At 45.7% G+C, this 68,261-nt stretch overlaps 1 protein-coding gene across 2 annotated transcripts; it reads right to left on the reverse strand.

The window, feature by feature from the left end:
• Positions 1 to 2,778: 2,778 nt before the first annotated feature.
• LOC147108842 (ubiquitin carboxyl-terminal hydrolase CYLD-like) lies at positions 2,779 to 37,557 on the reverse strand. 2 transcript variants are annotated; one of them, XM_086005742.1, is made up of 15 exons: positions 37,453 to 37,557; positions 35,478 to 35,663; positions 30,895 to 31,356; positions 28,539 to 28,671; positions 25,499 to 25,845; positions 23,265 to 23,430; positions 21,218 to 21,359; positions 18,776 to 18,883; positions 17,545 to 17,624; positions 15,749 to 15,815; positions 12,764 to 12,893; positions 11,185 to 11,293; positions 10,508 to 10,626; positions 9,630 to 9,834; positions 2,779 to 4,731 (listed from the first exon to the last, which is right to left on the reverse strand). In XM_086005742.1, the coding sequence occupies exons 3-15, from the start codon at positions 31,348 to 31,350 to the stop codon at positions 4,556 to 4,558; spliced, it is 2,238 nt and encodes a 745-aa protein (XP_085861868.1). In that variant the 5' UTR covers positions 31,351 to 31,356; positions 35,478 to 35,663; positions 37,453 to 37,557; the 3' UTR covers positions 2,779 to 4,555. The 2 variants fall into 2 exon arrangements, with proteins under 2 accessions (XP_085861868.1, XP_085861869.1); XM_086005743.1 differs by lacking the exon at positions 35,478 to 35,663 and having other exon boundaries at positions 37,453 to 37,526.
• Between the last annotated feature and the right edge of the window lie 30,704 nt (positions 37,558 to 68,261).

Raw genomic sequence — 68,261 nt, forward strand, 5'->3', positions numbered from 1 at the left:
TAATGGGAGCAATGGAGTGCCCAAAGTAGCAGGTGCTTGAAGGGGGTGAAAGACAAGCGGGTACAAGAACATTACAAGGGAGCCATTGATGGCTTTAGCACAAAAACATCAGCAAGAGGAGTAGGCCATTCAGCCCCTCAGGTCTGCTCCACCATTCAATTATAGCATAGCTGATTAGTAATAGTGATGGTGCAGCTCACTACCTCAAGCAGAGCATCATTTCCTGCCCTAATAATATTTCTTTGTAATCTACAGATTTTATTAGGGTTGTGAAGGGGTGGAAAGTTTCAGGTAAACTTCCGGAAATTTTCCACAGGACGTTTAGCTTGGGAATTTTGCCCCAAAAAGTACATGCTAGCATAATATTGGTTTTTTTTGTATTTCTTTCATTTTTTTTCACAGGTCCTCTCTTAATTTTACTAACAGATGGAATCTTAATTATTGTGGAATTTCTTAATCAATATATGTTTATCTTCTTACTTGGCTTGTTTTAATAATTACAAGTTTTGTGCGTGACTGTGAACAAATGTGTCCTGATTGGTTGGATGAGCGATTAGTACCCTCTATTGGTGATGTAGCGTCGTGCGTGCACAGGTTATGCTTCCATCACATGGAGCATCAGGAAAAAATTACTCACCCTGTTGCAATCGTGCTGATTGACAACAGTTCGACACAGAGACGAATGCCCTTTATTTCTCTGTATAGAACAATGCCACATTTACCATCGGATGTGTGGAAGCATTTTACCCCAGGCATTAAAGATGGAAAGATTGTACAAAGCCATATGTAAAGAATGCCACAAAGATGCAGCAGCATTTATCCAAATGCAACAACTTCACTCAAAGCTCAGAACAGTCAGCCCAGAGTTCCTCTGCTTCCATTCAAGAAGATGATGGTTCACATTCAGCATCAGGCTCCTTATCAGCAGCAACTCCTGGCCCACTTGGAAGGTTCTTTGATACAATGGATAACCATAGCCAGAAGAATGCATATGAGTGCCTTGTTCGAGCTGTATATGCGACAGGCTCACCGCCAATGTGTACTGGAAGAGATTTTTCAATGTTATTCGCCCTGCATACTGTCCTCCCACCAGACATGCTTTGTCTACTTATTTGCTGGAGGCTGAGTATAACAGAGTCCAAGGAAAGCTCAAAGAAACGATAGAGATGGCAGACTGTGTTGCAGTTATCTCAGATGGGTGGTCAAATGTACAAGGGGAGGGCATCATAAACTACATTGTCTCCACTCCTCTCCGTGTTCTTCAAGAGCACAGACACGAAGATCAACAGACACACAGGCACATACATTGCTGATGAGCTGAAAGTGGTCATCAACGATCTTGGGTCACAAATGGTCTTTGCAGTAGTTACTGACAATGCTGCGAATATGAAGGCTGCTTGGGCTCAAGTGGAGGCCTACCCTCACATTACATCTATTGGGTGCGCAGCTCATGGGCTCAACCTGCCCCTCAAGGACATCATGGGTTTGAGAACCATGGAAACACTGTACAAAAGAGCCAAGCAAGTTAAGTATGTCAGGGGAAAACAGGTAGTTGCAGCAACCTACAACTCCAAGCAAATGACAGAACAAGAACACCACACTGAAGCTGCCCAGCAACACTAGATGGGGTGACGTTGTCATAATGTACAACAGCCTTCTGGAGGGTAAGGAGTTGCTGCAAGAAATGGCAATATCCCAGTCTGGGGATATGGAAACCATCAAGAAAATATTGCTGATGTGTTTTGGGAGAGTAGTTAGCAGCCTTAAACTACTCTCACCAGTAGCATCTGCAATTGCTCAGATTGAAGGAGATGACGCCGTCTTGTCAGATGTTCTCAGGCTTTTTGCTGATTTAAAAGAACAAATCAGCATGGCCCTACCCACATCCCTGCTGCTCAAAGCAGAGGAGAAGGCAATTGTTCAATTCATACAGACGCATCAAGAATTTTGTTAAGCCGATTCATGCTGCAGCATACATGCTGGACCCAAAGCATGTTGGGAGACCAATACTTTCTGGAGAACAGATCAACAGCGCTTAGTGTGATTTCTACCCTCTCACACCATCTCAATCTGGACGTGGGCAAAGTTCTCTACCAAGCAAGGTCTTTGGAATGGGGACGGGATATGGGAATCATGCAAGCATATCGGTGCACATACCTGGTGGAAGGGACTTTGTGCATCTGAGGCCCTGTCACCCACTGCATCGGTGATACTCCAAATCCCACCTTCATCAGCGGCCTCTGAACGAAACTGGTCACTTTTTGGGAATACGCATACAAAGGTGCGCAACAGGCTGACTAACAAGAGAGTGGAGAAACTGGTGGCTATCCGGGCAAACCTACAACTTATTGAGCCAGATACAGAAGTGTCCACCACACAGCTAGACAGTGACACAGAGGAGGAAATGGACATGTCAGAGCCCGAGTCAGAGAATCAGGAGGAGCAATGATGAGTAGAAGACTCAAAGGGACAAAATACAGGTTAAATAAGCTGACGCTCTTTTTATTTTATTTTAGATGGGTCTTTTTTGTGGGGGTTCAATGAAGTTCAAAATTATAACCTAAAGTTTTGAAAGCCTGTTTTTATTTGTATGGAACAGTATGTCTATTTTGATGACAAAGATAATATAAGGGTCAGAAACAAAAACCATCAGTGTGCAAAAAAAAACACTCAAAATTCCCATAAATTTCTCATGGAAAGTTTCCTCTTTTAAAAATTCCCAGAATTTTGCAACCCTAGATTTTATAGAAATACATTGACGGGAATAGCAGCCATTAACACGTTTCATCCTTTATTTCTTGATGTGCAATTATTTTTTAAAATGCAACATTACAATCTAGTGCCACAAAGCTGCTGAACATTTCTGCACAGCAGCCAGTCTGCTCTGAGCAAGTATAAAAGATGATGAATTAAACTTGCTCTGAACATGAAATGACAAATAAATCCATGTCTGGAACTACATCAAAAAACTGTTAACAAAAAAAAAAATCACTAGTGATGTGAAATGTAACACGGCACAATTTAGATACAGTATCTATCGAAGTTATTTCTGCTCGCCGTTTTGTCCCGCTGCCTCTTTGTATGTTAACAAACACAGATTCTCGACCAAGAGGGCAGGAAAATGTCTTCAGCTCAGCAACCACCTCGGCAATGCTGGAGGCAGGTTGCTGCATCCTCTAGCTTTCCCTTGCTCCTCATGGAGATTCGTGAAGGGAAAACCGGTATTCTATCGCTTCTTGGCACTGGTGAGGTCACCAAGGTACACGACAAAGCAACCACACTGCTTTTTGTTTTACACAGAAAGCAGATGAAATCCATTACATGCCCATCCCCAAAACACTGGCAGAAATCTCCAAATCCCACGTAATGCAGAACAAAAATTTGACTCATTTAGTCATCATCAATTAGTGACCCTGATTTGAGGGAACAGCAATCCTTCTCTATTATAGGCACAGAGGAATGGATGAAATTGAAGATATGATCCCCTAAAACATTGGTAAAATTTGAAATCTAAATGTAACAAAAAGAGAATTTGACTGATTCAGTCACCGTAACTCAGTGACTCCATCACTGAATACAGATCGCCATCAGTCCACCTTTTAAAGCAGTTCCTTCTCCCACCCTACAGTTAAGGTGATCACTAACCACCAGACAGCATAGAGTCTAACCACCAGACAGCATAGAGTCAATTCCACGGTCAAGTGTTCCTGGCACAGTTGGCTCCCTCAGGAAATCGTAGGCCTGTCGTGCCCCAATTTTCCAACCATTTCAATTAATAAACTGCAAATCAGGTATTGTGGGCCTGTGGAATGAGCTATCATATCCCCATCACAATTTTAGTAGGAAGATCAGCAAGTCTGTTTCTAAAGAAAAATAAAAGTAATATTTCATAGAAATTTATAGCAAGTTGTATTTTCTATATAAGTAAATTTATCCTATAGAAAATTGTGCCAATAGTGTATTGAGCAAGCATGTGTGTGGGTGCAATTATAAGATGTACAGTCCAACTGATAGCAACACTATCTTAATAGAATATTTCCCTACGGTAGTCACACGCTGACTATATATTTTATGCAAGTAAATTCTCTGATTTCTTGACGTTCAAGCTGCTCTGCAGGTCCAGCTGTTACTCTGTTGGTCAGTACCATATGGTCAGCAGCTTCTTTTGCCTACTGCAATCTACAGCAAAATTACACCACGTCATCCTCGCAAACTCGAGCCGCGTCATTTTTTATTTTATTTTCTGACTCGGTAAATCCCCTGCTACACACTTCTGTGTTAACGTGCCAAACACTGGTTGAAAATTAATTGCATCCCAACATTCATTTTAAATATGGTTTAATTCGAAAGTCCGAACAGGTGGCCTTGTTCACCGTGTTATTTCATAGTGCACGGCCGACTATTTGATACAGTACGCGAGCATTTGCCAAAGACATTTTTTCCTCGATGAATGATCCGCTCCACACAAGAATGTAGAACACCAAAGACGTGACTATTTCCATTCACTTATCGGAAGGTGCAGTTTCACTGTAAGCCTTTTGAACTCTGTTGTGCGTCATTTATACAAGCACATCCTTGGGCTCTGATACATGCACATATAGGCATCACAGAAAAGTCTCTTGGCAAATCCATCAAGCTGCTTCAGGTCCATATAAGCCAGCTTGTCCTCTGACATCATCAGGTAATCACCTATTTGTGGACAATCTGTTATCTCTGGAATATTCGCATCACCTAAAGTAAAGAGAACAGGTTGGTCAGTGGGAAAAAACCTTGCATCAGTCTGTGCTCTAGGAAATGGAGTCGATGCTTGCACTGTGGAAAGCAGAAGTTTTTAAATTTATAGAACTTTTGTGCCCCCTTCTTGAAGTACATAAAATACTTAGTATATAAAAGATAAACTCAGATATTACTTCAGAGTAAGCCAAGAAAGTAGACTGGAGGACATAAATTTAAATTTGTGACAAATTACAAAACAATTAGGAAGAACTTCAGAGTTTGAAATAATCTGTCAGAGTAGAACAGAAAAATTCAAAACAGGCGAGCTTTAGTGGGTCAAATGGCCTTTCAGTCCCAGGCTTTACTTATTTTAAAAAACCTTGGATTTATGAAACGTCCTTAAGACATCCCAAAGTGCTTTAGAACCAACAAATTGCTTTTTGAAATGTAGGGAAATTCACTGTCACTTTGCACACAGAAAAGGTCCCATAAACATGAGATCAATGACCTGTTAATTTGTTTTTGGTGGGGCACCCTTTAAATCGGAAATGAGGAGGAATTTCTTCTCTCAGAGGGTCGTGAATCTTTGGAATTCTCTTCCCCAGAGAGCTGTGGAGGCTGGGTCACTGAATATATTTAAGGTGGAGATAGACAGATTTTTGAACGATAAGGGAGTCGAGGGTTATGGGGAGTGGGCAGGGAAGTGGAGTTGAAGCCAAGATCAGATCAACCATGATCTTATTGAATGGCGGAGCAGGCTCGAGGGGCCGAATGACCTACTCCTGCTCCTACGTCTTATGTAAATGCTGGTCAGGACGTTGGGAGAAACGTCCTGCTGTTCTGTGACGAGTGCCGTGGGATCTTTAATGTTGACCTGAACAGACAGATGGAGGCCTTGGTTTAACATCTGAAAGATGTCACCGCCGTTAATCCAATAATCCCCCAGTACTGCAATGAAATGTCAGCCGAAATTATAAGCTCAAGTCCTGGGGTTTAGTTTGAACCACCACTTTCTGACTCCGAGGTGAGAGCATTACCATTGAGGCAAAGTGTAACTTGACGTTCTCATCTAATACTAGGGAAGTTATGGGATCCAACTGCGTTATCATAACGTCTTTAGAGTACAGGCAGGAAGGTGCTGCTGAGAGTCAAAAAGGATGGCTTCAGTTTTGAAGACGTTGAGTTGTAGGAAGGGACGACTGATTCAGGACTGATGTCAGATAGGAGTTGACAAATACAGAAACAACATCCCTTACTTCAACGTAAGTCAGGCTAGTAGGGCCAAAAGACATATATTTAAGAGAGACGTCAGAAAAAAGGAGAAACTGGTTTGGGCTATAGATAGGAAAGATTACATACTGTCCACAACAACCAGAGGGGAACCAATATCCTTGCGGGGAGGTTTGCTAGCACTGCTGGGGGGGGGTTTAAACTAACTTGGCAGGGGGATGGGGTACAGAGTGGAGCTATAGTAGGGGGTGATTTACAGCCAAATACAGAGGAAAAAACAAGTCAGCTGGGAAGGCAGAGCAAATATGTGAAGGCAAAAGAGAATATGGCAGGGCTGGAAGGCATTTATTTTAATGCAAGGAGTCTTGCAAATAAGGTGGATGAACTGAAGTTGTTGTTGAACACATGGGAGTACGATATTGTTGCCATCACGGAGACATGGTTGAGGGAGGGTCAGGACTGGCAGCTCAATATTCCGGGGTATAGAATCTTCAGGCGAGACAGAGGGGGGTGTAAAAGGGGAGGGGGTGTTGCAATATTAATTAAGGAGTCAATTACTGCTGTAAGGAGGGATGATATATTAGCGGGTTCCTCAAATGAGGCCATATGGGTAGAACTTAAAAACAAAAAGGGGGCAAGCACTTTGCTGGGAGTGTACTATAGGCCCCCAAACAGTCAGGGGGAGATAGAGGAACAGATATGTAGGCAAATCTCAGAGAAGTGTGAAAATAATAGGGTAATAATAGTGGGGGATTTCAACTTCCCCAATATAAATTGGGATAGTCAGAGTGTGAAAGGCTTAGAGGGTGCAGAATTCTTAAAGTGCATCCAGGAGAGCTTTTTGAGCCAACATGTAGAAAGTCCTACAAGAGAGGGGGCGGTACTGGACCTAATTCTGGGGAATGTAGCCGGGCAAGTGGTGGAAGTATCAGTAGGAGAGCATTTTGGCGACAGTGACCATAATTCGGTGAAATTTAAGGTGGTCATGGAAAAAGACAAAGACGGCCCGGAAATAAGGGTTCTAAATTGGGGGAAGGCCGATTTTAATATGATAAGGCAGGATCTGGCCAAAGTGGACTGGGAGCAGCTACTTATAGGAAAATCCACATCAAAACAGTGGGAGACTTTCAGAAGGGAAATAGAGAGAGTACAGCGCCAACATGTTCCTGTAAAGGTCAAGGGTGGGACCAACAAGCAAAGGGAACCTTGGATGACAAGGGAGATACAAAAATGCATTAGAAATAAAAGGGGGGCTTTTGGCAGTTACAAAAGACTAAAGACGGAAGAAGCCCTAGAGGAGTATAAAAAGTGCAGGGGCATACTTAAAAAAGAAATTAGGAGGGCGAGGAGGGGCCATGAAATAACACTGGCGAGCAAAATAAAGGAAAATCCTAAGATGTTTTATAAGTATATTAAGGGCAAGAGGATAACCAGGGAAAGGGTAGGGCCCATTAGGGACCAAAGTGGCAATCTGTGTGTAGAACCAGATGATGTAGGCGGGGTTTTAAATGAATTTTTTGCATCTGTGTTCACTATGGAGAAAGACGATGCAGACATAGAAATCGGGCAAGGGGATTGTGACATACTTGAACATATTAGCATCGAGAGGGAGGAGGTGCTAGCGGTTTTAGCAGGCCAAAAAGTGGATAAATCCCCAGGCCCGGACGAGATGTATCCCAGGCTGCTGTGGGAGGCAAAGGAGGAGATTGCAGGGGCTCTGACACAAATTTTCAGAACCTCTGGCCACAGGGGATGTACCAGAGGACTGGAGAACAGCTAATGTAGTACCATTATACAAGAAGGGTAGCAGGGATAAACCAGGGAATTACAGGCCAGTGAGCCTAACATCTGTGGTAGGGAAATTATTGGAAAAAATTCTGAGGGACAAAATTAGTCTCCACTTGGAGAGGCAAGGATTAATCGGGGATAGTCAGCATGGCTTTGTCAAGGGTAAATCATGTCTGACAAATCTGATTGAATTTTTCGAGGGGGTGACTAGGGAGGTGGATGAGGGAAATGCTGTGGATGTGGTTTACATGGACTTCAGTAAAGCTTTTGACAAAGTCCCGCATAGGAGACTGGTCAAGAAAGGTAAGAGCCCATGGGATCCAGGGTGCCTTGGCGCGTTGGATCCTAAACTGGCTGAGTGGCAGGAGGCAGAGGGTGATGGTCGAAGGTTGCTTTTGTGACTGGAAGCCTGTGTCCAGTGGGGTACCTCCGGGATCGGTGCTGGGTCCCTTGTTGTTTGTGATCTACATAAATGATTTGGATGAGAATGTAAAAGGGATGATCAGTAAGTTTGCAGATGACACGAAAATTGGTGGGGTGGTAAATTGCAAGGAGGAAAGCCTCAGGCTACAGGACGATATAGACGGGTTGGTCAGATGGGCGGAAAAGTGGCAAATGGAATTTAACCCTGAAAAGTGCGAGGTGATGCATTTTGGACGGACAAATAAGGCAAGGGAATACACAATGAGTGGTAGGACCCTAGGAAGTACAGAGGGTCAGAGGGACCTCGGTGTACATGTACATAGATCTCTGAAGGCAGCGGAACAAGTAGATAAGGTGGTTAAAAAGGCATATGGGATACTTGCCTTCATTAGCCGAGGCATAGAATATAAGAGCAGGGAGGTTATGATGGAGCTGTACAAAACGCTGGTGAGGCCACAGCTGGAGTACTGTGTGCAGTTCTGGTCGCCTCACTATAGGAAGGATGTGATTGCTTTGGAGAGGGTGCAGAGAAGATTCACCAGGATGTTACCTGGGATGGAGCGCCTCAGCTATGAAGAAAGACTAAACAGGCTGGGGTTGTTTTCCTTGGAGCAAAGAAGGCTGAGGGGGGACCTGATTGAGGTGTACAAAACGATGAGGGGCATAGATAGGGTAGACAAAGAGGAACTTTTCCCCTTAGTAGGGGGGTCAATAACAAGGGGGCATAGATTCAGGGTAAGGGGCAGGAGATTTAGAGGGGATTTGAGGAGGAACTTTTTCACCCAGAGGGTGGTTGGAATGTGGAACTCAATGCCTAAAAGGGTGGTAGAGGCAGGAACCCTCACAACATTCAAGAAGCATTTGGATGAGCACTTGAAATGCCATTGCATACAAGGCTATGGACCAAATGCTGGAAAATGGGATTAGACTGGACAGGGATGGATGGGCGGCGCAGACACGATGGGCCGAAGGGCCTCTTTCTGTGCTGTAAAACTCTATGACTCTATAACAGGTCCAATGGGATGGTTCAATGTGTGTAGGTCTGCCTTAGGCTCCACAGCCACTGTTTCATTACCAGAGCAAAAGTTTGACATGCCGTCAAATGTACTGTCCACTTCACCAAACTGAGCTGATCATTGAACCAGCAGCGAATAGAGATGGATTTAGGAAAAAGGTAAGCTGGGAAGAGGTGTTGCAAACGCTGACCTAATTTCCAGAGCCACAGAATCAGCCATACTTTGGTATTATTCTAAAATCCAAATTTGAAACTATGCAATGTACAAAGAGCTCCCCACATTACAGGGTCATGTGGATAATGCTGCCGAGAATTGTTTCAGTACTATTAGCGCGCTCTTGCCCTTCCCAAAAAACACATTTTATTCCCATTACAGGCAGTTAATGGCTAAGTTAGGAGGAGAGTCTTTTGTAAAATCCCTATTCAATTCGCTGTGTGTGCAATCAATAGAAATTACCAATTCGGTCAGCCATGCTGTCAAAGAATAGCCACGAATCTTTGCCGGGCCCATACTTCACGAATGAAACATAATGGCTGGTTTCAATACAAAGCACTGCAAACAGTTCCATCCTGTGTCGTGGAAAAGGGGGTCCGATAGAAACGTCTCTTGGATATGGAAATTGTCGGGATTGGTGGTCCTTCCTGTCCTTATGGGAATGAACCTGCGGGAAATTCCAAGAGAAAAGATATTAGAACAGTGGTAGCAGCTTTTATTACTGAACAATGTAAAATGTGTAAGTGAACCCTACGATTACTACGTGAGGTGTGAAACTTTTAAAACATTTTTTTTTATATAAAAGTGTCTATGTTGTGTTCAAGGTAAGGCTGCATCCATTATCCAAGTCAGGTGCAAAGTAAAGCTCTTTCTTCTCTGTATAAACAATGTGCGCAGACCCCGGTCTTCTACTTTCCATCGACCAGTCCAACCATTCCTGAAGTCCACGCGAGACTAACTTTAGTGCCAAATATAGGACAGCTGCGAACCAGTGCCTACTTTTTAAAAAAATTTTGTTTATGGGATGTGGGCATCTCTGGCAAGGCTGGCATTTATTGCCCATCCCTCGCTGCCCTTGAGAACTGGGAACTGGCCTGGAAGAAGCCAATTTCTCAGCCTGCAGAGAGGAGATATTCAACAACAACTTGTATTTATATAGCACCTTTAACGTAATAAAATGTCCCAAGGTGCTTCACAGGAGTCTAATCCAAAAAATTCACCCCTCATTACGGATTGGATTCAAAGCCAGGTCCCAGAATTGAAGACACTAGACTAGCTCTACCAGACTTGGCACACAACTTACTCACTTTTAATTTTTTTTTTATAAATAGCATTCTTACCTGATTATTGCAAATATAGCAGTATTGTTTTATAGCACCTGGATTAAGAGTTGGGTCCAGAAGACACTGAGCACATTCATACTCTGCCACTTCTCCACAAATGAAGCACTGTCTCAGAGCTGCAAATAACCAAATGGCCATATTCTTTATACAAAATAAAGCATATAATTCGCCGTCACAACTTTTGGCAAGTTTGCTGGCACTCCCGCCCAACTAACTGTACATCTTCTGTATGTGCTTCTAGCTTTGGCGGGTCTATCCTGCCAGTGGGACAGGACAGACCCAGCAATGATGGTGTAGCAGTCTGGGATATTGGCTGATCGATAGAGGAGCATAATAACCGGCGGTGAGTGGGTCACAAGATCAACTGCATACTTGATGGTGTTTGCAATATAAAATGTGAGACTACAAAGTTATTTCAATCCCTATGCTGTGTGTTGCAGCCATAATAAATCTGCATTTACAGCGATAATTTATGATAGAAACGGCTTAGGGACACTGTCATACTGTAATGATGCTCTCCCTCTAGTGCAGTACGGATACTGGCAGGTGGGTTTAATTACAGTATGACATCCTTAGAGACATCCACTTGTACATTTACATGCCATCTTGCAAAAGGAAACTGTGCTGCCGTGTGATACGAGTTGCAGAATTACCAACATGGAGCGGATACTTACTGTTATTAAGTAAATCTGTGATATCTAGTTCCAGCGAGGGCATGATTTGTGTGAACATTTTAAACTGTTTTCCGAACCGCGGCATCTGAACCAATAGGCATGATGGGATCTGAAATCGAGACAACGCCAAAAATGGTTTCAGAGAATTCTAGCAAGCACCCTCAGCTCAACGGCAAAGAACAACAACAACTTGTAAAACGTCCCAAAGCGCTTCACAGGAGTATTAAGAGACAAAAAATTTGCCACATAAGGAGCAATTAGGGCAGGTGACCAAAAGCTTGGTCAAAGAGGTAGGTTTTAAGGAGGGAATTCCAGAGCTTAGGGCCCAGGCAACAGAAGGCACGGCCACCAATGGCTGAGCGATTATAATCAGGGATGCTCAAGAGGGCAGAATTAGAGGAGCGCAGATATCTCGGGGGGGTCATGGGGCTGAAGGGGCGAGGCCATGGAGGGATTTGAAAACAAGGATGAGAATTTTGAAATCGAGGCGTTGCTTAACCAGGAGCCAATGTAGGTCAGTGAGCACAGGGGTGATGGGCGAACGGGACTTGGTGCGAGTTAGAACCTCTCTACCAGTGTTTCCTCTCATTTTTTTCCCCTGCGCGGGCGTTTAAATTTGCTGCGCGGCCCGCATGTGCGGTATCTCTTCCAGCGGCAGCAGCTGGTGTGCTGCCTGTGTGGGACCTCCTGATCCCTGCGTAGCTGCGCGGCCACGCAGTTTAGGGGGAACATTTCTCTCTACACTGCCCCAATGTGCCCTAACTCCAGCCTCAAGACACTTAACCTCCCCCCACCCGCGACACATGTGCAACCTTTATATTATCCACACCAGCCACAGAGTCCACAACTCCCACTTTACTGCCAAATTATTGGCAGTTTTGTGTTAGGTAGGAGGGAAGGGAAAAAGGCGCACGAGACTACCCTAAGTTTAACCCATAAAGTCAACAGGGAAGAGACGCTGATCCCAGCAATCTGGCCATAAGTCAAACCCAAGCCCCAATGATAAAACGACAGAGGTAACTGATTACAACACATAAACGGTTTAAAATCAATAAACACAAGTGAAATTCATTATAATATACCACACCAGTGACAGCACATCTTTGGACATCCTTCACAAACCAAAAAAAAACTTTACAAGTCAAGAAACATTAGACACGAGTGATTTACCAATAGCTTTTTTATGATAATAAAACACCAACAGTGTTGCGGTAAGTCTACTCATCTTAATTCAAATGATCTGCTAATTCAGTTTTTTAGACCCAAATGCCCACTTTGCAGTGTTACTTAAATAGTACATAATCCAATTTTTTTTAGTGCAAAATAACCCCCAAATTATCAGAAGTAGACTGTATTTGGTTTCTTAGAGGGGATGTTTAAACACAGGTTAATTGCATCATATGGAAGGCAAGTCACTAAGCAATAATGAAGTTTAATTAAGATTGATAAGATTTTATTTCCGATGCAGCTCGCGATTACATTTCTAGGCAGAGTAACATAGAAGAATATCCTCAACTCTTAAGAGATCAAAAAGTAAATAAAAAGGTTCTCAACAGTTTTTGAAGAGACTGTAACCAACCTCCTCAAATTTCAAGTCACAAGAGAGGAAGGATCTCTCCAGGAGCAACTGGACTGTGGGTACTTTCACTTTCTCATCTTTCTCCAGGATTATCTGATAACAGTAGCTCTCCTGAATCTTCTGACCTGACCTGAATTGTGCACATGAAATAATAATATTACACAAATCTCTTGGACTTATACCAATAAATATGCAATCTTATACAGCCAGCGTAAGGTAACCAGAAACACAGCACTATTAAAATTAACAGGGTTAAGATTTATAGGTGGGATAGAATCCCTAAAAACCGAATTAAAAGCCATCTTCCAAGGTGGCACACCGCCTCAATCCCCGACATACGTCACAGGTGAGGATGCACACGGTGCAACATAGAAACATAGAAGATAGGAGCAGGAGTAGGCCATTCGGCCCCTCGAGCCTGCTCCGCCATTCAATGTGATCATGGCTGATCATCCAAATTCAGTACCCTGTCCCTGCTTTCTCCCCATATCCCTTGATCCCTTTAGCCTTAAGAAATATATCCAACTCCTTCTTGAATATATTTAATGAATTGGCCTCAACTGTCTTCTGTGGTAGAGAATTCCACAGGTTCACCACTCTCTGGGTGAAGAAATTCCTCCTCATTTCTGTCCTAAATGGCTTACCTCTTATCCTTAGACTGTGACCCCTGGTTCTGGACTCCCCGACCATCGGGAACATCTTTCCTGCATCTAGTCTGTCCAGTCCTGTCAGAATTTTATAAGTTTCAATTAGATTCCCTCTCATTCTTCTAAACTCCAGCGAGTATAAGCCCAATCGACCCAATCTCTCCTCATACGTCATTCCTGCCATTCCAGATATCAGCCTGGTGAATCTTCGCTGAACTCCTTCCATGGCAAGAACATCCTTCCTCAGATAAGGCAACCAAAACTGCACACAGTACTCAAGATGTGGTCTCACCAAGCCCCTGTACAACTGCAACAAGACATCCTTGTTCCTGTACTCAAACCCTCTCGCTACAAAGGCCAACATACCATTTGCCTTCTTAACCGCCTGCTGCATCTGCATGCTTACCTTCAGCGACTGGTGCACAAGGACACCCAGGTCTCGTTGCACTTCCCCTTCTCCCAATCTATTGCCATTCAGATAATAATCTGCCTTCCTGTTTTTGCCACCAAAGTGGATAACCTCGCATTTATCCACGTTATATTGCATCTGCCACGGGACTAGTTGCCAATCCTGGTCCACGTCACTGAGGAAGTATCAGGAGGAAGGAGAAATGCTAAAGGCAGAATCCTCAGAACGAGTTACCTGCCTGCTCTAGGATTTCTACCTGGCTTATACAGACCCAAGAAAGTTCTGGTTTTGCAAATTTGCACGGTCACTGCAAGAGAACTCTGACCAAAGTCACAACGCAAGACATTTCAATATAAATCATGGGAACAGAAAATCCAACATCTGATCTTCTGGATATCTCTTGATATTTTCCAGTTGTGTAGCAACATTAATGAATTAATTTTTTTTTTAATTGAACAAATACAGCTGGAGATTGCATTTGGTTTCAAAATTACATTAGCAATGGATCATTTTCCCTCCCATTCTCCCACATGCTGATTAACTGTGATCTCTTTACTGTCATTATTTCATTGTGCAATTTACCCACTATCACAGGATTACTTCCACAACCCCATAAGTTTTAAATGTCCATAAATACAACCACAAGTTATAAAATATTAACCAGTTTCGAGGGTTGATGAACTTGGAAAACAGGGTTGCATCTACAGCTAAGCATTCGGAAGCCTGAAGCTGAGTCAGACATAACCATAGATATCAATTATTCAAGGCCACCAGGACATCCAAGCTGATACAGGACACAGAAAATTAAACTTCTTCTCTCCTGTCTGTAAGGAAATAACAGATAAGTTCTGGCAGCCATATTTGCACATTTTTATTGAGTGTGTTGCACTTGCTTCCTAAAGTGCACCTCACTAAGTAATAGCCAAGACAAAAATGTTCAATCTACCCATTAAAAAGCCCATTACTAGAACACAAACACTTAAAAGGGAAATTCCAGGCTCCAAACAAATTGCATTTAATACACAGGAACTGCTCTGAAGCTCCCAGCACTCATTTTAACAATTTCACCTACACAAAATTGAATTTCTACAGTATATGTTTTCCACTCACATTGAGCAGCCATTTATTGCTCTGGTGACATTGTTAGTAGCCTATTGTCACCAGATATCACACTAACCTCCTAAATAAAGAAAAGGAAACAGTAAATTGTCAACATGGGAGAGATTTTTTAATTGTATTCCTAAATAGGTTTTGCACCAATGATTAAACGGAAGGGTTTTCTGTGTGATGACGGTCACTCTATCAAGATAAAACAGAGAATCCATGCACTGAACTCTCAGACTTGCACTTAAGCCACTACTAAACAGTGACATCTGGTGACAAGAGAAACAAATCTCTTCACAGCAACTAATGATCGCTCTGAATAGATTAAAACATCCACTTTCAAACTGATTTCTTCTGTGTAGAGGAACTGACAAAATTGAAGTTAGAAATTAGAGCTAGTAGTTTGTATGTTGTCTGAAGCCCAGTTTCCCTTGATTTTAAAACTGTCATCGGAGCACCTTCAATGGGTGACTGTTACACTGCAAACAGCCACATAGACCAATAGGTCCCAGAAGCAATTCAAAGCCTGTGCTGAGTGACCTGAACTTAGTTTGAGGTTTACAATTGGCCTGAGCATCCTCAGCTAGGGAGGGAATGAAGAAAAGGAATCTGCCAATGGACATCAAGTAAGCTAGGATTGGGCTCAACTGTGATGACCATCATGGTCCAATAGTCTGACAATATGTCCTGTCTAGACTCTCACGAACTGTCTAGACTCACAGGAGCTGAGCACAAATAGGCAGTTGTGACCTGTGAAACTGTGTCCTGGCAAAATTCACTATCTTCAGGAGAAAAAAAAGATATAAAATACATTGTAAAAACTACCTGATCTTTAGCAATGGATCAACAGCCATGACTTCATGCAGTAGGACATTGATAAATTCTTCTGGATCTAAAATTTGAAAATCAAACAGTGTGTTCATGTTTAGATAAACAGTATTAATCACTTTAATTTTACTTAGTTACAATGGTTGAATAAGATATATATATTGGAGGAACGCCCATGGCATGCTCATGATAAGGCAGCTGATACTCTGATTTATAAGGGCAGGCGCATTATCACACAATGCATCGCTATACTGCAAACATCTAGGTGTGTCCCTATAAGGCTACAAAGTCTAAACGATTTAAAATAAATACTGGGCCAGATCATTCAAAGGTTAACTGCTATTTAGGCTGGAGACCAGAAGAACCCTGCCTTTGTTTGTGGAAAAGTCAATCAAGAGCTTGCTGATGGTTTGGTTCACATCACAGCACAGAAGGCGGCCATTCGGCCCATCAAGTCTGCGCCGGCACTTTGGAAGACCAGTCCAGTTAGTCCCACTCCCCCTTCTGCTCATTTTCTGCATATTGCAAATGACTTACTTTATTCTTAATCATTTTTTTTTCTCCACAGAAATTTGTATTAGACACGACCTGGACAGAAAGTGTGTGCATCCTATATTTGAGTGCATGAGTGAGAGAGCAAGAGAAGAAAAAAAATCTTAAAAGGATCTAACTTATTGAATCATCTGATTTATTTTAGTGCATAAAATGCATAAACAATTAATTCTGAAGATCATAGTTTTGATTGAGCTTATGCTAGGATACAGGGTAAAAAAAAATATTGAACGGGGAAGCACAGAAGTGCAATAAATAAGCTAGATTACTGAAAGAAAACACACAAAAAGGTTAATTTTATAGTTGTCTGATATACACACAGTACATCCACAATAACAAAAAACATAAAAAGTAGTTGGGTAAATTTTGAAAGGCAGATGCCAAGTCAATAGCCAGGTGGCCCGAATAGTGGACGTGGCTTATTCCACAAAACCACAGGGTCACAACTTTAAATCTGAACCTGTATGATCAACTGTGCTGTTGAGTTTTATTATTCCAGTGTTTGGGTTAAGACAGAGAGAACTGTGCAGATAGCTGGACAAGTGGAAGAAAAAAGTAGCGTCACCACTCATCAGTGTTTTCCCCCTTGGTCCTCCCCGCCCCCAAACTAAGCAGAACGCCACTGCTCACAGCTGACACATGTCAATATTGACTGTGACCACGGGGAGATCAGGATTGCACAAACAGCTCTGTCCTCTGCTTCCAAGAGGAAGGACAGGAAGTGTAAGCGTCTAATAGGATACCAAAAAATTATGCCGATTAAGAAACAATTCTACCACAAATGTGACTACAACTGAACAGTATTAACAAAAATAAATTGTATAAATTGTTCCATCACTTGCATTCTCTGTCATAACATGCGTTACTCAGTCCTCTACATAACTGCCAATTACAAATTAATTGTCCCAATTAAATATTAAGTCAATTCTCGTTTAAATTAATGTCATAACTTCCCCCACCAAAAGAGCAAAACTTGTGTGTCAAAATTTGGAAAAAGAGACAGTGATTATGTCTAAAGCGGTACAAGAGACGGAGAATTTTATATACAGAAGAAATAAAAGATATTCAATGGAGAACAGTGACACGCACATATCACGTAGTATGGAAGATAGCTTTTTGGCTTACAAACTAACGTAACAAACCAGCAGTATGTCAAATCATTACAACATGCTATAATGTTGAGATATCAATTAGCTTCTATAGAATGTTACTTATCCAAAAAAATAATAAAATATAGTTACCCTTCTCTGCTGAAATAAACGTGTCACATCCTAATAGTTTCCTCAATTTCGTCACCTTATCTGCATTCACAACCCCAGTCCTAGGATCAAAGGATTTGTTGGTTAACCCTTGGTGTCTTGAACACTTATTTAAAAATCCGGATCCTAGATTACAGAAAAAATTACAAAAGGGCAATATTTCAGAACACTTCTACACTAATCATTTCCCCGCCCTCTTTTTCCTCACCAAGGCAGCATCTCTTGGGTTACAGTTCCAAAAGTTCAGACAGACTTCCACTGCCTCATCGAAGTGGTCACACTTCACGAACAGGTGTAGAGAGTACTAGGCTACTCATCTGTGTAGGCATCACAGCAAAAAAACAAGTGTAACATACTGCCATTTTTAGCTATTTGGACTAGAAGGGAATTTTGGTTTAATTTATAATGTATAATAACTACAGGGTCACATTCTGTTTAGAAATGGTTAATTCCCAGAATTTGAGCATACCTTTCTGACATTAAAAAGCCTGCAGACAATGGGTGGTTGGAAACGTCGTTGTTTAATGGTAAGAGCAGCAGTAGGGAATTGAAAAATTGTATTCTGTTCACCCATATTTCATGTGAAAATAAACCAGCTTGTTGGTTTCCCCATCAGCCTTGTTTTACTAGACTGCTGTTCAGCCTGCCTTTGAAGAAGATAGGAGAGATGGCATATGCGAGATCATAGAGCCCAGTATAAGTGGTCTATTGTTACAATCCTTGGTCCACACTGTTATTTAACTGGGTTTTAATTAATTTTTAGTTTTAAAGTTTGTTCATCTTTATTTCAGGTTTGCCTTTTCCACATGTGAGAAGCCCAATCTTTGTTTTGCTCTCTCCAACATTTTTTTTAAGTTAGAATTTTAAGAGCTTACTCACTTCCTGGTTCGTTTTCTGCGTTTTGATTGGCTGCTTAAGACAGCTTGTTGGCGTCACTGCAGCTCGCACTAGGGGAACCCCACTAAATACCGTTGGATTTGAAATACGCGTCGGAAAACCCAAACTTCTCGACACAGAGATCACGAGATCTTTGCGTGAAGCTTACTTCAGGGCCAGCGGCGAACACCTTCGCTTCGCCGCTGACCGCAAATTCTGGACCTACATATTCGTAGGTGATAATTCTTACCAAAATTTTAAATTGGCAAAAAAGATAAAAATTGTAGAAATCTTTAAAACTGTCAGGTACAGGGTTGCAAGTATGATCCTCACTCACTTTCGTAATGGGTTGACTATGTCTTCCCTCAATATACGTTGAATGTTCTCATCGTGTTCTCCAGGCATGTGAAGTATACTGTCCAATACTGACGTGAATGTGAATAAGCTGGAAAAAAAACATTGTTTTAAATCAATAATGACATTCAATGGGAAGTAAAACAATAATCATCTGATTCATAGAAACATAGAAGATAGGAGCAGGAGTAGGCCATTCGGCCCCTCGAGCCTGCTCCGCCATTTAATGAGATCATGGCTGATCATCCAAACTCAGTACCCTGTCCCTGCTTTCTCCCCATATCCCTTGATCCCTTTAGCCTTATGAAATATATCCAACTCCTTCTTGAATATAGTTGATGAATTGGCCTCAACTGCCTTCTGTGGTAGAGAATTCCACAGGTTCACCACTCACTGGATGAAGAAATTCCTCCTCATCTCTGTCCTAAATGGCTTATCCCTTATCCTTAGACTGTGACCCCTGGTTCTGGACTCCCCGGCCATCGGGAACATCCTTCCTGCATCTAGTCTGTCTAGTCCTGTTAGAATTTTATAAGTTTCAATGAGATCCCCTCTCATTCTTCTAAACTCCAGCAAGTATAAGCCCAATCGACCCAATCTCTCCTCATACGTCATTCCTGCCATCCCAGGTATCAGTCTGGTGAATCTTCGCTGCACTCCCTCCATGGCAAGAACATCCTTCCTCAGATAAGGTGACCAAAACTGCACACAATACTCAAGATGTGGTCTCACCAAGGCCCTGTACAACTGCAGCAAGACATCCTTGTTCCTGTACTCAAACCCTCTCGCTACGAAGGAGCTACAATGGAGTATGTTCTTATTTATACTGTTATAAAGGTTATCAGAGCTGGGAATGGAACATTTTCTACTATTGACATCTGGCGTCAGCATTAAGCACCTGGAGATCAGCTATAGCATAAGCCAAGTTGAGGGGAAAACAGCTCCCTCTACTTTTTCCTGACTTAGCTTCAATAGATTCAATCTATTTTTCTCCCCATTTGTCGCAGCAAAACAGGGCAATCTACACCCAGGTATGAAATCTGAAACAGCTACTAGGAGGTGCATAAACGTGGCCCAGGAATGACTCCAATTTTTCCACCCCATTTGGCCTCTCTGGCTCTTCTTGGTCACGAGCAGAGATTGGGAACTCAAACGGTGCAGAGATTGCAGGTGTCAACCCACAACTCTGAGGCAGCACTCATTAGCCACAACCTTGGAAAGGCATCCATTATTGCTGCTATTCCTATTTCCAAAAACAGACATCCTTATGGCCTTTCAATGAGTTGGCGAATTTAGTGATAGTTAGTGTCAAACTATGTGTCGTTTGGTGGCTGTGAACTGAGTTGGACTGTCCCACGAGAAACACAAAACTTTCATTCCATCAGCCTAACCTGAATTCAACAACCAGAAGCAAAACAGCATCTTATAATGAGACTACATCTGGTCTAAAGCAGAAGCCAGGGTTTATATTCCTCATCAGCATCTGCTGAGTGTTTTCAGTATTTCCTCTTTTGATTTCAGATGTCCAGCATTTGCAGTATTTTGCTTTTTGTAGCATCTGCTCAAATGAGAAATCACAGAAACCCCACAGTGCAGATAGAGGCCATTTCGGCCCATCGAGCCTGCACCGACACATATCCCACCCGATCCCCGTAACCCCTACACCAACACATATCCCACCCTATCCCCGTAACCCCACGTATTTAATCCCCCTAACACTAAGGGTCAATTTATCATAGCCAATCAACCTAACCCGCACATCTTTGGACTGTGGGAGGAAACCGGAGCACCCGGAGGAAACCCACGCAAACACGGGGAGAATGTGCAAACTCCACACAGGCAGTCACCCGAGGCCAGATTCGAACCCGGGTCCCTGGTGCTGTGAGGCAACAGTGCTAACCACTATGCCACCGTGCTGTATACACAATGCAAAGTGTAATCTACTGGGGCAACGTAATTGAAAGGGTTAACACACAAGTATTGTAATTGTAATTAGATTACCCGACAGCCACATTTTCACACTGCGGTCATGGTTTGTCTGGATTCGCGGAGAGGGGGGGATGGGGCACAAAAATCAGCCGTCATTTGCCTCGCTCTTATTTTGCATAAACTTCTAAAATAATTTAAAATGGTGAAAAAAGATCCTGTTCTGGCCCGTTATCCCACACATTGACGAGATGCGCAGAACTGTGAAAAATGAAGGTTTAGTAATAGGGCCAGACGATGGCCGAAAAAAAAAGGGCATCACACACGAACAATGTTTTCCTTCTTGCCCTGCTCAAAACGTGGTAAATTGTTAAAACTCAGCTGTGCCAATAATTTAATTTATAAAAGGAACTGGCAGTGCACAGCATGCAATCAGCCCCTTCACAAGAACAGTAGAAGCTTATAGCAGCTGATTTAAAACTAGAAACATCAGCCAAACCTGAAAATTGTGGAGTCCAGATAACAAGAGTTGTAATGTCCCTGAATCCCTTTCATTCTTCCCTTCAGCAGCTGGAGTGCTTCTTCTTCTCGCACTGGTGGGACATCCTCTTTGATGGCCAGATCATCTGGAACTGTCTTCTCTTGTAATTGAAACAGGCCAAATTAGATCAATACTGACATACATCTGCAATATACTCTAATTATGACAGCAATCCAGCAGGTTGCCTGCAGCCGCATGGTTGAAAACCCCAGCACTATGCAACATTGAAAAAAATATTAAAATTGCAGTCCGCAACTTAACTGAGCCACAACATAAAACGTTCAACTAAAACAGAAAAAGTCTAATCCTGAAGTCCAAATGACTTAGCTACAGGAAACTTTGTGCTATCCGGCACCGACGGGACCGAGCTGCTGCCGTTCCCTCAAAACTGCCGTACACTCCAGAGCTAATGTTGAAACATACGGAGCTTTTCAGCTCCGTATGAATCAACAAACCCTGTTGCTTAGCAACAGCCTCTAAACAGTCGGCAAGCGTCTCTGTAGCGTCTCTAGCTGAAGCTGTTGCTTAGCTACAGACCTTGCACAGCTTGACTGTTCAAAAAAAGCAAAGAAACAAAAAGAATAAAAAACGGCTCCTGATTTTTGCCGGTGGCTCGAGCTTGCCGGACGGTTCGCCTCCGGATAACACAAAGTTTCCTGTATAATGGAATAGGAATAATCCTCCTTCTTTGCTCTATCCCCAACTCAGATGTAAAAAAAAATCAAATTGATCATTCGCTGTCACCTCATGCTTAGCTCTTGCCTTTGCGAGTTTATTAGCCCAGTCTACAAAATGGAGCTTTCCCTCCTACTTTACCAAACGGTACAGTGGTTTATAACCCCATTCCCTTCTAAATGTTTACAGATATGAAAGCTGCCAACCAATGACTCGGAACTTGCGGTCAGCAGTGAAGCAAAGGCGTTTGCTGCTGCCGACCCGAAGTTCGCTTTGCACAAGGATCTCACGATCCCCGTGTCAAGAACTTCGGGTTTCTCAACCTTCAATTCAAAGCAACGAAAGTTAGTGAGGATTCCCTTGTGTGAATTGCTGTGAGGTCAACAGGCCAATCAAAACGCAGAATTCTCAGACAGCGAACAAGGAAGTGAGTAAGCGCTTAAAATTCGAACTGTTTAAAAATGTTAGAGAGTAAAACAAAGATTGGGGCTCTCACAAGGGAAAAAGGCAACCCTGAAATAAGGATGGACAAACTTCAAAAAAAGTTAACTTGTTTTTTTGAAAAGTTTTAGAAATTAACATTTTTAATAAAATGGACAAATTTCACACTGCACAAAATTAAAATTAGTTTTCCAGCCCCATAACATTTGTTTAGCAGTAATAGCGGTATTACTGCGGAAGAACCGAAGTTTTCATCAGTTTCAATGATTTGGCTGATTGTACAGTTTCCCGGCTGTGTGTGTGGGGGGAGGGGAGGGTTGGGGCAGCACAGCGCAGCCAGTTTCGGAGCTGTCAATGACAGACCACAACTTCAGGATTTCCACACGCGCCTGTGGCAAAACCCGAAGTTGCGGTCAGTTTGAAAGGCGGAATGGCGGCTAAAGCTGACAGTTCGCCATCATCCTGACCGCAAATTCCGGGCTATTATGTTCTCTAACCAGGTAAATTGCATATAATTTTAGTCAAAGGTAGAAATAACACTAGTTCATTAGCTTGACAAAGGGGCCGCACACCCGAGTCATCAAACCGTCCGTTTTCTCCGCAAATGCTGTCTGACCTGCTCGGTGTATCCAGCATTTTCTGGTTCAGAGGCTGAAATGAAAACTTACAGGTCCTCAAGTATTTTACACAGCCTTTTCTACTTCTGCTCCCAACAGGTTTCTGATACTGAAGCAGCTCAGAAAATTGAACAGTTGCTTTATTCTGCCAAAAAAAGCACTTCAGTACTCGACAGGCCTAGCAGTGTTCACACCAATACTTTCTCCAGGTCATAATTTCCCCTCCTAAACCCCCCCAAAAGATTTTGGCAGAGAACAAAGGGCAATTTTACCTGCTGCATGAATTAGACTGTTAGATATTTCCTTCGGTACACTTGGAATAAAACGGGCATCTGGTTTACAGTGACTTAACGGTATAAAAATTGCTTTGTTCCGTTCACACTTAAAATAACGATTTTTCCCCACAGTTCCATCACCACCATCTTTTAGTTCATAGTCCTACAAATAAATGATTTAAAAGAGAGAGACATAAATATTATTTCCCAACACTGCAAAATTGTACTTTAGTTCCACTGTTGCCCTTTCCCCTCCTCCCGCCCCCGGAGTGCCATGCTCCTTTTAATTTGATCCCCATTCAGCAAAAATATTTATGTCTCGGAACAACAAACGGCAAGAGGGAGAAACAGGCTACTCTAACTAATCACTAGCAGGTACATCAGGATGGCTCCCTCAGATTAAGCCCTGGAAGCAAAACTCGCTTCCACTCAGTGCCTCCCCATAGCAATCAGGAGTACAGCAGTAGGGGAATCAAATATTCACCTCACTATCATTTGGCAGCTAGAATTTAATGCAACATCCTAAATGCCTAATTATCACGGGCCCTCCACAACTCTCATCCTTTTCACCAGAATGTAGAACACTCAGGAAGGGGAGGGCAATGTAATCATAGAATGGTTACAGCACAGAAGGAGGCCATTCGGTCCTTCGGTCCTTCAAGCCCGTGCCGGCTCTCTGCAAGAGCACCTCAGCTAGTCCCACTCCCCCGCCATTTCCCCGTAGCTCTGCAAATTCTTTTCCTTCAACTACTTATCCAATTCCCTTTTGAAAGCCACGACTGAATCTCCCTCCACCACCCTTTCAGGCAGCGCATTCCAGATCATAACCACTCGCTGCGAAAAAAATGTTTTTCCTCATGTCACCTTTGGTTCTTCTGCCAATCATCTTAAATCTGTGTCCTCTGGTTCTCGACCCTTCTGCCCAGGTAATGCTTAAAGCAATTTAATTTCATCATGGTGCTTACACTTTGACCAGAAAGAATAAATCCTAAAACAGATTACAATGTTGATCTCAATAGCCCCCTGTTTAAGTGTGACCTTAATTTCTGCATCCAATGACAACAAAAAAAGCTAATATGGTGCACTATCTTGGAGCTGCAAAGCTCTGTTCCACAGAGTGAGAGATCAAGGGAGATTTCCCCATATAGCAAGGTCCCAGTATAAGCCATACCACTTGTAAAGGTAGCGAGACCAGACACTTTGCACCCCCAACCCCAAACTAATTCAGATTTGTTCATCTTCTGCTGCAGCAGCAGTCCCAATTTCAGTGGCTAATGATCAAGCATTAAATAAATGTACCCAAAAGAACCAGGTACAGGAAACTCTCGTTTAAACGGCACCTAAATATCCAGAATTCTCTATTAACCGGCAAAATTCTCGCTCCGAAAACAACACCTCAAGAATCGGCAATGTTGCCGAGTCCGAGTCTTCTGCGGTGGCCGAGTTAGTCAGTGGGGGTAGTTCTCCAAACTGCCACTACTCGGCTTCTTGGCGCTGTCGGAAATCCGAACACCTCAATAACAGGAGTCTGACGCTCCCGCGCTGCCGATAGTCTCTTCTGATCCACCATTTTACAGGGGTACTGTGTGACTCCCACGCTGCTGGTAGTCACTGCATTGCATTACCCTCAACTGGCAGTACTGTACTTAATCAAGCATCTTCCACCATCCATTTAACACAACATTCTGTAGGTGAGTACCCAATTACTGTATACTGCACATTTCTTGATTTTTTAATTTTTGTTTGTTAAAAATAGCCTTGGTAGATAACCCTCTCCGGAATTTTTAATCAACCAGCTACACGCCGGTCCCGGATACCAAAGAGTTTCCTGTAGTTATTTTTTTTTTTTTTAAACACGTTAGTTGATTTTTCTTTAGAAAATTGCACAAGAGCCCATCATGTGAGCAACAGCATGGTGTGATGTTCAAATGAGCAGACAATCTGGATTGTACACCAGCAGCAACGTTGCTAGTACATTACGCTGCTCCTCCCACAGGGTGTTTAATCATATTGCACAACTACTGATATATGCACAAAATATTCAAGAGGTGAAAGGTCGTTCAAATGTGTGTTTTTCCGAATGGCAGAAGGTATTAGAGCAAGCTTCTTGGTAACATCACTAAACAATTGACACCCTTAATGTAGAAATATTTTTTTTTTTTTTTTTTTTTAAACTGAAAATTATATGCATGCACACAGCTCAAAGCAAATGTCCACGCACCCAGACTCACCAATTCAATTCCTGCACAGCGAACACTGGATCCTTCTGGTTTTCCAATCCATCGAATAACTCCATAGACTATAGCATCATTAGACAACCTCACTTCCACCATCGACTCAAGCTCCAGAGCAGGATTTTCACTCTCCGCGAGTAGAGGATCAGGGCTGGATGGGGCAGACATCACTGGAATATGAGTTTTAGGAGTGTAGTGTTTAGAAGAGTTCTTTGAATGGTCCGGTGTGGAAACAGGTGGGAGAAATGATGCTGGATCTCCATTTTCTTTTTCCACTCTTCTGGAAGACAACCTGATTTGTTGGGATGGACTTCCAGCTGGGTATTTGCTCTGGTTTTTTGCATCTACAGAGAAGGTAACAGGATAAGGTCGAACCACTGATATTTCATTGTTATAGCACAAAGATCACAGAATAAAAATAATACATCCTCATATGCAACCCTACTCTGACACTGCCAACTATACTACTCAGGCTTCCAGAGCGAGATTTTCTACTCTTGGCTTTTTGAAGGTAAGAGAGAGGAAAGGGGGCTCTTCCCATATTAACCAGGTACTCTTCCCTGACGAGTTGACAAAGACATCAAGAGCATTAAAGGAAAATCTCCACAGGCTGAACCCAGGTGTTAGCAACTGAAAAACAAATTACATACAAACCCTTCAGTTAAAAAATATAGAGTGGGAGAGCTTGATGTCAGTCAATTGGTCTTGGGTTAAATGCAGCCCACACTAAAGCGATCTTTTAAAAAAATGAGTTTGGCAAGTTTCACCTAGTTTATTGGGCACAAGTCCGCAGCGTAAAAAGTCCATAATTCTGCAATAAGTTGTCAATCATTTCACTCTGATGGGTCATAAAAGAAAAGGACTTGCATTTATATAGCGCCTTTCACAACCTCGGGACATCCCAAAGCACTTTACAGCCAATTGAAGTGCAGTAACTGTTATAATGTAGGGAAACACATCAGCCAATTTGTGCACAGCAAGGCCCCACAAACAGCAATGAGATACCTGACCAGATAATCGGTTTTAGTGATATTGGTTAATGGATAAATACTGGCTGGTTTACCGGAAGAAACGCCATTGCTCTTTTGAACAGTGCCGTGGGATATTTTACATCCACCCGAGGGGGCAGACAGGGCCTCGGTTTAACGTCGCCTCCAAAAGGTGGCACCTGCGACAATGCAGCACTTCCTCAGTACTGCACTGAAGTGTCAGCTTAGATTATGTGCACGTCTCTGGAGTTGGGTTTGATCAGGACGACAATTGGTACAGAAAATTGAATCTTTCTATCGATTGCACTACAGGGGCTTCTTTGAGTTTTGTTTTAGGAAAAATTATTGAAGTGTCATTCCAGTTACCCAATAACAACCTGCATGGTGAGCTTAATCTTCTCAAAAGAATTCAAATTCAGAAAGAGCTGGGAGGGGTTGGTTGGAAAACAGACAGTCAACTACCACGTGTACATTTGGTAGTGGTTTATTTTAGTTCTTTTCTTTTAAGTGAACTTGTTTGAAATTGTGCTTTGGATCCACATCGCGAAGCTGATTACTGCGTATACAGACACAGCTCAACTCACCACGGCACAATAAAATTGTAATTAAGTTAAGTATTTGGTTACTTAATGAGACCAGTGTCTCACTCAGGTTGCTTATGGCTCGTTAGCCTGGTCATAACAACCAGTGTGCTCATCTAATACTGGACTGAATAAATCGGACACAAAGAAAATATACTGAATATTTTATAACATTGGTGAATTGATTGAGGAAAAAAAAGTTACGTAGAATTTCTAGATAAAGGATGAACAATAGGAACTTATGGTAGGTTATAAAGTTTGAGAGTTTTTTCTCATCTATTTCTTCTCCCCTCACAAAATTTAGATTTACACGAAAATAAAGAGAGATCTACCCTATGTGCTCCACCATTATTCCTAGGTGATCTTTCAGCCACTACATGCCTACCACTTGGAATTCTCTTCCAAAACAAGTTTCCCTTGCTATCCCCTAGTCAGTAATTGCCCCACAAAATTACATACAGGAAACTTTCTGGTATCCGGCACTGACGGGACCGAGCTGGTGCCGTTAGATCAAAACTGCCGCATAAACCAGCGCTAATGTTAAAACATACAGAGCTTTTCAGCTCCGTGTGAATCAACAAACCCTGTTGCTTAGCAACAGCTTCAAAACAGTCAGCTGCAGCTGCAAGCGTCTCTAGCTGAAGCTGTTGCTATAGCTACAGACCTTGCAGAGCCTGACTGGGAAAAAAAAAGCAACGAGAAGTAAAAAAAACTTATAGAAAACGGCTCCTGAATTTTGCCGGTAGATAGAGCTTTCCGGACTTTTCGAAAGTTTCCTGTATCGTGAAGAGCAATGCAACCTCATCATTCCGACTAAGTCACTGTAGGGTGCTGGAGAGCTATATATTTTTTTAATTTTGAAGTCATTTTACTATATTTGTTGTACTGTTAACTAACGAGCAGATACCTTCTGTTGCTAATACTAAATGTTTTATGCAATTTTAACACTATTTTCTTTTGGGTAGCTGACAGGGATTTGGGGAAATTAGGACAAGTGTGTTAATATTTGCCCGGGTCTCCTATATTAAAAAGTTTGAAAACCACGAACACGAAAGGGCTTTTAATTTCTATTTTTTTTTCTTTTCCAGGCTCCAAGCCATGTACCCAGAGTTACATCGAAGAGGATATTGGATGGCCAACATTTGTAAGGATACACCACCACTTTAAATCTGCCTCGCTCATGGAGCATTAAAAGGCTGCAGTACCCATCTTCTGTCAATGCAGGGAGCTCCCTCTCCATAGCTCATGAGGGATCTATACTACGGAAACCTGGTAAATTAGCATTGGATCAACAGATGGAACACTGTAAAATGTCAGCGACCTAGAATATGGAGATACTTCTAGACCAGCATTAAAAAATAAAATGTTCTAATGCCATTGATAGATGCCCATACATAGACAGACACGTGCACAAAATACACACCTAATAAGCACAAAGAAAAGGATCAACTTGATGTTTAAACCTACCATCACTGTGCAATTTACTTTCTTTATCATTTGTACCAGGTGGCTCTACTTCAGTATTACTTGCAAAAGTGATGTTTCCTGCATTAACATCGATGAGACATTTCCTCTCCTTTGTTTTATGGTCTTCTGCTTCCTACATCGAGATGGAGGGGGAAAAAACATTTGATGTAAGGCAACATTGTAACCAGAGAACTGTTGCTCTGTGGTTGTCTGAAGTTTGGAAGAAAACACAAGCTCTACGTAGCCTCAAACTGATCGCTATTGGCCCAAACATTCGGGTCTCCACGGGCGAGTACGCACGGGGTACTCACCCGTAAGCCCAATGGAAGTGCCGGTTCCGTGCATGCACTGCGCACGCGCGGGAAACCGGCACTTCCGTTCCCCTGAAAAGGGGTTCAGAGGTCGAACGCGTGCGCGGGAGAGGCTGCGCGTGCGCATCGAACTTACGTTTTTTTTGCAGGTTTTCCCGGGAAGGTAAGTCTCCAGAAGTTAGACATGTAAAAAGCAGTCGCAAGGCCTGCTTTTTACAAGGTAAGTGGTGAAATAATTAAAATTAAAACATTTTTTCCACAGCTTTATTATTTTTAAATACTTTAAAGAAAGGTAAGTTTATTTTTAGCCCCGTTAGAAAATAAAATTATTTTTTTCAAAAATTTAAATTATTGTTTAAAAGTTATTTCATGTAATTTATAGTTTATTTAAAAAATTTATTTGAAGATTTAGTGATGTTTTGGGGCTTATAGTATTTATAAGTTTGACAGCTCTTCCTGTCAAACTTATGAATGAAGCATTCCCTGCTCCGATTGGCTCTCCATGGCCCACGTGATCCCAGGGGACGCATCGAACTAACTGCGCCCCTGGGATACGCAAGCACTGCGCGCCGGCAGTTGGAGGCGGCCCAGGATCGGAATCCCACGCGGGCCCACAGCTCAACGGCCGGCGCGCTATGTAAGTGCAGGTCGGGGGCTTACACCCGCGGGAAGCCTCCGACCCGAATTTCTGGGCCAATGTGAAAACCAGAGCAACTTGGGGATGAAAAGCACAAATGAAAAAGCAACAGCAAGAAAAATTAACAAGTCACTTTCTATAGCTTTTTATCTAGAATCTGGAAAAGGGGGGCACTCTGGAGCTGAATCAAACAGGCAGCCAAACCAAGAGACGCACGCCCAGAGGCTCATCTACCTGCCTAACGCAGCCAGAGAAAGCTGTGCGGCCTGGGAGACGATACCATGCAAAAATTACAACCAAGTCCAATACCTGCAGTATGCTAGAGTGAAAATCAAATTCGACATTCATGGTGATACAATATAGTGCCATATAGTACACCTACAAATTCCGACACATTGAATTGCTCATTGTCAGCCAATTCAACGTGGGAAGGGATAGACACATACCACAGAGGAAAGAAATCAAACGCTACCTCCCTTCATTTTCTTGCATATTGTTATATACTGTCAAGGGCCTGGGATCAAGTCTCTATCCCATTCCCTTATCTGGGGAAGCACAAGATAAATTGACCCTTAGTGTTAGGGGGATTAAATACGTGGGGTTACGGGGATAGGGTGGGATATGTGATGGTGTAGGGGTTACGGGGATCGGGTGGGATATGTGTCGGTGCAGGCTCGATGGGCCGAAATAGCCTCTATCTGCACTGTGGGGTTTCTGTGATTCTGTGATTCTGTGAAAACCAAAACAAAATCATTTCCAACACTAATATGGAAATCAATTTACACGTCCAAGTTTTCCAAACTGTCTCAACTTTGTTGCACTCTAATCATGCTGGAATAAAAAGGTATAGTTTTTTTTATATACATATCTGGTATTTTTACATGATGTTACTCTGACTCACTGAAATTGAAATCTGATGTCCCTCTGACTCACTGAAATTGAAATCTGATGTCCATGGATAATACAGCCAGTGTGCAAAACCCAAATCATCAGAGCTGTCCCATTTTGAACCTCAATGTAAACAATGGAAGCCCAAACTATAGAAAAAGTCAGATTAACCACTGGGCTACCAGGAAGTCCTTCTGAGCCAAGTAACTGAATTTTACATAAGCAACCCAACCCCCCGAGCAAGAAGATACAGTTGAGCCAAGGGGTTTGTCACCTAGTCAGAAAAATCTGACTGCTGGACAAGACAGGACCAATCATACCTTTTCCTACACCTTGAAGTACTTCAAGCCCACTTCCCCAGATTACACCTTCTATGCAGAATATACACCGAGACTGCTAACAATCCGGTGGCTCATCATCACTATTTTACATTATCAATGCCTTGTGGAGTTGGAATGTGTTACAAAGGTTTGACAGTAACCCCCCACCCCGTAAAGTTCTCCAGTTATTTGCTGCTTACCACCATCTCTACTTGGAACACTGCTCCATGCAGTTTCAATCCATTTTCTCTTGGAGAATTTTTAATATTTTTGACAATTCCGACTCCATTCACCCGGTTCACCCTCACTTGTACAATGTCATTAATTTTTATGTTAGAAATAGATTTGAAGAGCTTTTCATCCTGAATGAGCTCACATCGACGAGGAATGTCCTGGATTTCAACAAGCAACTCTGCTTCATCCTTGCTGATTTCTTTTAAATCTTCTTGCTTCACTGGCAGTGACTTTAGTGTCTGTTTGTAGCAGTCCACAACTGCAGAAGATAATTCCTCAGTTTCTGACCTGTTGAAATATCCCAATGAGCCTTTCTGGATCTTCTTTCTGCTTGCAGTAAATTCTTTCATCACAATAAAATAATGTTTATCTTTTTCAGTTCCTCCCATTCTGATTTTGGGTAATCCAAAGCCGAAAAACATTTGAACCTGAAAAAGATTGTATTAATGGGGAGCTTTTATAATTTATAGGGCACAAGAATGAATACAAGATCATCGCATCATTAGACAGCAGGATTTGAAGGAAGGGGTTCGCAGCAGTTCAAAAAAAACCCTGGCCTATCAACACAAGAGTAGTGTGCTGGATATTGCAGGCCTGCCTGGCTCATGTGTCGGATTATTGAGTATACCACGGAGGGCTGATCTGGATCCAACTTTCCATCTCCAGGCGAGCGAACTGGGAATCCTGCTGACTCTATAAAGGCCACACCAAAGTGGGCAGTCAAATCAGACAGGGTTTAAACCCCTCAGGAGTGGGACTGACTGGATTGCTCTACAGAGAGCCGGCACAGACTTGATGGGCCAAATGGCCTCCTTCTGTGCCGTTATGACTCTATGACCTGACATCAGAAACTACTCGTTAGCAGCACAACTCACCGACACCCTCCTGACCACAGCATGTTCACACACCAAATGCTGCTTCTACAAGCTGGAGGTACAGAGCTTCAGCAGCAACTACACACCAACCTGCAACTCCATGCTAGGCACCAAATTTTGGCTATTTTTGCATGTGGCCTCATACTCAGCCTCCACATAATGCCTTCTAGGAGCTGCTGTGCTCAGCCTCCACATAATGCCTTCTAGGAGCTGTTGTGCTCAGCCTCCACATAATGCCTTCTAGGAGCTGCTGTGCTCAGCCTCCACATAATGTCTTCTAGGAGCTGCTGTGCTCAGCCTCCACATAATGCCTTCTAGGAGCTGTTGTGCTCAGCCTCCACATAATGCCTTCTAGGAGCTGTTGTGCTCAGCCTCCACATAATGCCTTCTAGGAGCTGCTGTGCTCAGCCTCCACATAATGTCTTCTAGGAGCTGCTGTGCTCAGCCGCCACATAATGCCTTCTAGGAGCTGCTGTGCTCAGCCTCCACATAATGCCTTCTAGGAGCTGTTGTGCTCAGCCTCCACATAATGCCTTCTAGGAGCTGTTGTGCTCAGCCTCCACATAATGCCTTCTAGGAGCTGCTGTGCTCAGCCTCCACATAATGTCTTCTAGGAGCTGCTGTGCTCAGCCTCCACATAATGTCTTCTAGGAGCTGCTGTGCTCAGCCTCCACATAATGTCTTCTAGGAGCTGCTGTGCTCAGCCTCCACATAATGTCTTCTAGGAGCTGCTGTGCTCAGCCTCCACATAATGTCTTCTAGGAGCTGCTGTGCTCAGCCTCCACATAATGTCTTCTAGGAGCTGTTGTGCTCAGCCTCCACATAATGTCTTCTAGGAGCTGCTGTGCTCAGCCTCCACATAATGTCTTCTAGGAGCTGCTGTGCTCAGCCTCCACATAATGCCTTCTAGGAGCTGTTGTGCTCAGCCTCCACATAATGTCTTCTAGGAGCTGTTGTGCTCAGCCTCCACATAATGTCTTCTAGGAGCTGTTGTGCTCAGCCTCCACATAATGTCTTCTAGGAGCTGCTGTGCTCAGCCTCCACATAATGTCTTTTAGGAGCTGTTGTGCTCAGCCTCCACATAATGTCTTCTAGGAGCTGTTGTGCTCAGCCTCCACATAATGTCTTCTAGGAGCTGCTGTGCTCAGCCTCCACATAATGTCTTCTAGGAGCTGCTGTGCTCAGCCTCCACATAATGCCTTCTAGGAGCTGTTGTGCTCAGCCTCCACATAATGTCTTCTAGGAGCTGTTGTGCTCAGCCTCCACATAATGTCTTCTAGGAGCTGCTGTGCTCAGCCTCCACATAATGTCTTCTAGGAGCTGCTGTGCTCAGCCTCCACATAATGCCTTCTAGGAGCTGTTGTGCTCAGCCTCCACATAATGTCTTCTAGGAGCTGTTGTGCTCAGCCTCCACATAATGTCTTCTAGGAGCTGCTGTGCTCAGCCTCCACATAATGTCTTTTAGGAGCTGTTGTGCTCAGCCTCCACATAATGCCTTCTAGGAGCTGTTGTGCTCAGCCTCCACATAATGTCTTCTAGGAGCTGCTGTGCTCAGCCTCCACATAATGTCTTCTAGGAGCTGCTGTGCTCAGCCTCCACATAATGCCTTCTAGGAGCTGTTGTGCTCAGCCTCCACATAATGCCTTCTAGGAGCTGTTGTGCTCAGCCACCACATAATGTCTTCTAGGAGCTGTTGTGCTCAGCCTCCACATAATGTCTTCTAGGAGCTGCTGTGCTCAGCCTCCACATAATGTCTTCTAGGAGCTGCTGTGCTCAGCCTCCACATAATGCCTTCTAGGAGCTGTTGTGCTCAGCCTCCACATAATGCCTTCTAGGAGCTGTTGTGCTCAGCCTCCACATAATGTCTTCTAGGAGCTGCTGTGCTCAGCCTCCACATAATGTCTTCTAGGAGCTGTTGTGCTCAGCCTCCACATAATGCCTTCTAGGAGCTGTTGTGCTCAGCCTCCACATAATGTCTTCTAGGAGCTGTTGTGCTCAGCCTCCACATAATGTCTTCTAGGAGCTGTTGTGCTCAGCCTCCACATAATGTCTTCTAGGAGCTGTTGTGCTCAGCCTCCACATAATGTCTTCTAGGAGCTGTTGTGCTCAGCCTCCACATAATGCCTTCTAGGAGCTGTTGTGCTCAGCCTCCACATAATGCCTTCTAGGAGCTGTTGTGCTCAGCCTCCACATAATGTCTTCTAGGAGCTGCTGTGCTCAGCCTCCACATAATGTCTTCTAGGAGCTGCTGTGCTCAGCCTCCACATAATGTCTTCTAGGAGCTGCTGTGCTCAGCCTCCACATAATGCCTTCTAGGAGCTGTTGTGCTCAGCCTCCACATAATGCCTTCTAGGAGCTGTTGTGCTCAGCCTCCACATAATGCCTTCTAGGAGCTGCTGTGCTCAGCCTCCACATAATGCCTTCTAGGAGCTGTTGTGCTCAGCCTCCACATAATGCCTTCTAGGAGCTGTTGTGCTCAGCCTCCACATAATGTCTTCTAGGAGCTGTTGTGCTCAGCCTCCACATAATGTCTTCTAGGAGCTGCTGTGCTCAGCCTCCACATAATGTCTTCTAGGAGCTGTTGTGCTCAGCCTCCACATAATGTCTTCTAGGAGCTGCTGTGCTCAGCCTCCACATAATGTCTTCTAGGAGCTGCTGTGCTCAGCCTCCACATAATGTCTTCTAGGAGCTGTTGTGCTCAGCCTCAGTTTCCCCAAATGAAGGAAAGCTGCCTTCAGCATGGTGGAGGGCCTTATGCAGGATAGCTTGTGATGTGCCAACCATCTTAATGTTCTACACGTTCAAACCCATTGCCATTTATCACATTTACTCATCACCAACTTAATTTAGGCTCTCAGCAATGTGGCAAAGAGATGTGCCCATTGGAAAGCTGCTTCCCCTTCAGAGTGCTGCGCAATAGATCAATGTAGGCCAAAGTCTTTCCTCTCTGCAATTTGCTATAAATCCTTCTCACAGCTCGGTCCTGGACATCTCCCGAGGACTGAAGAAAGTTCTTTCATTCCATGCCCGAGCGTTCCAAGCCATGAAGCAGAACAGTTTGGACACAAGTTCTGCCTGCAGTGTGACTTAATTGGAAGCAAAGACAGACAAGAAAGGCCAAAGCACCTTTTGCCTCTTCTCAGCAGGATCCCAAAGAACCGTGTCCAAGCTAAAGTTGGCATCTACCAGAAGACCAAGATACAAAAATAAATCAATAATTTGGATAGATTCCCCTCGCACCTTCCAATCAAAACCCTCAGCGTCCCCTCTTGGGCCATGCAAAGATATAATAGTGCAGTTGGAGGCACCATATCTTGATGGTTACCCTATTGTTCAAGATGTTGAGTACAGGACACTTAAGTTCCCTGGAGAGTCTGACAACAGCACAATTTCATTTATAAAAAGAGTGCCACAAATCTTTCAGAAACGCCTGGAACAGACAATCCATGACTGTCCCTTACGATGCCAGCTAACACATCATTGATAAAGACATCGAGTAGGATGGGCAACAGTGAATAAACTTGCCTCATTGTTCTTTTGAGAGGAATAAGAACAATCAGTCTTCCACCTCCCTTACACGGCTCCTGAAGGTGAAATACACATCTCAAGCTAAAGTACAAGATTTGGCCACGCACTCCTACAGCTTCCAGTTTCTTTACAAGTAGTGTACTTACTGTATCTTATACGCAGGTATATATTCAAGATATTTTGCAAAAGTGCCTCCATAAAGATGCTTCCTGGTGTTGAATCACGGTGTAGTGAGTTCACATTGGCATCGGAATGAATTCACCGACTCCCATTATTGGTCCATTGCTAAACATACTGGTCTTGTTTTAGTGATCCAGTGTTCAATTCAAGCCCTATGGTGGTAATGCGGCACAATTACATTAGCAAAAGAGAGTATTCCAGGACCTGTACCGATCCACCTTACATCATCACATCAGCATCCATTAACCAGTTCTTTAAAAACAAAGTGCAATGCTCAAACACATTTTAGGAATAATTCACAAAACTTCCAACGTTAGAACTGCTATCTGGTCAACTCTGTTCTAACATTAGCAATTTATACTCCTGTACAGCAGGCCACTGAACACTTTCAAATCCTGTGTGTTTTAACTTTATAAGGTAATTTCTGGGACAGCTGAAGATCTATGCCACAAACGGTGCAAGGCTCGCCTCCTCTGTCGCAGTACCAGTATCATATTGCCGATTTTTAAAGTAATGTCTATTCTAAATGGTGCAACAACAAAAAAATTGCAGTGCATCAATGTTCAAAACAAGCAATTAATCAAAAACAGAGCATTTTTCAAACCCTTAAAAAAAAAAAATCAGTTTATCTGTTCAGTTAAAATAGATATGAACCAGAGGCGAGGAGGTAGGTTTCACTCCAACCGATGGGAAGGATCTGCAATGCAATTGGGGAGTTTTCAGGTCACAAGGAGGAGGAAAGAGGAAGCAAAACAAATTGAAAGCAAAACCAAACCTGCAAGGCCTGGTACAACAACAATCTCAATTATATGGAAATAAAATATCGCAAATTGAGAAAATAATACCCCAAAATGTATTTATAAACTGCACAGGGGCTGGGCTGCATTGACTATAGATTTATAAAATGCACAGGGACTGGGCTGCACTGACTCTAGATGTGAAGACTGGGGCTGCACTGACTCTAGATTTGAAGACTGGGGCTGCACCGACTCTAGATTTGAAGACTGGGGCTGCACCGACTCTAGATGTGAAGACTGGGGCTGCACCGACTCTAGATGTGAAGACCGGGGCTGCACCGACTCTAGATGTGAAGACCGGGGCTGCACTGACTCTAGATGTGAAGACCGGGGCTGCACTGACTCTAGATGTGAAGACCGGGGCTGCACTGACTCTAGATGTGAAGACCGGGGCTGCACTGACTCTAGATGTGAAGACCGGGGCTGCACTGACTCTAGATGTGAAGACCGGGGCTGCACTGACTCTAGATTTGAAGACCGGGGCAGCACTGACTCTAGATGTGAAGACTGGGGCTGCACTGACTCCAGATGTGAAGACTGGGGCTGCACTGACTCCAGATGTGAAGACTGGGGCTGCACTGACTCCAGATGTGAAGACTGGGGCTGCACTGACTCCAGATGTGAAGACTGGGCTGCACTGACTCTAGATTTGAAGACTGGGGCTGCACTGACTCCAGATGTGAAGACTGGGGCTGCACTGACTCCAGATGTGAAGACTAGGCTGCAGTGACTCTAGATGTGAAGACTGGGGCTGCACTGACTCCAGATGTGAAGACTGGGGCTGCACTGACTCCAGATGTGAAGACTAGGCTGCAGTGACTCTAGATGTGAAGACTGGGGCTGCACTGACTCCAGATGTGAAGACTGGGGCTGCACTGACTCCAGATGTGAAGACTGGGGCTGCACTGACTCTGGGCCCAGCTCACCGCTGCCCTGGGGCGCCTCTCTCTCTCCGCCGGCCCCGATAAACCAGCCGAGCTGAAACTTTCTCTCCCGCAGGCCCCGGCCCTTTAACTGTCACCGGTTCCCCAAACCACCGTGGGTTTACTGGCTCCACTTGAGACATTTTCATGTCGAAAGGGGTTGTTTTTTAAAAATTTCCCCCTCATCTCACTTTATTATTGTTATTTATAAACAGACTTACCGCCTCAGCGCCTCGATCGCCCTGCGAGCCCACCGAGAGATGCGCATGCGCCGCTTCCCTGCTCTCGCGAGATCCGGATGTCCTCCCTCATGTCACTCACTCACCCACCCACGTGCTCCAGGGGACCTGGGGGTATCTGTCAATCATCAGCACCCTGCCCGGGCTCTGCAGCACACAGACCTGCTGGGGCTTTGCAGATAAAAAAAAATTCTGCACAATTTCCCCCCCCCTCCAAAAAAATATGAATGCATAGAATTTTACAAATAAGCAACTCAATCCCAGCTTCCCAGCTCTTGGTCCCTAGCCCCGCAGGTTACGGTGCTTCAAGTGCGTATCCAAGTACTTTTTAAATGCCGATGAGGGTTTCTGCCTTTACCACCCTTTCAGGCAGTGAGTTCCAGACTGCCCCCCCCCCCGCCAAACACACCCCACCACGTTATAGTCCAACAGTTTTATTTGAAATCACAAGCTTTCGGAGCGCTGCTCCTTCGTCAGGTGAAGTGGAGAGATGCCTATAGACACAGATTATATAGTCAGAGAATAATGCCAGATGTTTACAGGTAATCTTTCTAACTGCCATTTATCACACCTCGGCAGACAGATAATCACAGCAATCAAAGGTGTGAATGGTGTCCAAACAGGTCAGTCAGGAAAACATTACATCAAAGAACAAGTGCCAGGCAATGACCATCTCCAACAAGCGAGACTCTAACCATCTCCCCTTGACATTCAATGGCATTACCATCGCTGAATCCCCCACTATCAACATCCTGGGGGATACCATTGATCAGAAACTGAACTGGACCAGCCATATAAATACTGTGGCTACAAGAGCAGGCCAGAGGCTGGGAATTCTGCAGCAAGTGTCTCACCTCCTGACTCCCCAAAGCCTTTCCACCATTTACAAGGCACAAGTCAGGAGTGTGATGGAATACTCTCCACTTGCCTGGATGAGTGCAGCTCCAACAACACTCAAGAAGCTCGACACCATTCAGGATAAAGCAGCCCGCTTGATTGGCACTCCATCCACCACCTTCAACATTCACTCCCTCCACCACCGGCGCACTGTGGCTGCAGTGTGTACCATCTACAAGATGCACTGCAGCAACTCGCCAAAGCTCCTTCAACAGCACCTTCCAAACCCGCGACCTCTACCACTTAGAAGGACAAGGGCAGCAGACACATGGGAACATCACCACCTACAAGTTACCCTCCAAGCCACACACCATCCTGACTTGGACCTGTATCGCCGTTCCTTCACTGTCACTGGGCCAAAATCCTGGAACTCCCTTCCTAACAACATTGTGGGTGTACCTACACCATATGGACTGCAGCGGTTCAAGAAGGCAGCTCACCACCATCTTCTCAAAGGGCAATTAGGGATGGGCACAAAATGCAGGCCTAGCCAGCGACGCCCACATCCCATCAACGAATTAAAAAAAATTTTTTTTTAAATGAGGTGGGGTCACAAGGGGTAAAATGTTGCAGATACTGGGGTCTGTATGAAAAACAAAAAAGAGATAAAAAAACATTTTCTTTGCTGGAAATCACAGCAGGTCCGGCCGCATCTGTGTAGAGAGAACAAGCCAACGACGACTCGAGTCTGGATGACCCTACGTCAGGTGGGGTTACATGTAGCGTGACATGAACCCAAGATCCCGGTTGAGGCCGTCCTCATGAGTGCGAAACTTGGCTATCAATTTCTGCTCTATGATTTTGCGTTGTCGTGTGTCTCGAAGGCCACCTTGGAGAATGCTTACCCGAAGATCGGAGGCTGAATGTCCTTGACTGCTGAAGTGTTCCCCGACTGGGAGGGAACACTCCTGCCTGGCGATTGTTGCGCGGTGTCCATTCATCCGTTGTCTCAGTGTCTGCATGGTCTTGCCGATGTACCATGCTCCGGGGCATCATTTCCTGCAACGTATGAGGTAGACAACGTATGTACCATGTACTTGGTGGGTGGTTTCCTCACGTGTGATGATGGTATCTGTGTTGATGATCTGGCATGTCTTGCAGAGGTTGCCGTGGCAGGGTTGTGTGGTGTCGTGGTCACTGTTCTCCTGAAAGCTGGGTAATTTGCTGCGAACGATGGTCTGTTTGAGGTTAGGCGGCTGTTTGAAGGCGAGTAGTGGAGGCGTGGAAATGGCCTTAGCGAGGTGTTCATCGTCATCGATGACTTGTTGAAGGCTGCGAAGAACATGGCGTAGTTTCTCCGTTCCGGGGAAGTACTAGGCGACGAAGGGTACTCTGTTGGTTGTGTCCCGTGTTTGTCTTCTGAGGAGGTCTATGCGATTTTTTGCTGTGGCTCGTCGGAACTGTCGACTGATGAGTCGAGCGTCATATCCCGTTCTTACGAGGGCGTCTTTCAGCGTCTGTAGGTGTCCATCGCGTTCCTCCTCGTCTGAGCAGATCCTGTGTATTCGCAGGGCTTGTCCATAGGGGATGGCTTCTTTAACGTGGTTAGGGTGGAAGCTGGAGAAGTGGAGCATCCTGAGGTTGTCCGTGGGCTTGCGGTAGAGTGACGTGCTGAGGTGTCCGTCTTTGATGGAGATTCGTGTGTCCAAGAATCCAAGGTACATCGGCGAGACCATGCAGACACTGCGACAATGGATGAACGGACACCGCGCAACAATCGCCAGGCAGGAGTGTTCCCTCCCAGTCGGGAAACACTTCAGCAGTCAAGGACATTCAGCCTCCGATCTTCGGGTAAGCATTCTCCAAGGCGGCCTTCGAGACACACGATAACGCAAAATCGTAGAGCACAAACTGATAGCCAAGTTCTGCACTCATGAGGACGGCCTCAACTGGGATCTTGGGTTCATGTCACGCTACATGTAACCCCACCTGATGTAGGGTCATCCAGACTCGAGTCGTCGTTGACTTGTTCTCTCTACACAGATGCGGCCGGACCTGCTGTGATTTCCAGCAAAGAAAATGTTTTTTATCTGTTTTTTGTTTTTCATACAGACCCCAGTATCTGCAACATTTTACCCCTTGTGACCCCACCTCATTGTTCTTTGATGTAATGTTTTCCTGACTGACCTGTTTGGACACCATTCACACCTTTGATTGCTGTGATTATCTCTCTGCCGAGGTGTGATAAATGGCAGTTAGAAAGATTACCTGTAATCATCTGGCATTATTCTCTGACTATATAATCTGTGTCTATAGGCATCTCTCCACTTCACCTGACGAAGGAGCAGCGCTCCGAAAGCTTGTGACTTCAAATAAAACTGTTGGACTATAACTTGGTGTTGTGTGACTTCTTACATTTGTCCACCCCAGTCCAACACCGGCATCTCCACACCACACCCCACCACCACCCTTTTCATCTCATTGAAACTTATAACATTCTGACAGGACTGGACAGACTAGATGCAGGAAGGATGTTCCCGATGGTCGGGGAGTCCAGAACCAGGGGACACAGTCTAAGGATAAGGGGTAAGCCATTTAGGACAGAAATGAGGAGGAATTTCTTCACCCAGAGAGTGGTGAACCTGTGGAATTCTCTACCACAGAAGGCAGTTGAGGCCAATTCATTAAATATATTCAAGAAGGAGTTGGATATATTTCTTAAGGCTAAAGGGATCAAGGGATATGGGGAGAAAGCAGGGACATAGAAGATAGGAGCAGGAGTAGACCATTCAGCCCCTCGAGCCTGTTCCGCCATTCAATGCGATCATGGCTGATCATCCAAATTCAGTACCCTGTCCCCGCTTTCAGGGTACTGAATTTGGATGATCAGCCATGATCTCATTAAATGGCGGAGCAGGCTCAAGGGGCCGAATGGCCTACTCCTGCTCCTATCTTCTATGTTTCTACCCCCTGGGTGAAAAAAGTTCTCATTAACTCAACTCTAATCTTTCCACCACTTACTTCAACTCTATGCCCCCTGGTTATTGACCTCTCTGCTAAGGGAAATAGGTCCTTCCTATCCACTCTATCCAGGCCCCTCATAATTTTATATGCAAGATTCGCATCACTAAATGCCCCACTCCACACATACACCAAGATCTGATTCTACTTTCTCTAGAAAAGAGAAGGCTGAGAGGGGTGACCTAATAGAGGTATTTAAAATTATCAAGGGGCTTGGGGGCGGTTCAAAACTAGGGATCATAAATATAAGATAGTTGTAATGATATCAGCAAATAGTGATGATATTTGTCTGTGTTTGATTACTTATGCCTTACAGCATATTTGTATGTGTTTTTGATTACTTGTGCCTGACCAGCAGAGGTCATGTGAGAGACAAGCAGTCCAGAGGAGTTTTACTTTCAGTTTCATTCAGATGCATCACAGAGTGGGCTCGGTGCCGTTCTTCTGCAACAATATGACTACTGGCAACCTATTGCATATGCATCGCGCTCAATGACAGACGCGGAGACGCGATATGCTCAAATAGAAAAGGAGCTGCTCAGCATCACATACGCCTGTGAAAGATTTTACCAGTTTGTGGCAGGACAAGCAATCAGTGTAGAGACTGACCATAAGCCCTTGATTGCATTGTTCCAAAAGCCACTGAATAGCTGTCCGCTTAGAATACAAAGAATGATGATCAGGCTGCAACGCTATACACTGAATGTTGTGTACACACCGGGTAAGCTGATGTATACAGCAGACACGTTGTCCAGAGCTGTTGACCCAAGTGAGCCCGCAAACACCACAATGGATGAAAAAGTGAACGCCTACGTGGACATGATCACAAGTGCACTGCCCATAGCAGATGCAAAAATGGAGCTCATAAAGACTGAGACAAACAAAGATGAAACAATGAGACGACTGAGAAAAAGCATCTTGGATGGATGGCCCAACATGAAGCAAGACTGCTCACCTGATATAGCAGAGTACTGGAACTGCAGGGCGGAACTATCAGTGGTCGAAGACATCATCTACAAAGGAAGTAAAATAGTTATCCCAAAGAGTCTGAGAAGAGAGATGCAAAAAAGATCCATGGAGGACATCTGGGAATCGAAAAGTGTAAGAAAAGAGCACGAGAGGTGATGTACTGGCCACGAATCAACCAAGATGTGTAACAGCACGGTGGCATAGTGGTTAGCACTGTTGCCTCACAGCGCCAGGGACCCGGGTTCGAATCCAGCCTCGGGCGACTGTCTGTGTGGAGTTTGCACATTCTCCCCGTGTTTGCGTGGGTTTCCTCCGGGTGCTCCGGTTTCCTCCCACAGTCCAAAGATGTGCGGGTTAGGTTGATTGGCTATGATAAATTAACCCTTAGTGTTAGGGGGATTAAATACGTGGGGTTACGGGGATAGGGTGGGATATGTGTTGGTGTAGGGGTTACGGGGATCGGGTGGGATATGTGTCGGTGCAGGCTCGATGGGCCGAAATGGCCTCTATCTGCACTGTGGGGTTCCTGTGATTTCCTGTGATGTGACAAATGAGGTGTCAAACTGCACAATATGCCTGAAATATCGAGCAAGCAATCCGGTAGAACCACTAAAGCCACACCCAGCACCAGACAGACCTTACCAGAAGGTAGGCGCTGACCTATTCGTATGTCAAGGGAAGGACTATCTTGTCGTCACAGACTATTACTCCCTGTATCCAGAGGTTTGTAGACTGTACACCACCACTGCAGAAGCTGTGATAAGAAGTATGAAAGCCATATTCTCCAGACATGGCGTGGCAAGCGAGGTCTTCACAGACAACGGACCCCAGTTTAACAATGCAAATTTCCGACACTTTGCCAAAGAGTGGGACTTTGTCCACACAATGTCAAGTCCTCACTATCCACAGTCCAATGGACTAGTGGAAAAATCGGTCCAGACAGTGAAAAGACTGATGTACAAGGCAAAAGACAGTGGAACTGACTTCTACCAAAGCATGCTTGTATACCGCACAACGCCGCTCGAGTGTGGTATGTCACCAGCCCAACTCCTGATGGGACGTCGGCTAAGGTCAAACCTACCCATCCCGGAGAACCTCCTGAAAACAAAAGAGGGGGAGAAAGTGAGGAAGTTCAAAGAGCAACAGAAAGAAAAGCAAAAGTACTACTATGACAGAGGAACACAAAACCTACCTGAACTCCACACTGGTGACCAAGTAAGGTTGAAAGACAAAACAAACACATGGACTCAGAAGGGAACTGTCCTGAGTGAAGTTCAACCAAGATCATACACCATTCAGACAGATGAGGGTGCTGTTCTGAGAAGAAATCGTCGAGATCTTCTCATGGGACCAGCCACAGCAGGTCAAGAGACTGATACTGGTGAACAGCCTGATCACACAGCTGAAAACCAATCATCTGAGGCAACAACTCAGATTCAAGGACAATCAATCAGAAAATCCTCAAGACACGTGAAGCCTCCTGAGAGACTCATTGAGCAAATTTAAGGACTATTGTTAAAGAAGGAAGTAATGTTATCTTATTCTTTCTTCAAGTTCTAGTGTATTGACATATTTCATGTGAACACACAAAGCAAGGGTAAAAAACCTTGATCATGATAATGATAATGTAAGTTCATTAAATGTTGTTAGTTAAAAGTAAAATACTTTTGTTTTAAGAAAGGGAGATGTAATGATATCAGCAAATAGTGATGATATTTGTCTGTGTTTGATTACTTATGCCTTACAGCATATTTGTCTGTGTTTTTGATTACTTGTGCCTGACCAGCAGAGGTCATGTGAGAGACAAGCAGTCCAGAGGAGTTTTACTTTCAGTTTCATTCTAGATGCATCACAGCATAGTGTGTTCTGTAAAAAGCTGTAGAAAGTCTTGAACAAGACTTTAGATTAAACAACATTCTCTTTCAGAAATGAGTCTTTATTGAACCCAAAAAGAAATCAAAACAATAGTCACGATTAAAAACAACAACTTGCATTTATATAGCGCCTTTAACAACTTTTCTATAGGTATGTAAATATGAAGAGATGAGTGAAAGTGAACGTGTGCCCATTACAGGCAGGTAGGAGAAATTATAATGGGCAATAAGGAAATGGCAGAGACATTAAACAAATACTTTGTATCTGTCTTCACGGTAGAAGACACAAAAAACATTCCGGAAATAATGGGGAACCAAGGGTCTAGAGAGAATGAGGAACTTAAAGAAATCAGTATAAGTAAAGACACAGTACTAATTAATGGGACTAAGTGACGACAAATCCCCTGGACCTGATGACCTGCATCCTAGGGTTTTAAAAGAGGTAGCTGCAGAGATAGTGGATGCACTGATGTTAATCTTCCAGAATTCCCCAGATTCTAGAACAGTCCCCAAGGATTTGAAGGTAGCAAACATAACTAATTTAAGAAAGGAGGAAGAGAAAAAACGGGGACCTATAGGCCCGTTAGCCTGATGTCAGTAGTAGGCAAAATGCTAGAATCTATTATTAGGGATGTGGTAACAGGGCTTTTAGAGAATCATAATCTGATTAGGCAGAGTCGACATGGTTTTATGAAAGGGAAATTGTGTTTGATAAATCTGTTAGAGGTTTTTGAAGATGCAACTAGTAGGATGGAGAAGGGGGAACCAGTGGATGTAGTGTATTTGGATTTTCAAAAAGCATTCGATAAGGTACCACACAAGAGGTTATTACACAAAATTAGGACTCATGGGATTCGGGGTGATCTATTAACATGGATTGAGGATTGGTTAATGGACAAAAAACAGGGACTAGGAATAAACAGGACTTTTTCAGGTTGGCAGGCTGTACATAGCGGGGTACCGCAAGGATCAGTGCTTGGGCCTCAGCTATTTACAATCTATATTAATGACTTCGTTGAAGGGATTGAGTGTAACGTATCCAAGTTTGCTGATGATACAAAGTTAGGCGGGAAAGTAAGCTGTGAGGAGGACGGAAAGAGGCTGCAGAGAGATATAGGTAGGTTGACTGAGTGGGCAAGAACATGGCAGATGGAATATAATGTGGGGAAGTGTGAAGTTATCCACTTTGGTAGGAAAAACAAAAAAGCTGAATATTTTGTGAACAGTGAGAGACTGGGAAATGTTTGCACTCAGAGGGACCTGGGTGTCCTTGTACATGAATCACAAAATGTTAATATGCAGGTACGCAAGCAATTAGGAAAGCAAAAGCCAGGAGCAGCACCAGGCATACCTAAAAATGAGGTGCCAACCTGGGAAAGCTGCAACACAGGACTACATGCATGCTAAAAAGCAGAAGCAGCATGCTATAGACAGGGCTAAGCAGTCCCACAATCAACGGATCAGATCAAAGCTCTGCAGTCCTGCCACACCCAGTCGTGAATGGTGGTGGACCATTAAACAACTAACGGGAGGAGGAGGCTCCAAGAATATCCCCATCCTCAATGATGGTGGAGCCCAGCACGTGAGTGCAAAAGACAAGGCTGAAGCGTTTACAACCAACTTCAGCCAGAAGTGCCAAGTGGATGATCCATATCGGCCTATTCCCGAGGTCCCCACCATCACAGAAGCCATTCTTCAGCCAATTCGATTCACTCCACATGATATCAAGAAACGGCTGAGCGCATTGGATACAGCAAAGGCTATGGGCCCCGACAACATCCCGGCTATCGTGCTGAAGAATTGTGCTCCAGAACTAGCCGTGCCTCTAGCCAAGCTGTTCCAGTACAGCTACAACACTGGCATCTATCTGACAATGTGGAAAACTGCCCAGGTATGTCCCGTCCACAAAAAGCAGGACAAATCCAACCCGGCCAATTACCGCTCCATCAGTCTACTCTCAATCATCAGCAAAGTGATGGAAGGTGTCATTGACAGTGCTATCAAGCAGCACTTACTCACCAATAACCTGCTCACTGATGCCCAGTTAGGGTTCCGCCAAGACCACTCGGCTCCTGACCTCATTACAGCCTTGGTCCAAACATGGACAAAGGAGCTGAATTCCAGAGGTGAGGTGAGAGTGACTGCCCTTGACATCAAGGCAGCATTTGACCGAGTCTGGCATCAAGGAGCCCTAGTAAAACTGAAGTCAATGGGAATCAGGGGGAAAACGCTCCACTGGCTGGAGTCATACCTAGCACAAAGAAAGATAGTTGTGGTGGTTGAAGGTCAATCATCACAGCCCCAGGACATCGCTGCAGGAGTTCCTCAGGGCAGTGTCCTAGGCCAAACCATCTTCAGCTGCTTCATCAATGACCTTCCCTCCAACATAAGGCCAGAAATGGGGATGTTCGCTGATGACTGCACAGTGTTCAGCGCCATTCGCAACTCCACGGATAATGAAGCAGTCCATGCCCGCATGCAGCAAGACCTGGACGACATTCAGGCTTGGGCTGATAAGTGGCAGGTAACATTCACGCCACAGAAGTGCCAGGCAATGATTATCTCCAACAAGCGAGAGTCTAACCACCACCCCTTGACATTCAATAGCATTACCATCGTCGAATCCCCCACTACCAACATCCTAGGGGTCACCATTAACCGGAAACTTAACTGGACCAGCCACATAAATACTGTGGCAACAAGAGCAGGTCAAAGGCTAGGTATTCTGTGGCGAGTGTCTCACCTCCTGACTCCCCAAAGCCTTTCCACCATCTACAAGGCACAAGTAAGGAGTGTGATGGAATACTCTCCACTTGCCTGGATGAGTGCAGCTCCAATAACACTCAAGAATCTTGACACCATCCAGGACAAAGCAGCCCGCTTGATTGGCACCCCATCCACCACCTTAAACATTCACTCCCTCCACCACCAGCGTACCGTGGCTGCAGTGTGCACCATCTACAAGATGCACTGCAGCAACTTGCCAAGGCTTCTTCGGTAGCATCTCCCAAACCCGCGACCTCTTCCACCTAGAAGGACAAGGGCAGCAGACGCATGGGAACACCACCACCTCCAAGTTCCCCTCCAAGTCACACACCATCCTGACTTAGAAGTATATCGCCGATCCTTCATCATCACTGGTTCAAAATCCTGGAACTCCCTACCTAACAGCACTGTGGGAGTACCATCACCACATGGACTGCAGCGGTTCAAGAAGGTGGCTCACCACCACCTTCTCAAGGGCAACTAGGGATGGGCAATAAATGCTGGCATTGCCAGCGATGCCCTGATCACATAAAAACAAATTAAAAATAAAATGTTAGCTTTTGTTACAAAGGGATTAGAGTATAAGAGTAAAAGGCCTAGAAATTCAGTTGGTAGCGCCAGCCACTAGCGCCTTAAGAGGGCGATAAGTGAGGCACGAAGTGGCTAGCGCCCGGGCGCGGCGCGATCTGCGCCTCTCGCGAACTTGAGTGGACATTTAGTGACGGCGCAAAACCGCAACGCCCGCTCAGCTGCGCGAGCAGATCCTGACGTCATTTCATGGTGCAACGCCCTTGGTGCGCCCCGAACTGGAACTTCAGTGGCACCCCCCTTCTTTCTGCCTGGCGCTCCCAGCGACTGGTTGAGTGGAACGGTTCCCAGTCGCTGTGGGGCTGGGGGGGGGGCGCTATTTAAAGGGGGCTCTTCCCGCCTTCTTAGTGGTAGCCATTTTGGACCACTCCTTCTGTGTGAGAGAGAGAGAGATTTGCAGAGAGACAAAGGCAGAGAGCTTTCTGCTTTGACTCAGCGCTCGCACAGGTACTTCTGGCTTCAGCCCAGAACTTTGCAGTTAGATTGATTTCTCAGTGCCATAGCCTTGAGTGGCCACATATAATGGGGGCTGCAATGGCTGGAAACGTTGGGTTTCTCCATTGCATTGAGAGGGCTCAGAGACGCTGAGAGAGAGTGCCAATCATGGCCAGACGGAGGAGGGCCAACAGGCGTCGGCACAGGAGGCCTTACCCTCCCAGGGTATACCGCCAACACTTCTCCTACCTCAACATGTCTGAGGAGCAGTGCATTCGGAGGCTTCGATTCAGAAGGGAGGTGGTCACTGAGATCTGCCACCTGCTTCAGAGAGATCTGCAGCCTCAGCTGAGGAGCAGGACGTCTCTGTCGGTGGCAGTGAAGGTGACAGTGGCTCTCAACTTCTATGCCACCGGCTCCTTCCAATCTGTTACTGGGGACATTGCCAATGTCTCCCAGTTCGCAGTGCATTGCTGCATCCGCCAAGTCACGAATGCCATCTTCAAAAGAAGACGTCAGTACATTTCCTACCCCATGACCCTGGACAAGCAGCAGGAGCGCGCAATGGGATTTGCAAGAATAGCGGGCTTCCCCATGGTCCAGGGCGCCATTGACTGCACGCATGTGGCTTTGCGGGCGCCTCTAGAGAATGCCGAGGATTACCGCAACCGGAAGGGGTTTCATTCGTTGAACATGCAGTTGGTGTGTGACCACAGGTAGCTGATACTAGCTGTCAATGCCCGCTTTCCAGGCAGCAGGCATGATGCCTTCATCCTGCGCCAGACTTCTGTGGCAGACCTTTTCGAAGCCCCAGCTCACCCAGGAGGCTGGCTTCTTGGGGGCAAGGGCAATCCTTTGTGCACCTGGCTGATGACCCCGCTCCGTGCACCCAGCACCCCTGCTGAAGTGCAATACAATGACAGCCATCAAGCGACCAGGAACATCATTGAGCACACAATCGGCGTGCTAAAGCAACGGTTCCGCTGTCTGGACCATTCCGGGGGAGCCCTTCAGTACTCGCCTGAGCGAGTCTCCCATTTCGTTGTAGTGTGCTGCATGCTGCATAACCTGGCAATCCTCAGGACTCAGCCACTGCCAGCAGACATTGGAGGACCACCAGAGGAGGAGGAGGAGGAAGAGGAGGAGCACCAAGACGGGAGGGAGGCACAAAGTGCAAGGGCCGTCCGTCAGCGGCTTATTGCAAGTCGGTTCTAGGCCCCCTCTCAGGGAATGGCTTGTGCCATTGAAAGAACATGAATGGGCCCGCTCTGCAAACCCTGAGCCGGTCAAGGCAACAAATAGTTCAAAGTGCAAACATGCACAATCTGAATAAAGACAATTATTTATTTAACAAACTCTGTGTCCTTCCCGCATGACAAACAAATACAGAGAAACCCCCCAAAAAACAGTCAGATGTGGCGTTACCACATTGGGGAAACACTGTGTGTATGTAAATAAACCTGTATAATCCCCCTTTAACTGCTGTATTCCCCTCCCCCCGCAAGACAGTTGCAAGCTGAGAGGAATAAGCATGTTCAGACTTGCCTGCTGCTGAGAGAAGGAAAACCAATCAGGTTCCAGCAGGTGACCAATCCGTGAGTCATCACAGGTTCGCGGGCTTTACGAATTCAGTACTGTATTGTGAGAGTTGGAGTAAAGACCTATTTCTTGTAGCTGGCTGTGTTGCCTATTTCTTTACGTGGGAGACTGTAGTCTCCCACATTGGTGACCCCGAATGTCGGCGGCCGAAGCCCCCGACTCACGTAGCCCTACAGAGGCCAGCAACGACCCGACGACAACCAGCAGCAGCCCGATGTCGGCCGGCGCCGTGTCCTTGAAGCTCCCCACCTTCTGGGAACACCAAGCACCAGCTTGGTTCGCGCACACGGAGGCCCAATTCACCATTCGCAGGGTTCAAGACGATGAAGAAAGGTACCTCCACATAGTCTCAGCACTAGCAAGCTCCACCGCCGCCGAAGTTCTCGACCTGCTGGGGAACCCACCACAGACCGGCAAGTACTCAACCATTAAGGGCCGCTTGCTGCAGGCTTACGGCCTGTCCGGGGAGGAGAGGGCCCGTAGGCTTCTTTCACTACCAGGCCTCGGCGACTCTACCCTGACCCAGCTGATGAGCCGGATGCTTGCGCTCCTGGGCTCTGAACCGCAGTGCTTCTTGTTTCGAGCCCTTTTCCTCAGCCTGCTTCCTCAGCAGGTATAGACTGCCCTCACGGGGTCCCCGATCACGGACTGCGTACAACTGGCAGCCGCCGCGGACAAAGTCTTCGCCGTCGCCCAACTCGGCTGTGCAGCCGCGAGGCTCCCCGACACCACCGAGCGCGCGCCGCCACGCCAGGCCGCAGAACTATGCTACTACCATGCGCGTTTCGGCCACAAGGCCCAACGCTGCAGAGCACCCTGCTCTTTCGATCAAACCAAGATGGCCGCCCGGCCCAACACGCCAGCCCCGCGCCGCCATCTAGGCCCGCTCGACCGCACCCCCGCCGCCACGATGGCCATCGGCACCGCAGGTAAACTGCTGTACATATCCGACTCCCTTTCAGGGCGCAGATTCCTTTGCGACACCGGAGCCCAATGCAGCATAATTCCTGCCTCCCAGCTCGACATCCAGGCAGGCTGCAGCGGCCCACCCCTCGTGGCGGCAAATGGCGCAGCCATCGCTACTTTTGGAAAGCGACGGGCCGAGGTTTGTTTCAACGGCAGCGATTTACGTGGGATTTCGTGACGGCCTCGGTGGCACATCCCTTGCTGGGCGCCGATTTTCTTTGCGCCCACGGACTCCTGGTTGACGTCCGCGACAGGCGCCTGATCGACGCAGCAACTTTCGCTTCACTGGCCTGCCAGCAGAGCAACAGCCCGGCCCTCGTCGGGTCCTGCTCTGCCCCGGCGGATGACGACTACGCCCGCCTACTCGCAGATTTCCCAAGGCTCACACAACCGACCTTCTCAGCCGCGGCAGCCAAGCATGGTGTCGAGCACCACATCGCCACTACGGGACCACCAGTGTTCGCCCGAGCCAAACGCCTGGACCCAGCCAAGATGGCGGTGGCCAAGGAAGAATTCGCCACGATGGAGAAACTGGGCATCATCCGCTGCTCGAACAGCCCCTGGTCATCCCCCCTCCACATTGTGCCCAAGCCGGGCGGTGGCTGGCGCCCCTGCAGCGACTACAGACGGCTCAACGACGCCACCACGCCCGATAGATACCCCATTCCACACATCCAAGACTTCTCGGCACACCTAGCAGGAAAGTCCGTCTTTTCCAAGGTCGACCTGATTCGCGGCTACCATCAGGTCCCCGTCCACCACGCAGACGTCCAGAAGACGGCGGTCATCACCCCCTTCGGACTGTTCGAGTTCCTGCGCATGCCCTTCGGGCTCAAGAACGCCGCACAGGCCTTCCAACGGCTCATGGATTCCGCCCTACGGGACCTGAGCTTCCTGTTCGTCTATCTGGACGATATCCTCGTGGCCAGCACCAGCAAGGCCGAGCACATCGCACATTTGCGCTCTCTTTTCCAGCGCCTCAGCCAACACGGGCTAATCGTCAACCCGGCCAAATGCCAGTTTGGAGCAGCCCAAATTGACTTTCTCGGCCACAGAATCTCGCCAAGGGGAGCCATTCCCCTACCTTCCAAGGTGCAGGCGGTGGCGGACTTTCCCCAGCCCACCTCGGTCAAGGCGTTGCAGGAATTTTTGGGGATGGTCAATTTCTATCACCATTTCGTGCCCAAGGCCGCCTCACTCATGTGCCCCCTCTACGAAGCCACCAGGGGCAAAATGGGCAAAGAGCAACTCACCTGGTCCAGCGAGATGGCGACAGCCTTCCACCAGACCAAAAGCGCCTTGGCCAACGCCACACTACTGGCCCACCCCGTCCCGGGCGCCAAGACCGCCCTCACCACGGACGCCTTGGATTACGCCGTCGGCGCTGTCCAGCAACAGTGGGTCGAAGGCGCGTGGCAGCCACTGGCATTTTTCAGCCGACAGCTGCGCAAGAACGAGCAGGCCTACAGCACGTTCGACAGAGAGCTCCTGGCCCTGTTCCTGGCAATCCGGCACTTCTGTTTCCTCCTGGAAGGCCGGCCATTCACCGCATTCGTGGACCACAAGCCGCTCACTTTCGCCATGGCCAAAGTAACTGAACCCTGGTCTGCGCGCCAACAGCGCCAACTCAACTTCATCTTGGAGTTCACCACGGACATCCGCCACGTTGCCGGCAAGGACAATTTGGTGGCCGACTGCCTCTCAAGACCCTCGCTCCACGCAGTGCACCTGGGCGTCGACTACGCCAGCATGGCGAGAGACCAGGCCGCCGACGCAGAGATCCAGGCCCTCAGGACGTCAATCACCAGCCTCACTCTGGCCGACATCCACTTCCACGCAGCCGGCACAACCCTCCTGTGCGACGTCTCAGTCCCCTCGCCTAGGCCGGTCGTCCCATCCGCCTGGCGCAAGCGAGTTTTCGACATCATCCACGGCCTCTCACATCCAGGGATGCGTGCGTCTCAGAAACTCATGTCCGCCAAGTTCGTCTGGCCTGGACTCCACAAGGATGTGAGAGACTGGACCAACACATACGTGGCATGTCAGCGCGCTAAGGTCCAGCAGCACACCAAGGCGCCATTGGAGTGTTTCCCGGTGCCCGAGAGGCGTTTCGACCACGTCCACGTCGATCTGGTAGGCCCCTTGCCGCCGTCGCACGGTTTCACACACCTGCTCACGATCGTCGACTGCACCACCAGATGGCCCGAGGCGGTTCCCCTCGCCTCCAACACCACGACCGACGTCGCGCGAGCATTCGTCTCGACATGGGTGGCCCGGTTCGGCGTGCCGACCGACATATCCTCGGACAGAGGCCCCCAGTTCACCTCCCACTTGTGGAATGCCATCACCGCTGGCCTCGGCACCAAGTTGCACAGGACAACAGCCTACCACCCGCAGGCCAACGGGCTCTGCGAGCGCTTTCATCGTTCCTTGAAAGCCTCCCTCCGCGCCAGCCTGGCCGACACCAGCTGGATCGACAAACTACCCTGGGTTCTCCTGGGATTGCACACCGCGCCCAAAGAGGACCTCCGCACCTCCGCGGCCGAGATGGTCTACGGCCAACCGCTCAGAGTACCAGGCGACTTCCTCCCCCTGACAACGGAGCCGTGGTCGGCCGCCAGACAGCTTTCCCTGCACCAGGACGCGGCCCAGCAATTCCGTCCAGTGCCCACTTCGCAACACGGCCCGCAGCCGTCCTACGTGCCTCGGGATTTACGACATGCGGAGTTCGTCTTCGTGCGCCGGGACGCGCACAGAGGCCCGCTGCAGGCACCATACACCAGCCCCTTCTCAGTATTGGAGACGGGGGACAAAGCTTTTCTTATCGACGTCGACGGGAAGCCAGACTTTATTTCAGTAGACCGTCTCAAACCGGCGCACCTGGACCTCAGCTTCCCGTTTCGTCCAGCTCTTCCCCCACGGCGGGGCAGACCTCCCGCGTTGGCGGCGGCCCCACAAGAGGACCAAGACACGCCAGAACCTTACTTCCCGGCCGCCGCCCCACCTTCGCCGGCAGCCCGTCCAGCCAGCCCACCGGCAGACCAGCCGCCAGACCAGCCGACGAACCAACTGGCCGACCTCCCAGACAGCCCTCCTCACGCGCCAGATGGCTACTACAGCCGCTACGGCCGTTTGGTCAAACCTCCGCAGAGACTGACTTTTACAGTTAACGAGGATTCTGGGGGGGCGTATGTGGCGTTACCACATTGGGGAAACACTGTGTGTATGTAGATAAACCTGTATAATCCCCTTTTAACTGCTGTATTCCCCTCCCCCCGCAAGACAGTTGCAAGCTGAGAGGAATAAGGCATGTTCAGACTTGCCTGCTGCTGAGAGAAGGAAAACCAATCAGGTTCCAGCAGGTGACCAATCCGTGAGTCATCACAGGTTCGCGGACTTTACGAATTCAGTACTGTATTGTGAGAGTTGGAGTAAAGACCTATTTCTTGTAGTTCGCTGTGTTGCCTATTTCTTTACGCGGGAGACTGTAGTCTCCCACACAGACACATAACTGGCTCTCACAACCTGGAGACAATGAACAAAAGAGTTAAACAAAAATGACCATGATCCTCAGCCTTCACAAAAAAAAACACAGCATTTTGCCACACCTACTACTTTCTGGCCTGCGAGGGTGATCTGCCTCGCTTGTGAGATTGGCCCCTTCCCACCCTGCAGCTCCTCCGCAATGGGACCCCAGTGGCTGCAGCAAGGCTGGGGGAAGGCTGCTGAGGGTCAGATAGTGAGTCGGCTGATGCCCTTGGGGGACGGCCTGGACCAGCTCTGGGCCTGGAGGGCCCGGCTGCTGACTGCTCCAACACTGCTTGGGCAGCAGCAGTCTGTCCTATATGTGGTGGCAGCTGCAGTGGAGGAGTGACAGTGTTGGCAGCAGGAATGCTGTCAACCTGACAGAGCACAGGCACTCCCTGGTCGGACGAGACACTGGCACTCGCACGGGGCAGCACTGAACCATGCGCAGCAATCTGCTGAAGCACAGACTGCTGGCCTGCTGCAGCACAGTGAGGGCCCCGGCGAATCCTGCCCAATCCAGCGAGGGTGGCAGCAGTTAGTGCTCGTGTGGCCCTGATCTGTGTCTGCATCAGACCAGTAAGTGGCTGCATGGCACGACTAAGCACTTGGCTGGAAGCCACCTGTGCTGCACCGAAGTCCTGCAGACTCCTTGCCTGTGCTGCCCCGAATTCCTGTACACTCCTTGCCAGTGACTCTATGGAGTCAGGCATCCTTGCCACTGCAGCCATGAGCTCAGTGTGCCTGCGCTCCGCCTGGGTGCCCATTTCAGCAAGGAGCCGCACCTCCTCTGCGCTCACTGTAGCAGGACTGGAGGCCACACTCTCCCTCCGGGGAGAAGGCCGCCGAGCTTCCCTACGCCCCCCCCACCCTGCATTGCTGCAGCCCACTGGGCCCCGGAGCTTCACCCTCCTCAGACCCTTCCCCCCTGCTCCCCTCCAGGGAAGACGTGTCCCCATTATGGCCATGGGCTGCCTCGGCTGAGGGTGGCACTGATGTTCCGGCTTCCTCTTCCTCCTCCTTGCCTTCCGATTCACTCACAGTGGCAGCTTGAGGGCCCGCCTCCTCACCTCGCGAATCAGCATCTGAAAGCAGGGAGGTACAAGAGTTGCTTTAGCGTGAGTCCAGGGCGGCAGCAAGGGAGGCATGAGGGCTGCAATGCACTGATTGGTTTGATCGTGGCAAAGGATGCTGGTGTGAGGCACAAGTGGAAAGAGAAAGGTCAAAAAGGTGATGACTTTACCATTGCTGTCCAGAACGGGGTCGGCATCTCCAGTGGCGACGGGGCCAATCAGCCGGCCTGCCATAATCCGTTCCACTCGCTGCTCCAGATCGCTGAGGTCTTTAAGTTCAGGACAGCCTCCCCCGGTCCATTGCTGCTGCCTCCTATTGTGGGCCAGCTTGCCCTGCAAGAGAAAGGATGAGCTCTGAGTACAGTGTGAAGCCCTGATCTTGGCTGCACTGCCTCCCATGGCCGAATAGCCCTTACAGTGTCAAGCCCTGATCTTGGCTGCACTGCCTCCCATGGTCGAATAGCCCTTACAGTGTCAAGCCCTGATCTTGGCTGCACTGCCTCCCATGGTCGAATAGCCCTTACAGTGTCAAGCCCTGATCTTGGCTGCACTGCCTCCCATGGTCGAATAGCCCTTACAGTGTCAAGCCCTGATCTTGGCTGCACTGCCTCCCATGGTCGAATAGCCCTTACAGTGTGTAAAGTGGTGAATGGGCATGTGATTTTCATGAGAGGCCCATAGGTGTTGGATGAGGGCTGGGCATTGGGGCTTTCAGGACCCTTTGGCCATAAAGTGAGGTGCACATGCAGGGATGAAGAGGATACTGGAAAGGGTACTCACCCTGACAACCCGAGTGAGGTCGTTGAACTTCTTCCTGCATTGCGTTGGGGTCCTAGGTACCGTGCTGCTGGAGGTCACTCTGTGTGCCACCTCCCTCCAAGCTTTTCGATATTCGTTGGGCAGCGGCCTCCTGCCACTGTCCGGAAAGAGGATAGGTTGCCTGCGCTCCACTGCGCCAACCAGAACCTTCAGGGCCCCCTCACTGAAGTGCTGCGCTCGCTCCCTGGCCCTCTCCATGGTCGTAGGCGTAACGATGTCACAGCAGGTCTGTCCAGGCCGAGAATCAGGGCCCCAATGTGCAGGGCATGGCTGCAAGCCAAATCAACCCTCCCTCTTTAAGAGGTGACCGGCGCCAGCGTGTCTGCCTGCAATCGCTAACTGGCCGCACCTGCGCTGCGCCCCGCCCTCGGTGGTAGCGCCTCGCCTCTCCGGCTTAGCGCCTTAAGATAGTCGTGCAGCGCCTGCTTTAGCGCAGCAAGAACCTCTTCGGGCGAAGCAACTCAATTTCGCTGAAGGTGGCGCTAAGTTGCGCCGGGCGCTAAATTTAGCACACGCTTGACTGTAGCGCCCCAAACGTGGCGATACTGAATTTCTAGGCCAAAAAGTCTTACTTCAATTATACAGGGCATTGGTGAGGCCTCACCTGGAGTACTGTGTACAGTTCTGGTCTCCTTACCTAAGGAAAGACATACTTGCCTTAGAGGAAGTGCAGCGAAGGTTCACTAGACTGGTTCCTGGGATGAGGGGATTGCCCTATGAGGAGAGAGTGAGTAGACTAAGCCTACATCCCTTAGAGTTTAGATGAATGAGAGGTGATCTAATTGAAACATATAAAATTCTTAAGGGGCTTGACAGGGTAGATGCTGGGAAAATGTTTCCCTTGGCTGGGGAATCTAGAACACAGGGTCACAGTCACAGAATAAGGGGTCGGCCACTTAGGTCTGAGATGAGGAGAAATTTCTTCACTCAAAGGGTTGTGAATCTTTGGAATTCTCTACCCCAGAGAGCTGTGGATGCTCAGTCGTTGAGTATATTCAAGACAGAGGTCGATAATTTTTTGGGAACGATGGGAATCAAGGCGATATGGGGATAGTGCGGGAAGGTGGAGTTGAGGTAGGAGATCAGCCATGATCTTGTTGAATGGCGGAGCAGGCTCGAAGGACCAAATGGCCGACTCCTGCTCCTATTTCTTATGTTCTTATAATAAAACGTCCGAAGATGCTTCACAGGAACGTTATCAAGAAAAAAAATGACACTGAGCCACATAAGTAGATATTAGGACAGGTGGTCAAAGAGGTAGGTTTTAAGGAGCATCTTAGAGGAGGAGAGAGGGTAACGAGGCAGATAAAATTCTTATCAATCTCAGTTTTGAATTTATCAATTGACAGCTTTTTGGGGGAGGGAATTCCAGATTTCCACTGAAGAAGTGCTTCCTGACATCACCCCTGAACGGCCTCACTTTTTAAGGAACTTTGCTTGTCAGCAACAAAAATTTAACTGAAAAGGGCTTTGCGTTTAAGGAAAAAGTCTACTAAATCCAATAAGGAATTGAGGAGAAACTTCTTTACCCAGGGACTGGTACCCGCTACCACAGGGAGTAGTTGAGGCGAATAACATAGGTGCATTTAAGGGGAAGCTAGATAAGTACATGAGGGAGAAAGGAATAGAAGGATAGGCTGATAGGGTTAGATGAAGTGGAGTGGAAGGAGTCTCGTGTGCAGCATAGAGCAGTTTGGGCTAAATGGCCTGTTTCTGTGCTGTAATTTTATCACTGTATTGATACTACAGATATCGTCCATTAAAAAATTCTGGGTGGATTTTGCACTCGTCAAATCTCAACCATTAAATAAAATAAGCGCAGTGTTCTGTGTTTAAAATGAGAGCTGACAGTCTTGGGGAATTATTAGAAAAAAGTGAGTTTGCAATCAGGGGCGCACCAGCCATATGGGAAATTAGAAGACTCCCCCAGTGCCCCCATGAATGGTTCCATAGTGCGGTGTTGTCAGTGCACCCCTTTTACCGTGAGAATCTCGAGGGAAAAAAAAACAAGCCCTTTTTGAGAGCCAGTCCACCACTGGTAGTAATCATGCTCTGGCAACTAACCTGACAGTGATATCTGCAATGCATAGTGGAGTGACCCTCACTATATTACAAGTTTACCTCAGTGTGAGCAGCACCAATATGCAGTGACAACAGAGCTCTTTCTGCTCATGCATGCCTTGATGTATGTATAGAACTGTGCTCTTCCTGGCACTGTTTTTTAATATTAGGAGCAAGCAGGCCTGAACATTGTAATGATCAATAACATGTCATTCTATAGTGGACACTAGGTGGAGCCGTAGAGCTGTGTAGAGCTGTATATAGCTGTATGTATATAAGACTACACTACCCAGCTGTATGTATATTAAGACTACATTACCCATGAGGCACTAGGCTACCCACAAGGCAGCAGTCAAGATGGATGCCTCTACAGATACTGTACCTAGTCCACATGTACTCAATAAAGTATCTAGCAAAAGCTAGCTGTGTTCATAATAAGAATGTCTATTTATTAATGAACATAATATGGTACCAGGATTGGTGAAGATCTGCTGAAAATTGTGAAAAGCGACATGGAGAATTTGAAGCCACCAGAGGGTTTGAAACTCACAGGAAATATCGACTACAATTGGCAGACTTTTAAACAACAATTCGAACTCTACATTGCAGCCGTCGGATTCGGTACGAAGCCAGACACAAGGAAGATAGCGTTGCTGCTTACAGTTGCAGGCCCACAGGCGATAGAGGTATTTAATACATTTGAATTTAATCCAGAGGAGAACAGAGAAAAATTAGAAGATGTGCTAAAAAAATTTGATGTACATTGCTCTCCCAAAAAGAATGAGACCTATGAAAGATACATCTTCCATTCTCGGACACAGCAGCAAAATTAGACTTTTGATAGCTTTATAACTGATCTGAAACTGAAAGCACAGACATGTAATTTCTCTGAGCTGAATGCATCCATGATTCGTGACCAGATTGTGTTTGGTATTCATGATAAAAAAGTCAGGGAACGTCTGTTGAGAGAAACCGAACTAAATTTGGAAAATGCTGTGAAAATATGCCAAGCCAGCGAGCTAGCTCGAAAGCACGCGAAGACTTTCAGTGAAATCAATAAAGATGCGATTGTAATGAGTGATAATGCTGCTGTCGGTGCTGTGTCCTACAAGGGGAAGAAACGTGGGCAGAACAGAAATGAAAAGCAATCGGAGGATGAAATTTTTAATTGTAAACGCTGTGGTTACAAACACCAGTTAAGACAATGCCCAGCATTTAGAAAAATGTGCACAAAGTGTAATGGAAAAAATCACTTTGCCAAACAATGCTTTTCAAAAGTAAAAACTAAGAAAGGGCAACGAGTTAATGTAATTGAGGACACTGATTTAAGTGAGACATTTTTTGTAGGAATGGTGACATGTGACAATATCAAAAAGGATACAGAAAATGTGCAGCCCTCAGAAATGGACAATGCTGAACATAAAGTTAATGCAGTAAAAGAGGACAAATGGATGATCCCACTGCAGGTAAATGGAGCATTAGTTACCTTGAAACTAGACACTGGGGCAAAAGCAAACTTAATCAGTATGAGTGACATTAACAATATGAAAGAAAAGCCCAAAATACAGAAAAAGTCAGTACTACTGAAGGACTATAATGGACAGAAAATAGATAGCTTAGGTGTATGCAGACTTAAAGTGACAGTCAAAGACAAAGTGCATCATCTCATGTTTTCTGTTGTGGCTGAAAGACTTGATTCACTACTGGGTGACAAAGCTTGTGAGGACTTAGAACTGGTCAAGAGAGTCTACCGTATAAACTGGGCCATAAGCAGACCAGATGACTCGGTGGATTCTGTAGTGAATAATTTCCAGGATGTGTTCAAAGGATTTGGAGTTCTACCATTCACTTACAAGATCCAGCTAAAGGAGGATGCTCAGCCAGTGGTACATGCTCCACGAAGAGTTCCAGCACCCCTGTGTGACCGGCTCAAGAATGAACTGGACAGAATGACCACACTAGGAGTCATCAGGAAAGTCGAAGAGCCAACAGACTGGGTTAACTCCATGGTATGTGTAAAGAAAAAGAACAATGATCTAAGAATATGCATGGATCCAAAGGACTTAAATGCAAACATAAAACGTGAACACTACCAGATTCCCAAGCGAGAAGAAATCACCAGTGAAATGTCAGGTGCCAGATACTTTACAAAGCTCGATGCCTCACAAGGATTTTGGCAACTAAAACTGGATGAAGAGAGCACCAAATACTGTACCTTCAACATACCATTTGGTAGGTATTGTTTCCTCAGAATGCCTTTCGGGAAAATATCTGCATCTGAAATCTTTCATAGAGCGATGGAACACATAATTGAAGGTCTGGAAGGAGTTCGGGTCTATGTTGATGACATCATCATCTGGGGCTCCACACTGAAAGAACACAATGAGAGACTGACTAAAGTGCTACAGAGCATACGCCGGAATCGACTGAAACTCAACAAAGCCAAGTGTCAGTTTGGCGTCCAGGAAGTCACTTTCCTAGGAGATAATCTATCTGGTAAAGGAATAGAGCCAGATATGAAAAAAGTAAACGCCATACTCAACATGCCCCGACCCACTGACAAAAAAGGAGTGCTACGCATCATGGGGATGATAAACTTCATTGGAAAGTTCATTCCTAACTTGTCAGCCAAGACAGCCTGTCTGCGAGACCTGCTACATAAAACAAATGAGTTTGCATGGACAGAAACACATGAACAAGAGTGGATAAACCTCAAAACAGTGCTGACAACCACACCTGTACTCACCTTCTTTGACCCAACAAAAAGAATCAAAGTGTCAACGGATGCATCAAAAGATGGCCTAGGTGCAGTCTTGCTACAAGCAGAGGGTGAAGATTGGAAGCCTGTTGCCTATGCCTCCAGTTCTATGACTGATACTGAGTGTCGATACGCCCAGATTGAAAAGGAATGTCTAGGCTTGGTAGTTGGACTAGAAAAGTTTCATGGCTACATATATGGACTTCCCACCTTTACAGTTGAGACAGACCACAGCCCTCTGGTTGCCATCATAAAAAAGAACCTGAATGAGATGTCTCCAAGGATTCAACGACTCATGATGAAGCTGCAAAGATATGACTTTGAACTGATCTACACACCAGGCAAATACATAGTGTTAGTAGATGCACTATCCCGAGCACCCACAATGAGTCATGTGAGCTCTACTGAAGAAGACGTGGATGTTCATGTGAGTATGGTCACTGCTGCGCTGCCCGTGTCAGACACAAAATCAAAGCAAATAGCAGAAGAAACAGTAAAAGATACAGTATTACAAACAGTAATAGAGAACATTCATCATGGTTGGCCAAAAGGTTCCTGTCCAAAATATTTTCACATAAGGTCAGAATTGAGTGTCGTAAGTGGACTATTACTAAAACAGAACAGAATAGTCATTCCACAGGCTCTACGTCAAGACATGCTCAAAAGGATTCATGAGGGACACCTCGGAATTGAAAAATGCAAAAGGAGGGCAAGAGACACTGTTTATTGGCCTGGCATAAATAAGGACATTGAGAACATGATAGGCAAATGTGAGACATGTCAGAAACACCAAAACAAACAAGCAAAGAAACCAATGATAGTAGCTGACATACCAACAGCACCATGGCAAAAGGTTGGTATGGACCTTTTTCATTTAAATGGTAAAGACTATCTAATAGTGATTGACTACTATTCTAACGATCCTGAGATGGCGCTGCTCTCAAGCACCACAGCAAGCAGTGTCATAATGCATGTGAAATCCATCTTCGCCAGACATGGAATTCCCAGGATTGCCATTAGCGACAATGGTCTGTGCTTCAACTGTAAGGAGTGGCAACAGTTTGCAGCACATTATGACTTTCAGCACATTACATCCAGTCCTTTGTATGCTCAGTCAAATGGTAAGGCAGAGAAAGGTGTTCAAGTTCTCAAGCAGCTACTGAAGAAAGCGACAGAAAGCAAGTCTGATCCTTATCTCGCCCTGCTGAGCTACCGAGCCTCACCTTTAGACTGTGGTTCTTCACCTGCTGAACTCCTAATGGGTCGCAAGTTGTGCACCACGCTACCCTGCTGTGCAAAAGAACAGCAAAGTGAGGAACTGAGACAGAGACTTCAACTGTTAAAGCTGAAACAGAAATCATACTATGACAAGTCATCCAAAACTCTAAAACCATTGACAAGGGATGTTGTTGTCAGGATTGAGGATCCAGATGCATGGAACAGGAAAGCTACAGTTCTTGAGGAAGTAGGACCAAGGTCATACACTGTTAGAACTGAGGAAGGACAGATTCTCAGGAGGAACCGCCGTTCCCTCCTAAAAACACAAGAGACTATTCAAGAGCAGATTGATGACAATGCCGCAACTGCATCTTGTCATTCACCGCCAGAACAATCTCATGAAGACACATCAGACTTACCCATGTTGAGAAGATCCACACGTGAAGTAAAAAAGCCTGATAGACTTAATCTTTGAGTACAATGTAAAGCTTTGAAAATGTGTTGACTGTTTTGAAAATGTTTATGTTTATAGAGCACTAACAAAAGTGTTACTGATATTATCTTTATTGTTTTCTTGAAAGTTGATTGATATTGATTTTGTTAAACCTCAAAGAAAGGGGGATGTAATGATCAATAACATGTCATTCTATAGTGGACACTAGGTGGAGCCGTAGAGCTGTGTAGAGCTGTATATAGCTGTATGTATATAAGACTACACTACCCAGCTGTATGTATATTAAGACTACATTACCCATGAGGCACTAGGCTACCCACAAGGCAGCAGTCAAGATGGATGCCTCTACAGATACTGTACCTAGTCCACATGTGCTCAATAAAGTATCTTGCAAAAGCTAGCTGTGTTCATAATAAGAATGTCTATTTATTAATGAACATAATAAACATTTGCTTTGGTCTAACATTAAAGCAATTTTAAAATGTCCTAGGCAATCCAGTGGATTATTCTAGTGGACTGCCTAGGTAGTTTTAAAATGTAGCTTCACGCTGGGCAGGAGTTATACTGCAACAGATGCAGACTCTGACCCATGTTCGCCTTAACGATCTGACGCCTGTTACACTGCCAGTTTCATATTGATGCAGACAAGAAAACCGCTTTGCATCTGTCCCTTTGAAAAAACATCACAAACCCATTCAAACACGTGGAGCTGTATTTTTAAAGAGTGGGGAAATCTCAAAGTAAGTCAAATACATTCTACTCCTAATAATATGATGTTGTTTTCTGCACTAAAAAAATGGAATTCTCCAATTACTTTAATTAAGCAACATAAATAACAGCGAAGTGGGAATTTAGCGATTACAAAAAAAATTATCAGCTCATTTTAATTAAGAAAGTTGAATAACAAGGTGTATACTGTAGTAAAAGGTAAATAAATGAGCCGACGCCAAATGAGTGAAGGTGACAAGTGTGAAATGGGTTTGCAATCTGCCTTACACTTTGTAATCATAAACCTCACTCCTGACACTTTCCTGATATTTAGGGCTCTGGCAGATATAGCAAAAGAGATTAATTGAAAGAGAAATAATACGTCACGCCTTGATTTAAATAGATGAAGACAAGCCTCTAAGCCAAGATATTTTATCATTCATACGCTACATACTCACTTCATTTTATCTGACTCCAGATAATTGAGCACATAATCTAGGTTGACACTTCAGTGCAATGCTGAGGGAGTGCTGCACTGCAGAAGGTGTTGTTTATCAGATGGGAACCGTAACAAATTTGCATGCTGGCTTATAATTATTCCTTTGTCTACAATACGTTACTAGGCAGCTGCACATCAGGAAGTTAAGTGGAGGTCAGAAACAGTTAGAATAAAACTCAAGCGGCTAAGCGCATGTGGAGTTGGGGCTACATCATTAAATGCAGGAAGAAGGCTGTAGCTGTTTAACAATGTCACTGCCACCCTGAGAGTGTTACCACTTTAGAATATACTTCAGAGTGTATCCTCCTTTACAAAATATGCAAAAGTGAAGGTTTATTACCATTTTTGCCAAAGGGAGGTATGGTAGACTGTAATCAATGACAGGTTCCTGCAATTGAAACATGTGATTTGACAAGCAGTTATGTTATACCACATGACTTGATAAGCAATGGGATTTATTTAACTGAATAAACTTAACTATCATAGTGTGCATTTATTGTAAGGTCAATATTTAGTAGTGAAAATCTGAAATAAAAACAGAAAATGCTGGAAAGAGAGGATAAAAATAGTTAGGGCTGGAATTTGCGGTGGGTAATAACGGTGAACTAACAGCGTTCGCCGTTATTACCCCAGTGAAACTGACCGCAACTTCAGGATGTAGCGCATGCGCATCTAAAGGTGGAAATCCTGAAGTTGTGGTCAGCCATACATTTCTCCAACACTGGCTGCGCTGTGGCCCGCAGCCCACCCCATCCCCACAGCCAGCAATCAGTGCAATCAGTCAAATCAGTGAAACTGACGAAAACTTGGGCTTTTCCGGGGCAATATCGCTGTTAAATACCCCATTAAATGTTAGGCCTTGTTGGATTAGGTGTAACTGGGGTTTTAACAGTGTACTGACTGCTAAACAAACATCATGGCCCTGAAAAACTAACTTTAATTTTTTGGAGTGTCAAATTTCTCCATTATGATAAAAATTACAATTTTTAAGAAACTTAAAAAAAACACATTTTAAAAAAAAGTTTGTTCATATTTATTTCAGGTTCTACCTTATCCCCACGTGAGAGCCCCAATCTTTGTTTTGCTCTCTGTAACATTTAAAAAAAAGTCAGGATAAAAGCAGGTTCTCATTTCCTGCTTCCCTGGCTGTGAGAATTCTGCAATGTGATTGGCTGCTTAGACAGCTTGTTGACGTCACAGCAGAGCGCTCTAGGGATTCTCCATTATATTGCACTGAAATCACTTACGCTGTCAAAAAAGGCAAACTTCTCACCACAGAGATCGCGAGCCAGCGGCGAACTGACTGCAAATTATGGGCCATAATGTTTTGGATGAAAATCCTTCATCTGAGCTAAAATCAGATTTATCTTCGTCTTAAAACGTATTCAGTATTTTTTGCTATTTTCCCTCTGGCATTATTTTCCAAATATATTGTCACAGATGAATCATGACTTTAAAGTAGAGTGACTTAAATCTGATATCTTCATTCTTCAGTATTGCCTTCTTTTATCCATGCTACATGATTGAGCTTAATTACATTGATCTTAATAACCTCAAATAACCAACCTCTAAATTTTTCACCAGTTGTCACTTTGGCCCTTGTCCCATCAATGTACAGTCCTGCCTTATATTTCTTAATTTTATTCCACCTTTTTGAAGGTTTCCCTCCTTCATTCTATTTTAACTCAGGGAAATTAAAATCATCCATAGTTATTACCCTCACTCTTACCAATGCATTTGCTCAAACAATTCCATTTATAAAGTGCTTTTCACATCCCCAGGGCATCCCAAGGTTTTACAGCCAATGAAGTACTTTTGTACATTGCTGTTGTAATGTCGGCCAGTGCAGCAGCTAATTTGCCCACATCAAGGCCCTACAAACAGCAATGAGATAAATGACAAGATAATCTGTTTTGGTTGAAGGATAAAGATCGTCTGGGATTGGGAGAACCCCTTTGCTCTTCTTCAAATGGTGCCATGGGATCTTTTACTTCCAGCTGAGAGGGCCCTGCTTTACCAATTCAACTGAAAGACAGCACTTCCAACAGTGCTACACTCCCTCAGTACTGCACTGAAGTATCAGTTTAAGATTATTTTAACAAGTCTCTGGATTAGGACTTAACCCAAGAGCTTCTGACTGAGAGGCAGCAGTGCTACCACCAAATAAATGCTGATACCCAAGGATGTGTGGCACTTTTGGAGTAGGCATGTGCAGATGACAGTAAATGTGCTAGAAGGCAGGCAGAACTAGCTAGCCGCAGCAGCATCAGATGTAGTTGAACCAGTTGTAAGGTATGATCAGAAACCAACCTAAGGAGGTGGAAGGTGATTTGAATACCAACATTCAAAGTTGTTGCCCCCCCCCCACCCCCATGGCTCTCCATGTTGGATTCACTGAAGTGACCCACAGCTCCAACTTAGTCTGAGGCTGCAGCTACAATATAAGAACTCATTAGGAGGTAAGGAATCTCTGAATTTAGACAAACGTGTGATGACAGGAGTTGGGGTGGCGGTGATGTGACGGGGGTGGATTAAAAATACAGGAATTATTAGGGAAGGACATTCAGGGAGTCTTCATCCTTCAATGTTTCATTCTAGTCATAGCTTATGCTGATTTCAACAATATCCTGGAAAGGTGCCTGGAAGTAGCAATGTATAGCAATGTATAGAAACTGATATCTCCTATGACCTGTGCGGCTATGGGTCATCCCTTTGCAATTACAGGTAGAACTTCGAGATAAGTCGCAAGCACACAATTTCAGAAAGCACAACACAATTCCTTCTGAGTATCCTGACTCGCACCAAGTCCCGTTCACCCATCACCCCTGTGCTCGCTGACCTACATTGGCTCCCAGTCCAGCAAAGCCCCGATTTTCAAATTCTCATTCTTGTGTTCAAATCCCTCCATGAGCTTGTTCCTTCTTATCTGTAACCTTCTCCAGCCACAGAACCGGGTGAAAATTCTGCATCCCTCCAATTTTAGCCTCTTGTGCATCCCCAATTTCCTATGCCCCCTCCATTGGCGGCTGTGCCTTCAGCTGTCTAGGCCCCAAGTTCTGGAAATCCCTCTTTAAACCTCTCTGTGTCTCTACATCTCTCCTCCTTTAAGACGTTCCTTAAAACCTACCTCTGACCAAGTACCTGTCCTAATATCTTCTTATGGGGCTCGGTGTCAAATTTTGTCTGAGAACGCTCCTGTGAAGCGCCTTGGGCCGTTTTACATAAGAACATAAGAAATAGGAGCAGGAGTAGGCCAATCGGCCCCTCGAGCCTGCTCTGCCATTCAATAAGATCATGGCTGATCTGATCCTAACCGCCAATCCACTATCACAGAACCATCTCCTGAATCTAACAGAATTAGACACACGAAATAGGAGCAGGATCAGGCTACACGGCCCCTGGGCCCGCTCTGCTACCCACAGGGCCATGTCCGATCCGAACCTAGACTCATGTCCAAATTCCTGCCCGTTCCCCGTAACCCTTAATTCCCTTTACTTCTAGGAAACTGTCTATTTCTGTTTTAAATTTATGTAATGATGTAGCTTCTACAGCTTTTTGGGGCAGCATATTCCATGGACCTACCACCCTCTGAGTGAAGTAGTTCCTCCTCATCTCAGTTTTGAAAGAGCAGCCCCTTATTCTAAGACTATGCCCCCTAGTTCTAGTTTCACCCATCATCGGGAACATCTTCCCCGCATCCACCCGATCCAACCCCTTCACAATCTTATATGTTTCAATAAGATCGCCTCTCATTCTTCTGAACTCCAATGAGTAGAGTCCCAATCTACTCAACCTCTCCTCATATGTCCACCCCCTCATCCCCGGGATTAACCGAGTGAACCTTCTTTGTACTGACTCGAGAGCAAGTATGTCCTTTCTTAAGTATGGACACCAAAACTGTACGCAGTATTCCAGGTGCGGTCTCACCAATACCTTGTACAACTGAAGCAATACCTCCCTATTTTTATATTCTATCCCCCTAGCAATGAAAGCCAACATTCCATTGGCCTTCTTAATCACTTGCTGCACCTGCATACTAACCTTTTGAGTTTCGTGCACCAGGACCCCCAGATCCCTTTGTACTTCAGTACTTTCCAGTTTCTTGCCATTAAGATAATAACTTGCTCTACGATTTTTCCTGCCAAAGTGCATAACCTCACACTTTCCAGTATTGTATTCCATCTGCTATGTTAAAGGTGCTAGATAAATGCAAGTTGTTGTTGAGTGGGTGCATTCTATATTGAGTAAAAACTTCTCCTTTATTTTGTTTCTTCGTTGCCTCTTGACTGTTATTGCTGCAAATGCCATTCGAAGAAATTAATCTTCAATCAATCAAAACGCTATATTCTGGGCAGTTTTTTCTAGTCATCTAGCAGCATTTATATGATACTCAAATAGACCTTGGTGCGACCAGTGTTTAATGCTGGTGATGCCAAAGGTCACCAGGGAAGATGGTCCGATCTTTAATATACCCCTGGAGTGCGACCATATTGTGTCCACCGATTGCTTTACATTGAATTCCATCGAATATTGCAGCACCGCAGCAGGCCATGTGGCCCAACTGGATTGTGTTGGCTATGCTCTTCACAAGCCTTCTCCCACCTCACTTCATCTCATCCCA

The sequence above is a fragment of the Somniosus microcephalus genome, chromosome 13 (genome assembly GCF_052327205.1).
Source record: "Somniosus microcephalus isolate GS21.2 chromosome 13, FLI_Smic_1.0, whole genome shotgun sequence".
NCBI lineage: Eukaryota > Metazoa > Chordata > Chondrichthyes > Squaliformes > Somniosidae > Somniosus > Somniosus microcephalus.

Coding starts and splice junctions, on each gene's coding strand:
- LOC147108842 (XM_086005742.1), bottom strand. CDS start 31,350: ATGTTTTTCGGCTTTGGATTACCCAAAATCAGAATGGGAGGAACTGAA. Junction 11,294..12,763: donor GTGACTTGAAATTTGAGGAG/GTTGGTTACAGT, acceptor TCTCGATTTCAG/ATCCCATCATGCCTATTGGT. Junction 4,732..9,629: donor CAGCATGGCTGACCGAATTG/GTAATTTCTATT, acceptor TCTTTACTTTAG/GTGATGCGAATATTCCAGAG.